Source organism: Lolium rigidum, unplaced genomic scaffold, assembly GCF_022539505.1.
Source record: "Lolium rigidum isolate FL_2022 unplaced genomic scaffold, APGP_CSIRO_Lrig_0.1 contig_1816_1, whole genome shotgun sequence".
Classification (NCBI taxonomy): Eukaryota; Viridiplantae; Streptophyta; class Magnoliopsida; order Poales; family Poaceae; genus Lolium; species Lolium rigidum.
Genome location: NW_025899918.1, coordinates 7,969 through 80,057, shown reverse-complemented (window position 1 = coordinate 80,057; position 72,089 = coordinate 7,969). Strand labels below are relative to the sequence as shown.

General features: G+C 41.6%; 1 protein-coding gene across 1 annotated transcript; it reads right to left on the bottom strand.

Annotated features, from left to right (window-relative positions):
• Positions 1 to 38,081: 38,081 nt before the first annotated feature.
• Positions 38,082 to 38,744, bottom strand: LOC124680511. The gene is made up of 2 exons (XM_047215558.1): positions 38,356 to 38,744; positions 38,082 to 38,269 (listed from the first exon to the last, which is right to left on the bottom strand). The coding sequence occupies exons 1-2, from the start codon at positions 38,735 to 38,737 to the stop codon at positions 38,082 to 38,084; spliced, it is 570 nt and encodes a 189-aa protein (XP_047071514.1). The 5' UTR covers positions 38,738 to 38,744.
• Between the last annotated feature and the right edge of the window lie 33,345 nt (positions 38,745 to 72,089).

The window sequence follows — 72,089 nt, the reverse complement described above, 5'->3', positions numbered from 1 at the left end:
TCGGATCGTAGCATTCCTTGTGTGGGAGAGAGACACGCTCCGTTGTTGCATATGAACACATGTGTTCTTAGCTTTACTTTTAATGTTCATGGCGAAGGTTGAAACTGCTTCGTTCATTGTTATATGGTTGGAAACAGAAAATGCTTCATGTGGTAATTGGTATAATGTCTTGAATAATTTGATACTTGGCAATTGTTGTACTCATATAGATCATTTTTAAGCTCTTGCATCATGTACTTTGCACCTATTAATGAAGAACTACATAGAGCTTGTTAAAATTTGGTTTGCATGATTGGTCTCTCTAGAGTCTAGATATTTTCTGGTGAGGTGTTTGAACAACAAGGAAGACAGTGTAGAGTCTCATAATGCTTGCAATATGTTCTTATGTAAGTTTTGTCTGTACCGGTTTATACTTGAGTTTGCTTCAAACAACCTTGCTAGCCTAAGCCTTGTATTGAGAGGAATTCTTCTCGTGCATCCAAATCCTTGAGCCAAAAACTATGCCATATGTGTCCACCATACCTACCTACTACATGGTATTTCTCTGCCATTCCAAAGTAAATTACTTGAGTTCTACCTTTAAAACTTCATTCTTTGTCTTTGCAATATATAGCTCATGGGAAAATAGCCTTAAAAACTATTGTGGTAAAGAATATGTAGCTTATGTGTCTTATTTCTTATAAGTTGCTTGTTGAGCGGTAACCATGTTTCTCGGGACGCCACCATCTATTACACCTTTGTTGCATATCATGTGAGTTGCTATGCATGTTCGTATTGTCTAAAGTAAGGGTGATTTATCATGATCAAATGGTTTGAGTATGCATATTGTTAGAGAAGAACATTGGGCCGCTAACTAAAACCATGAATCATGGTGGAAGTTTCAATTTGGACATCAATCCTCAATCTCTTATGAGAATATTATCTGTTGTTGAATGCTTATGCATTAAAGAGGAGTCCATTACATGTTGTCTATGTTGTCCCGGTATGGATGTCTAAATTGATAATAATCAAAAGCGAGAAGTCCAATGCGAACTTTCTCCTTAGACCTTTGTACAGGCGGCATAGATGTACCCCTTTGTGACACTTGGTTGAAACATATGTTATGCAATGATAATCCATGTAAATCCAAGCTAATTAGGACAAGGTGCGAGCACTATTGGTAATCTATGCATGAGGCTTGCAACTTATAAGATGTCTTATTCATAACACATATGATTTATTACTACCGTTGATAAAATTGTTTCTATGTTTTCAAAATGAAAAGCTCTAGCACAAAAATAGTAATCCATGCTTCCCTCTGCGAAGGGCCATTCTTTTACTTTATTGTTGAGTCAGTTTACCTATTCTTTCTATGTTAGAAGCAAACACTTGTGTCAACTGTGTGCATTGATTCCTACATACTTTCTTATTCGCATTCATCATATTACTTTGTGTTGACAATTATCCATGAGACATGTCCATGAGATAAACATGTTGAAGTTGAAAGCAACTGCTGAAACTTATATCTTCCTTTGTGTTGTTTCAAAGCTTTATACTAAGAATTTATTGCTTTATGAGTTAACTCTTATGCAAGTCTTATTGATGCTTGTCTTGGAAGTACTATTCATGAAAAGTCTTTGCTATATGATTCAGTTTTTTAATCATTATCTTTACCATTGCTTCGAATCACTGCATTCATCTCATATGCTTTACAATAGTATTGATCAAGATTATGATAGCATGTCACTTCAGAAATTATCCTTGTTATCGTTTACCTACTCGAGGGCGAGTAGGAACTAAGCTTGGGGATGCTTGATACGTCTCAAACGTATCTATAATTTCTTATGTTCCATGCTACTTTTATGATGATACTCACATGTTTTATACACACTTTATGTCATTATTATGCATTTTCCGGCACTAACCTATTGACGAGATGCCGAAGAGCCGATTCTTGTTTTCTGCTGTTTTTGGTTTCAGAAATACTACAAAGGAAATATTCTCGGAATTGGACGAAATCAACGCCCAGGGTCTTATTTTTCCACGGAGCTTCCAGAAGACCGAAAGGGTTACGAAGTGGGGCGACGAGGCGCCGCCACCATAGGGCCGCGCGACCAGAGGGGGCGCCCCCGCCGCCCTATGGTGTGGGCTGATACGTCTCAAACGTATCTATAATTTCTTATGTTCCATGCTACTTTTATGATGATACTCACATGTTTTATACACATTATATGTCATTATTATGCATTTTCCGGCACTAACCTATTGACAAGATGCCGAAGAGCCAGTTGTTGTTTTCTGCTGTTTTTGGTTTCAGAAATCCTAGTAAGGAAATATTCTCGGAATCGGACGAAATCAACGCCCAGCATCTTAGAATTCCACGAAGCTTCCAGAACACCCGAGAGCCACCAGAGGAAGGCCACAGGGCCACCAGACAACAGGGCGGCGCGGCCCAAGGGGGGGGCGCCCCCTATTGTGTGGCGCCCCCGTCATCCTTCCGACTCCGCCTCTTCGCCTATTTAAAGGTCCCTGACCTAAAACATCGATACGGAAAAGCCACGGTACGAGAAACCTTCCAGAGCCGCCGCCATCGCGAAGCCAAGATCTGGGGGACAGGAGTCTCTGTTCCGGCACGCCGCCGGGACGGGGAAGTGCCCCCGCTGCTGTCTCCCATGAGGAGGGAGTAGTTCTCCATCGAGCCTAAGGGCTGTACCGGTAGCTATGTGGTTAATCTCTCTCCTATGTACTTCAATACAATGATCTCATGAGCTGCCTTACATGATTGAGATTCATATGAGCTTTGTATCACTATTCATCTATGTGTTACTCTAGTGATGTTATTAAAGTAGTCTATTCCTCCTCCATGGTGTAATGGTGACAGTGTGTGTGATGGCGTGTAACTCACACGTTCGTTGGGAACCCCAAGAGGAAGGTATGATGCGCACAGCAGCAAGTTTTCCCTCAGAAAGAAACCAAGGTTTATCGAACCAGGAGGAGCCAAGAAGCACGTTGAAGGTTGATGGCGGCGGTATGTAGTGCGGCGCAACACCAGAGATTCCGGCGCCAACGTGGAACCTGCACAACACAACCAAAGTACTTTGCCCCAACGAAACAGTGAGGTTGTCAATCTCACCGGCTTGCTGTAACAAAGGATTAACCGTATTGTGTGGAAGATGATTGTTTGCAGAGAAAACGAGTAAAGAACAAGTATTGCAGCAGATTTGTATTTCGAGTATAAAAGAATGGACCGGGGTCCACAGTTCACTAGAGGTGTCTCTCCCATAAGATAAAAGCATGTTGGGTGAACAAATTACAGTCGGGCAATTGACAAATAGAGAGGGCATAACAATGCACATACATGTCATGATAAGTACAGTGAGATTTAATTGGGCATTACGACAAAGTACATAGACCGCCATCCAACTGCATCTATGCCTAAAAAGTCCACCTTCAGGTTATCATCCGAACCCCTTCCAGTATTAAGTTGTAAAACAACAGACAATTGCATTAAGTATGGTCCATAATGTAATCAACAACTACATCCTTAGACATAGCATCAATGTTTTATCCCTAGTGGCAACAGCACAACACAACCTTAGAACTTTCTGTCACTGTCCCAGGTATCAATGGAGGCATGAACCCACTATTGAGCATAAATACTCCCTCTTGGAGTTAAGAGCAAAAACTTGGCCAGAGCCTCTACTAATAACGGAGAGCATGCAAGATCATAAACAACACATAGGTAATAACTTGATAATTAACATAACATGGTATTCTCTATCCATCGGATCCCGACAAACACAACACATAGCATTACAGATAGATGATCTTGATCATGTTAGGCAGCTCACTAGATCCAACAATGAAGTACAATGAGGAGAAGACAACCATCTAGCTACTGCTATGGACCCATAGTCCAGGGGTGAACTACTCACTCATCACTCCGGAGGCGACCATGGCGGTGAAGAGTCCTCCGGGAGATGAATCCCCTCTCCGGCAGGGTGCCGGAGGAGATCTCCGGAATCCCCCGAGATGGGATTGGCGGCGGCGGCGTCTCTGGAAGGTTTTCCGTATCGTGGTTCTTCGTATCGGGGGTTTCGCGACGGAGGCTATAAGTAGGCGGAAGGGCAGAGTCGGAGGGCTGACGAGGGGCCCACACCATAGGGCGGCGCGGGCCCCCCTCTGGCCGCGCGGCCCTATGGTGGCGGCGCCTCGTCGCCCCACTTCGTATCCCTTTCGGTCTTCCGGAAGCTTCGTGGCAAAATAGGACCCCGGGCGTTGATTTCGTCCAATTCCGAGAATATTTCGTTACTAGGATTTTTGAAACCAAAAACAGCAGAAAACAACGAATCGGCTCTTCGGCATCTTGTTAATAGGTTAGTTCCAGAAAATGCACGAATATGACATAAAGTGTGCATAAAACATGTAGATATCATCAATAATATGGCGTGGAACATAAGAAATTATCGATACGTCGGAGACGTATCAGCATCCCCAAGCTTAGTTACGCTCGTCCCGAGCGAGTAAAACGATAACAAAGATAATTTCTGAAGTGACATGCCATCATAACCTTGATCATACTATTTGTAAACATATGTAATGAATGCAGCGATCAAAACAATGGTAATGACATGAGTAAACAAGTGAATCATAAAGCAAAGACTTTTAATGAATAGTACTTCAAGACAAGCATCAATAAGTCTTGCATAAGAGTTAACTCATAAAGCAATAAATCAAAGTAAAGGTATTGAAGCAACACAAAGGAAGATTAAGTTTCAGCGGTTGCTTTCAACTTGTAACATGTATATCTCATGGATAATTGTCAACATAGAGTAATATAACAAGTGCAATATGCAAGTATGTAGGAATCAATGCACAGTTCACACAAGTGTTTGCTTCTTGAGGTGGAGAGAGATAGGTGAACTGACTCAACATAAAAGTAAAAAAGAATGGTCCTTCAAAGAGGAAAGCATCGATTGCTATATTTGTGCTAGAGCTTATATTTTGAAAACATGAAACAATTTTGTCAACGGTAGTAATAAAGCATATGAGTTATGTAAATTATATCTTACAAGTTGCAAGTCTCATGCATAGTATACTAATAGTGCCCGCACCTTGTCCTAATTAGCTTGGACTACCGGATCATTGCAATACACATGTTTTAACCAAGTGTCACAATGGGGTACCTCCATGCCGCCTGTACAAAGGTCTAAGGAGAAAGCTCGCATTTTGGATTTCTCGCTTTTGATTATTCTCAACTTAGACATCCATACCGGGACAACATGGACAACGAGATAATGGACTCCTCTTTAATGCATAAGCATGTGGCAACAATTATTATTCTCATATGAGATTGAGGATATATGTCCAAAACTGAAACTTCCACCATGAATCATGGCTTTAGTTAGCGGCCCAATGTTCTTCTCTAACAATATGCATGCTCCAACCATAAAGGTGGTAGATCTCTCTTACTTCGGACAAGACGGACATGCATAGCAACTCACATGATATTCAACAAAGAATAGTTGATGGCGTCCCCGAAACATGGTTATCGCACAACAAGCAACTTAATAAGAGATAAAGTGCATAAGTACATATTCAATACCACAATAGTTTTTAAGCTATTTGTCCCATGAGCTATATATTGTAAAGGTGAATGATGGAATTTTAAAGGTAGCACTCAAGCAATTTACTTTGGAATGGCGGATAAATAACATGTAGTAGGTAGGTATGGTGGACACAAATGGCATAGTGGTTGGCTCAAGGATTTTGGATGCATGAGAAGTATTCCCTCTCGATACAAGGTTTAGGCTAGCAAGGTTATTTGAAACAAACACAAGGATGAACGGTGCAGCAAAACTCACATAAAAGACATATTGTAAACATTATAAGACTCTACACCGTCTTCCTTGTTGTTCAAAACTCAATACTAGATATTATCTAGACTCTAGAGAAACCAAATATGCAAACCAGATTAGCAAGCTCTAAGCGTTTCTTCATTAATGGGTGCAAAGTATATGATGCAAGAGCTTAAACATGAGCACAACAATTGCCAAGTATCAAATTATCCAAGACATTTTAGAGTTACTACATGTAGTATTTTCCAATTCCAACCATATAACAATTTAACGAAGAAGAAACTTCGCTATGAATACTATGAGTAGAGCCTAAGGACATACTTGTCCATATGCTACAGAGGAGCGTGTCTCTCTCCCACAAAGTGAATGCTAGGATCCATTTTATTCAATCAAAACAAAAACAAAAACAAACCGACGCTCCAAGCAAAGTGCATAAGATGTGACGGAATAAAAATATAGTTTCAGGGGAGGAACCTGATAATGTTGCCGATGAAGAAGGGGATGCCTTGGGCATCCCCAAGCTTAGACGCTTGAGTCTTCTTAGAATATGCAGGGGTGAACCACCGGGGCATCCCCAATCTTAGAGCTTTCATTCTCCTTGATCATATTGTATCATCCTCCTCTCTTGATCCTTGAAAACTTCCTCCACACCAAACTCGAAACAACTCATTAGAGGGTTAGTGCACAATAAAAATTAACATGTTCAGAGGTGACACAATCATTCTTAACACTTCTGGACATTGCATAAAGCTACTGGACATTAATGGATCAAAGAAATTCATCCAACATAGCAAAAGAGGCAATGCGAAATAAAAGGCAGAATCTATCAAAACAGAACAATCCGTAAAGATGGATTTTATTAGGGCACCAGACTTGCTCAAATGAAAATTCCCAAATCGAATGAAAGTTGCGTACATATCTGAGGATCACTCACGTAAATTGGCTTAATTTTCTGAGTTACCTACAGAGAATTAGACCCAGATTCGTGATAGCAAAGAAATCTGTTTCTACGCGAGTAATCCAAATATAGTATTTACTTTACTATCAAAGACTTTACTTGGCACAACAAAACATGAAACTAAGATAAGGAGAGGTTGCTACAGTAGTAAACAACTTCCAAGACTCAAATATAAAACAAAAATACTGTAGTAAAAACATGGGTTGTCTCCCATAAGCGCTTTTCTTTAACGCCTTTCAGCTAGGCGCAGAAAGTGTATCTCAAGTGTTATCAAAGGGTGGTGCATCTACAGCGGGGTTTGGAGTTTTCTCAACCATGCATAGTATATTGGATACATAAGTTTCAGCGTCTCCCTTCTCATTAGTCTTGGGCTTGCTACTCTCATCGAACAAATTTTCAGGAACAAGCCAAGCATAGTTATTTTCTAGTGCATCATTCATAGCTAGGAGTTTACATGGTATTGGTGCTTTGATCTCCCCACCATCATTAGTATTATTAGTGTATCTTATTCTATCCATGTCCATTTTTTCAAGAAGACCAACAAAATTAGTATGAGAACCAAGCATATTAAATTTAGCAAAGACCTTTCTAGCCTCTCTTGCTAGACCACCAAATTCTCTAAGAAGGGTTTCTAAAACAAAATCTTTCTTTTCCCCCTCTTCCATATCACCGAGTGTAAGAAACATGTGTTGGATTATAGGATTGAGATTAACAAATTTAGTTTCCAACATGCGAACTAAAGCAACAGCAGCAATTTCATAAGTAGGAGCAAGTTCTACCAAGTGTCTATCTTCAAAGTCTTCAACGGTACTAACATGACTGAAAAATTCTTCTATATTGTTTCTCCCAATTATAGACCCGCGTCCTACCGGTATGTTTTTTGTGGTAAAATTAAAAGGAAACATGATGAATCAAGTAAAGTAAATGCAAGTAACTAATTTTTTTGTGTTTTTGATATAGCAAACAAGACAGTAAATAAAGTAAAACTAGCAACTAATTTTTTTTGTGTTTTGATATAATGCAGCAAACAAAGTAGTAAGTAAAATAAAGCAAGACAAAAACAAAGTAAAGAGGTTGGGAAGTGGAGACTCCCCTTGCAGCGTGTCTTGATCTCCCCGGCAACGGCGCCAGAAAAAGAGCTTGATGGCGTGTAACTCACACGTTCGTTGGGAACCCCAAGAGGAAGGTATGATGCGCACAACAGCAAGTTTTCCCTCGGAAAGAAACCAAGGTTTATCGAAACAGGAGGAGCCAAGAAGCACGTTGAAGGTTGATGGCGGCGGGATGTAGTGCGGCGCAACACCAGAGATTCCGGCGCCAACGTGGAACCTGCACAACACAACCAAAGTACTTTGCCCCAACGAAACAGTGAGGTTGTCAATCTCACCGGCTAGCTGTAACAAAGGATTAACCGTATTGTGTGGAAGATGATTGTTTGCAGAGAAAACAGTAAAGAACAAGTATTGCAGCAGATTTGTATTTCAGTATAAAAGAATGGACCGGGGTCCACAGTTCACTAGAGGTGTCTCTCCCATAAGATAAAAGCATGTTGGGTGAACAAATTACAGTCGGGCAATTGACAAATAGAGAGGGCATAACAATGCACATACATGTCATGATAAGTACGAGTGAGATTTAATTGGGCATTACGACAAAGTACATAGACCGCCATCCAACCGCATCTATGCCTAAAAAGTCCACCTTCAGGTTATCATCCGAACCCCTTCCAGTATTAAGTTGTAAAACAACGGACAATTGCATTAAGTATGGTGCGTAATGTAATCAACAACTACATCCTTAGACATAGCATCAATGTTTTATCCCTAGTGGCAACAAGCACAACACAACCTTAGAACTTTCCGTCACCGTCCCGGTATCAATGGAGGCATGAACCCACTATCGAGCATAAATACTCCCTCTTGGAGTTAAGAGCAAAAACTTGGCCAGAGCCTCTACTAATAACGGAGAGCATGCAAGATCATAAACAACACATAGGTAATAACTTGATAATTAACATAACATGGTATTCTCTATCCATCGGATCCCGACAAACACAACATATAGCATTACAGATAGATGATCTTGATCATGTTAGGCAACTCACAAGATCCAACAATGAAGTAGAATGAGGAGAAGACAACCATCTAGCTACTGCTATGGACCCATAGTCCAGGGGTGAACTACTCACTCATCACTCCGGAGGCGACCATGGCGGTGAAGAGTCCTCCGGGAGATGAATCCCCTCTCCGGCAGGGTGCCGGAGGACAGAATCCCCCGAGATGGGATTGGCGGCGGCGTCGTCTCTGGAAGGTTTTCCGTATCGTGGTTCTTCGTATCAGGGGTTTCGCGACGGAGGCTATAAGTAGGCGGAAGGGCAGAGTCGGAGGGCTGACGAGGGGCCCACACCATAGGGCGGCGCGGGCCCCCTCCGGCCGCGCGGCCCTATGGTGGCGGCGCCTCGTCGCCCCACTTCGTATCCCTTTCGGTCTTCCGGAAGCTTCGTGGCAAAATAGGACCCCGGGCGTTGATTTCGTCCAATTCCGAGAATATTTGTTTACTAGGATTTACGAAACCAAAAACAGCAGAAAACAAGCAATCGGCTCTTCGGCATCTTGTTAATAGGTTAGTTCCAGAAAATGCACGAATATGACATAAAGTGTGCATAAAACATGTAGATATCATCAATAATATGGCATGGAACATAAGAAATTATCGATACGTCGGAGACGTATCAGTGTGCATCATGTAGTACTTGGCGTAGGTTATGATTGTAATCTCTTGTAGATTATGAAGTTAATTATTGCTATGATAGTATTCATGTGATCTATTCCTCCTTCATAGTGTGATGGTGACAGTGTGCATGCTATGTTAGTACTTGGTGTAATTGCAATGATCTATCTTGCACTCTAAGGTTAATTAAATATGAACATCGAATGTTGTGGAGCTTGTTAACTCCGGCATTGAGGTGCTCTTGTAGCCCTACACAATTAGTGGTGTTCATCATCCAATAAGAGAGTGTAGAGTGGTTTTATTATGTGATCAATGTTGAGAGTGTCCACTAGTGAAAGTATGATCCCTAGGCCTTGTTTCCAAACATCGAATCTCCGTTTGTTTATCGTTACGTTGCATGTTTACTCGCTGCCATATTTTATCCAGATTGCTATTACCACTCATATACATCCATACTACTTGTATTTCACTATCTCTTCGCCGAACTAGTGCACCTATACATCCGACAAGTGTATTAGGTGTGTTGGGGACACAAGAGACTTCTTGTATCGTGATTGCGGGGTTGCTTGAGAGGGATATCTTTGACCTCTTCCTCCCTGAGTTCGATAAACCTTGGGTGATCCACTTAAGGGAAACTTGCTGCTGTTCTACAAACCTCTGCTCTTGGAGGCCCAACACTGTCTACAAGAATAGAAGCACCCGTAGACATCAAGCACTTCTCTGGCGCCGTTGCCGGGGAGGAAAGGTAAAAGGCACTCATACTCCGGTCCCAGGTAACTAAGTACTTTTCTGTTGCCGTTGTGTGTGTGCTCGAAGCTATTTCCTTTAGATCCTGCAATTGCATCTTTTTGTTTCTTGTTAAACACTAGTAAGGCATAATGAAAAACATTTGTGAGCTTTTTATACTATTTCCTGAGTCAAGACATGAATGGTTTAATGCAAAAATTAAAAAACCTATGGAATCTTATTTGCATGCTAGTAGCAATGATATTAGTATGAACGCTTTGAACACCATTGTTGCTAATGATATGGAAAATTCTAAGCTTGGGGAAGCTGGTTTTGATGAACATGATATTTTTAGTCCCCCAAGCATTGAGGAGAAAATTTACTTCGATGATACTTTGCCTCCTATTTATGATGATTATAATGATAGTGGTCTTTTGGTGCCGCCTACTATGGAGGATAAATTTAATTATGATGATACTATACCTCCTATATTTTATGATGAGAATAATAATGATAGCTACTTTGTTGAATTTTCTCCCACTACAACTAATAAAATTGACTATGCTTATGTGGAGAGTATTAATTTTATGCATGAGATTCATGATAAGAATGTTTCATTTGATAGTTATATTGTTGATTTTGCTCATGATGCTACTGGATATTATTATGAGAGAGGAAAATATGGTTGTAGAAATTTTCATGTTACTAAAACACCTCTCTATATGCTGAAATTTTTGAAGTTACACTTGTTTTATCTTTCTATGCTTGTTGCATTATGCCTACATGACTTGTTTATTTACAAGATTACTTTTCATAGGAAGTGGGTTAGGATTAAATTTGTTTTGAATTTGCTTCTTGATGCTCTCTTTAGCTTCAACTCTTGTTTCTTGTGAGTGCATCATTAAAACTGCTGAGCCCATCTTAATGGCTATAAAGAAAGCACTTCTTGGAAGATAACCCATGTCTTTATTTTACTATAGTATTTTTTTATATTTGTGTCTTGGAAGTTGTTACTACTGTAGCAACCTCTCCTTATCTTTATTTTATTGCATTGTTGTGCCAAGTAAAGTCTTTGATAGTAAAGATGATACTAGATTTGGATTACTGTGCAGAAACAAATTTCTTGCTGTCACGAATTTGGGTATGATTCTCTGTAGGTAACTCAGAAAAATCTGCCAATTTACGTGAGTGATCCCCAGATATGTACGCAACTTTCATTAAATTTGGGCATTTTCATCTGAGCAAGTCTGGTGCCTCTTTAAAATTCGTCTTTACGGACTGTTCTGTTTTGACAGATTCTGGCTTTTATTTCGCATTGCCTCTTTCGCTGTGTTGGATGGATTTCTTTGTTCCATTAACTTCCAGTAGCTTTGAGAAATGTCCATAAGTGTTAAGAATGATTGTGTCACCACTGGATATGTGAATTTTTGATTATGCACTAACCCTCTAATGAGTTTGTTTTGAGTTTGGTGTGGAGGAAGTTTTCAAGGGTCAAGAGAGGAGGATGATATACTATGATCAAGAAGAGTGAAAAGTCTAAGCTTGGGGATGCCCCCGTGGTTCATCCCTGCATATTTCAAGAAGACTCAAACATCTAAGCTTGGGGATGCCCAAGGCATCCCCTTCTTCATCGACAACTTATCAGGTTTCTTCTCTTGAAACTATATTTTTATTCGGTCACATCTTATGTACTTTACTTGGAGCGTCTGTGTGTTTTTATTTTCGTTTTGTTATTTTCATTCTCTGAATAAATTCATGCTTGTGTGGGAGAGAGACACACTCCGCTGGTTCATATGAACACATGTGTTCTTAGCTTTATTCTTAATTTTCATGGCGAAGGTTGAAACTGCTTCGTTAATTGTTATATGGTTGGAAACAGAAAATGCCGCATGTGGTAAATGGTATAATGTCTCGAATAATTTGATACTTGGCAATTGTTGTGCTCATATAGATCATGTTTAAGCTCTTGCATCATGTACTTTGCACCTATTAATGAAGAACTACATAGAGCTTGTTAAAATTTGGTTTGCATGATTGGTCTCTAGAGTCTAGATATTTTCCGGTTAAGGTGTTTGAACAACAAGGAGACGATGTAAAGTCTTATAATGCTTACAATATGTTCACATGTGAGTCTTGTTGCACCGTTTCATGCTTGAGTTTGCTTCAAACAACCTTGCTAGCCTAGCCTTGTATTGAGAGGAATTCTTCTCGTGCATCCAAATCCTTGAGCCAAATACTATGCCATTTGTGTCCACCATACCTACCTACTACATGGTATTTCTCTGCCATTCCAAAGTAAATTACTTCATGTGCTACCTTTAAACAAATCAAAACTTTATTACTCCTTATTTGTGTCAATGTTTTATAGCTCATGAGGAAGTATGTGGTGTTTTATCTTTCAATCTTGTTGGGCAGCTTTCACCAATGGACTAGTGGCTTCATCCGGTTATCCAATAATTTTGCAAAAAGAGCTGGCGCGGGGTTCCCAGCCCCCAATTAATCAACCTTCATTAATTATTCTCTTCACATGTTTTGCTCTGATTCATCAGTAAGCAACTTAATTTTGCAAATAGACACTTCTTCATGGTATGTGAATGTTGGAAGGCACCCGAGGATTCGGTTAGCCATGGCTTGTGTAAGCAAAAGGTTGGGAGGAGTGTCAACCATAAATAAAACTAAAATACATGTGTAAACAAAAGAGAAGAGGGATGATCTACCTTGCTGGTAGAGATAACGTCCTTCATGGGAGCCGCTCTTTGAAAGTCTGTTTGGCAAGGGGGTTAGAGTGCCCACTATCATTCGTTGACAACAACAAACACCTCTCAAAACTTTACTTTTATGCTCTCTATATGATTTCAAAACTTAAAAAGCTCTAGCACATGATTTAATCCCTGCTTCCCTCTGCGAAGGGCCAATCTTCTACTTTATTGTTGAGTCAGTTTACCCATTCTTTCTATCTTAGAAGCAAACACTTGTGTGAACTGTGTGCATTGATTCTTACATGTTTACTTATTGCACTTGTTATATTGCTTTATGTTGACAACTATCCATGAGATATACATGTTACAAGTTGAAAGCAATTGCTGAAACTTATATCTTCCTTTGTGTTGCTTCAATGCCTATACTTTGAATCTATTGCTTTATGAGTAACTCTTATGCAAGTCTTATTGATTCTTGTCTTGAAAGTACTATTCATGAAAAGTCTTTGTTATATGGTTCAGTTGTTTACTCATTGTCTTTACCATGGCTTCGAATCGCTGCATTCATCCCATATGCTTTACAATAGTATTGATCAAGATTATGATAGCATGTCACTTCAGAAATTATCCTTGTTATCGTTTACCTACTCGAGGGCGAGTAGGAACTAAGATTGGGGATGCTTGATCCGTCTCAAACGTATCTATAATTTCTTATGTTCCATGCTACTTTTATGATGATACTCACATGTTTTATACACATTATATGTCATTATTATGCATTTTCCGGCACTAACCTATTGACAAGATGCCGAAGAGCCAGTTGTTGTTTTCTGTTGTTTTTGGTTTCAGAAATCCTAGTAAGGAAATATTCTCGGAATCGGACGAAATCAACGCCCAGCATCTTAGAATTCCACGAAGCTTCCAGAACACCCGAGAGCCACCAGAGGAGGGCCACAGGGCCACCAGACAACAGGGCGGCGCGGCCCAAGGGGGGCGCGCCCCCCTATTGTGTGGCGCCCCCGTCAGCCTTCCGACTCCGCCTCTTCGCCTATTTAAAGGTCCCTGGCCTAAAACATCGATACGAAAAAGCTACGGTACGAGAAACCTTCCAGAGCCGCCACCATCGCGAAGCCAAGATCTGGGGGACAGGAGTCTCTGTTCCGGCACGCCGCCGGGACGGGGAAGTGCCCCCGGAAGGCATCTCCATCAACACCACCGCCATCTTCATCAACGATGTTGTCTCCCATGAGGAGGGAGTAGTTCTCCATCAAGGATAAGGGCTGTACCGGTTGCTATGTGGTTAATCTCTCTCCTATGTACTTCAATACAATGATCTCATGAGCTGCCTTACATGATTGAGATTCATATGAGCTTTGTATCACTATTCATCTATGTGTTACTCTAGTGATGTTATTAAAGTAGTCTATTCCTCCTCCATGGTGTAATGGTGACGAGTGTGTACATCATGTAGTACTTGGCGTAGGTTATGATTGTAATCTCTTGTAGATTATGAAGTTAATTATTGCTATGATAGTATTGATGTGATCTATTCCTCCTTCATAGTGTGATGGTGACAGTGTGCATGCTATGTTAGTACTTGGTGTAATTGCAATGATCTATCTTGCACTCTAAGGTTAATTAAATATGAACATCGAATGTTGTGGAGCTTGTTAACTCCGGCATTGAGGTGCTCTTGTAGCCCTACACAATTAGTGGTGTTCATCATCCAACAAGAGAGTGTAGAGTGGTTTTATTATGTGATCAATGTTGAGAGTGTCCACTAGTGAAAGTGTGAAAGGATGATCCCTAGGCCTTGTTTCCAAACATCGAATCTCCGTTTGTTTACTGTTCTGTTGCATGTTTACTCGCTGCCATATTTTATTCAGATTGCTATTACCACTCATATACATCCATACTACTTGTATTTCACTATCTCTTCGCCGAACTAGTGCACCTATACATCTGACAAGTGTATTAGGTGTGTTGGGGACACAAGAGACTTCTTGTATCGTGATTGCGGGGTTGCTTGAGAGGGATATCTTTGACCTCTTCCTCCCTGAGTTCGATAAACCTTGGGTGATCCACTTAAGGGAAACTTGCTGCTGTTCTACAAACCTCTGCTCTTGGAGGCCCAACACTGTCTACAAGAATAGAAGCACCCGTAGACATCATGGGCCCCTCGTCAGCCCTCCAACGCTGCCCTTCCGCCTACTTATAGCCTTCGTTGTGAAAAACCCTGTACCGAGAGCCACGATACGGAAAACCTTCCAGAGACGCCGCCGCCGCCAATCCCATCTCGGGGGATTCAGGAGATCGCCTCCGGCACCCTGCCTGAGAGGGGAATCATCTCCCGGAGGACTCTTCATCACCATGATCGCCTCCGGATTGATGTGTGAGTAGTTCACCCCTGGACTATGGGTCCATAGAAGTAGCTAGATGGTTGTCTTCTCCTCATTGTGATATCATGTTAGATCTTGTGAGCTGCCTATCATGATCAAGATCATCTATTTGTAATGCTACATGTTGTGTTTGTTGGGATCCGATGAATATGGAATACTATGTCAAGTTGATTATCAATCTATCATATATGTGTTGTTTATGTTCTTGCATGCTCTCCGTTGCTAGTAGAGGCTCGGCCAAGTTGATACTTGTAACTCCAAGAGGGAGTATTTATGGTCGATAGTGGGTTCATGCCTCCATTGAATCTGGGACAGTGACATAAAGTTCTAAGGTTGTGGATGTGTTGTTGCCACTAGGGGTAAAACATGAATGCTTTGTCTAAGGATATTTGTGTTGATTACATTACGCACCATACTTAATGCAATTGTCTATTGTTTGCAACTTAATACTGGAAGGGGTGCGGATGCTAACCCGAAGGTGGACTTTTTAGGCATAGATGCATGCTGGATAGCGGTCTATGTACTTTGTCGTAATGCCCTGATTAAATCTCATAGTAGTCATCGTGATATATATGTGCATTGTTATGCCCTCTCTATTTGTCAATTGCCCAACTGTAATTTGTTCACCCAACATGCTATTTATCTTATCGGAGAGACACCACTAGTGAACTGTGGACCCCGGTCCATTCTTTACATCTGAAATACAATCTATCGCAAACTCTGTTCTTTCTTGTTCTTTGCAAACAAACATCATCTTCCACACTATACATTTAATCCTTTGTTTACAGCAAACCGGTGAGATTGACAACCTCACTGTTACATTGGGGCAAAGTACTTTGATTGTGTTGTGCAGGTTCCACGTTGGCGCCGGAATCCCTGGTGTTGCGCCGCACTACACTCCATCACCAACGACCTTCACGTGATCCTTGACTCCTACTGGTTCGATAAACCTTGGTTTCTTAGTGAGGGAAACTTGCTGCTGTACGCATCACACCTTCCACTTGGGGTTCCCAACGGGCGTGTGCTTTACGCGTATCACCAGACATGAAGGAGTTCGACCGATGAAGAAGGAGTTGGCGACGCCTATGTGAGCTAGGAACGTCTTCCCAGTCAGTTGCCTGAAGGGTTATGGCAGATGACTTAGGCTCTGCGCTGCTGAAGTGATGTTGCTACTCTGATGTTTAGTTAGGCGCCCTTCGAGGCTATTATGTAAAGAATGGTCATGTGACCTGATTGTAATTTTCTTATTCCGCTTTGTAATTGATGGTGTAATTTGATATCAGTTCGGTTATGTGTTCACGGCGCACTAATCATGGGATCGTGAATTGTATACATAACAGGGATTTTGACAGCTAGTCCGGGTTCCCCACATAGGGCCTAATCTGAAAAAATATTTGTCCCATATTACCTCTCATCTATGGCCAGCATGCATTTAAATTAGAAGTAGTGACCTTCTCGAATTAGTCTCCACCTTCCCTTTTCTCCTTTTTTTATTCGCTGGGAACAACCTTGTTGTCATGGGCATACCCTTCGGGTACCCATTGTTACCATACCCGGCTCAGCCCAATATGGAGAAGGCCCAAGAAGGCAACCCGAAGAAGTAGTCGACTATGACTCTTGTAAAACCCTAGGCTGGTTGCATATATAAAGCTAGCCAGGGCACCCATTGAGGGGGAGAAGAGATAGACAACATAACTCTGCCTACGGGAGACCCTTGTAAACATACTTGTGATCATATACTTGATTGCTAGCAGCACGTAGGGATCCTCCGCCGAGGGGACCCGGAGCTGGGTACATCATGTGCCTAATCTCGCTCCCGGAATCCATCGTCGCTCTCTCCCGAAACCCAAGTCTACAATACGTAGGCATGGCGAGGTGATCCCTCGTCTATCCCATCACGCCGCGAAAAATATAGAAGAGCCCGAAAAATGGGTCATTACATCAGCCGAACAAGTCGATAGACAACATACTCTTGGAGCGCATCCGCCGCGGTAAAAACTCCAAATGCCGTGACTCGTAAAAAGGTCACGAAGGTAAGACCTCATGATCCGTCCTGTGTGGCGTGGCATCGCACCCGAATGCGCTCTGCCACTTTATCCACATCAACAGATGTGAAGAAAAATCCCGGCGGAAGCACTGTGGACCCGATAATTTTGCTGGAATTCAGTTTCGGTAAGTTCTAAAGCGGCACGTTCTGAATTACGCCAGTATCCCGAATTCGTTTCCGTGGACGCGAGTTTGAAGTACGTTTATCTGAATTTGCCACTAGAACAATTAACTGGTACCTGATCTGTCAGATGAAGCAGCCGCATTTACCAATATCTTTGTACAATATATTTCACGAAGAAAATATAGTATCTCTTTGGTCTTGAAGAATTTTAAAAAGAGAAAAAGCACAGAAATTTCATTCAATTCTGTAAATATATAAAGGATTGTAGACTCAACTCGACTCTGCGACTCGAGTGGAGCCTACTTCCATCGGGATCACATGGATTTCATTAAGTCCTCCAACAGGAGTCGATAAAAAGAGGGGTTGCGCCCAGAAATATAGTCAAGTTCTTCATCGAGTAGTACAACTTGAGTCTATTCCCAAGTGCAAGCACTTGCCCATAGACTCGGGGGCTACTCCCATCGGTAGCGCTGGCCGCGCACCCGATATAAAAATAACTTCGAGAACAGCGACATCATCTACTCTACACATGATCTACGACATTGACCTGATGTATTTCCGGATTAATGGCCTCACATTGTATTTCTTCGACTTATGATTGGAGTCTCTACGCAAGTCTTCGACTTCCCTAGACACTCGGGGCTACTGTCATGGGCATACCCTTCGGGTACCCATTATTACCATACCCGGCTCGGCCCAATATGGAGAAGGCCCAAGAAGGCAACCCGAAGAAGTAGTCGACTAGGACCCTTGTAAAACCCTAGGCTGGTTGCATATATAAAGCTAGCCAGGGCACCCATTGAGGTGGGGGGAGAGGAGATAGACAACATAGCGCCGCTTATGGGTGACCCTTGTAAACATACTTGTGATCAAATACTAGATTGCTAGCAGCATGTAGGGATCCTCCGCCGAGGGAACCCGAAGCTGGGTACGTCGTGTGCCTAATATCGCTCCCGGAATCTCCATCGTCGCTCTCTCCCGAAACCCAATTCTAAAATACCTAGGCATTTGCGAGGTGATACCTCGTCACTTGTGCATGCTGGTGGAGTGTGAAACCAAACAAGTTTGCATGGGGGCATGTGCTCGGCTGCATGCACGCTTGGTACTCCATTAGTATTGGAAGTAGCAACAAGAGGTAGGGCTCCGGAGAGTTTTCCTCATCCAATGAAACAATGCCTTGGTCCTGTTGCAAAATAAACCAAGCCCTCTAAACCGAGACGGAGGGAGTAAATCAGATGGAGGGGTTACAATTACATATAGTTGGAGTATTCACTTCGGATTCGCACAAAAAGGAGTATTCACTTCCATTATGCATTATTATTAAGTATAAGTACTACAAACAGTTCGGAACCAATATGAAACAAGGACCCCATTAAAAAAATAGCAGCCGTATGAACAGCTACATCAGCTTGCATAGGCGAATGTAGAAACGCAGCTCCTTGGACGATCCAGCACCAACCAGGTATGTCCCCGGCACCCCGAGCAACGCCATGAGCTTCTCAAACACGACAGCGCCCGGCGACGCGCTACCAGAAGCATCAGTAGACATCTTCACGACATCCCACCTGCAGTCCGCTTTCGAGGACAGCGGCGGGCCATGCACCCAGATCTTCACCCTGTAGAGCGGCCACACATATGTGGCTGACCTGACGCATACCAAAGACAAGACAATGGCCGGGCCGAGTGCACCGATGTACAGGACGAACACGGAGCCGTCATCCCCTTCGACAACGAGACGCCTGCACGGTGAGCCTGGGCTCGTCATGGTCACCCGGAACTCTATGGACTTGCCATACTGTAACTTGTGCATCTGAATCGAGTGGGCCGCTGCGAGGTGAACGACGAGTGCTGACGGTGGGGCGGCGAAGTCGCAGCCCGGCTCCGTGCAGTTGCATCGACCGTGCGGGTGATAACCCACAAGTATAGGGGATCGCAACAGTCTTCGAGGGAAGTAAAACCCAAATTTATTGATTCGACACAAGGGGAGGTAAAGAATACTTATAAGCCTTAATAACTGAGTTGTCAATTCAGCTGCACCTAGAAAATCACTAGTAACAGGGGTGATGTGAAAGCAGCAGTAATATGAGAGCAATAGTAACAGTAACACAGAAGTAGTAACAGTAACATAGAGGCAATGGCACCAGAAAATAGTTGATACTACTTCCAATGTCATATAGGAACGAGTATATGATGATGAGGGATGGACCGGGGTTTCCCAACTATCTACACTAGTGGTAACTCTCCAATAACAAGTGTTGGGTGAACAAATTACAGTTGGGCAATTGATAGGATTGAAATAGCATTAAGACAGAACATCAAGATTATTAATCATGTAGGCATGTTTTCCATATATAGTCATACGTGCTCACAATGAGAAACTTGCATAACATCTTTTGTCCTACCAGCCGGTGGCAGCCGGGCCTCAAGGGAATCTACTGGCTATTAAGGTACTCCTTTTAATAGAGCACTGGAGCAAAGCATTAACACATGGTGAAAACATGTGATCCTCATACCATATCCTTCCCCTCCGGTTGTCCCAATTTCTGTCACTTTGGGGCCTCGGGTTCCGGATAGCAATATGTGCAAACAACTTGTAGATACAATCTAAGCAATAAGTATAGAGCTTAAATCTAAGATCATGCCACTCGTGCACTAGTGACAAGCATTAAACACAACAAGATTGCAGCAACAATAACTTCACAAACTTTATAGATAGACTAATCATAATGTAACAATCAATCGGATCCCAACAAACACAACACCGATTACATCAGATGAATCTCAATCATGTAAGGCAGCTCATGAGATCATTGTATTGAAGTACATGGGAGAGAGAGTACCAACTAGCTACAGCTAGAACCCGTAGTCCATGGGGGAACTACTCACGGAGCATGATGGAGGCGGTGGCGTCGATGGAGATGGCTTCCGGGGCACTTCCCCGTCCCGGCGGCGTGCCGGAACAGAGACTTCTGTCCCCCGAAACGGAGTTTCGCGATGGCGGCGGCGCCCCTGGAGTCTTTCTGGAGTTTCGTCAATTGGTATCGAGGTTTTAGGTCGTGAGGGACTTTATAGGCGAAGAGGCGGAGTCAGAGGGGCCACGGGGCCCCCTCCCCATAGGCTGGTGCGGCCAGGGGGTCACCCGCGCCGCCATATGGTGTGGGCCCCCTGCTGCCCGCCTCCGACTCTTCTTCGGTGTTCTGGAACCTCCCGGGGAAAATAAGATATTTGGTCTTTGTTTCATCGAATTCCGAGAATATTGCCCGAACAGCCTTTCTGGAACCAAAAACATCAGAAAACAGGAACTGGCACTTCGGCATCTTGTTAATAGGTTAGTTCCGGAAAATGCATGAAATCATTATAAAGTGCGAGCAAAACATGTAGGTATTGTCATAAAACTAGCATGGAACATCAGAAATTATAGATACGTTGGAGATGTATCAAGCATCCACAAGCTTAGTTCCTGCTCGCCCTCGAGTAGGTAACGATAAAAAGAATAATTTCTGTAGTGACATGCTACTTACATAATCTTGATCATACTATTGTAAAGCATATGAGATGAATGCAGTGACTCAAGGCAACGATCTATAGTTTGCTAACAAATAGATAACATATAGCAAAACTTTTCATGAATAGTACTTTCAAGACAAGCATCAAAAAGTCTTGCATAAGAGTTAACTCATAAAGCAATAAATTCAAAGTAAAGGCATTGACGCAACACAGAGGAAGATTTAAGTTTCAGCAGTTGCTTTCAACTTTCAACATACATATCTCATGGATAATTGTCAACACAAAGTAATATGATGAATGCAAATAAGCAAGTATGTAAGAATCAATGCACAGTTGACACAAGTGTTTGCTCCTAAGATAGAAAGAAGTAGGTAAACTGACTCAACATAAAGTAAAAGAATGGCCCTTCGCAGAGGGAAGCAGGGATTAAATCATGTGCTAGAGCTTTTTAAGTTTTGAAATCATATAGAGAGCATAAAAGTAAAGTTTTGAGAGGTGTTTGTTGTTGTCAACGAATGGTAGTGGGCACTCTAACCCCCTCATCAAACAGACTTTCAAAGAGCGGCTCCCATGAAGGACGTTATCTCTACCGAGCAAGGTAGATCATCCCTCTTCTCTTTTGTTTACACATGTATTTTAGTTTTATTTATGGATGACACTCCTCCCAACCTTTTGCTTACACAAGCCATGGCTAACCGAATCCTCCGGTGCCTTCCAACATTCACATACCATGAAGGAGTGTCTATTTGCAAAATTAAGTTGCTTACTCGATGAATCGGGGCAAGACATGTGAAGAGAATTATTAATGAAAGTTAATTAATTGGGGTTGGGAACCCCGCTGCCGACTCTTTTTGCAAAATTATTGGATAAGCGGATGAAGCCACTAGTCCATTGGTGAAAGCTGCCCAACAAGATTGAAAGATAAAACACCACATATTTCCTCATGAGCTATAAAACATTGACACAAATAAGGAGTAATAAAGTTTTGAATTGTTTAAAGGTAGCACATGAAGTATTTACTTGGAATGGCAGAAAAATACCACATAGTAGGTAGTTATGGTGGACACAAATGGCATAGGTTTTGGCTCAAGGTTTTGGATGCACGAGAAGCATTCCCTCTCGGTACAAGGCTTTGGCTAGCAAGGTTGTTTGAAGCAAACACAAGTATGAACCGAGTACAGCAAAACTTACATAAGAACATATTGCAAGCATTATAAAACTCTACACTGTCTTCCTTGTTGCTCAAACACTTCTACCAGAAAATATCTAGACCTTAGAGAGACCAATCATGCAAACCAATTTCAACAAGCTCTATGGTAGTTCTCCACTAATAGGTTTAAACTACATGGTGCATGAGCTTAAACATGATCTACTTGAGAGCTCAAAACAATTGCCAAGTATCAAATTATTCAATACAATATGAAGCATTTTCTATTTCCAACCAAATAACAATAAGTGCAATAGCTTCCAACTTTTGTCATGAACATTAAAAGTAAAACGAAGAACACCAGTGTTCATATGAAAAAGCGGAGTGTGTCTCTCTCCCACACAAGGATTGCTAGGATCCGATCTTATTCAAACGAAAACAAAAATAAAAACACACAGACGCTCCAAGTAAAGCACATAAGATGTGACCGAATAAAAATATAGTTTCACTACAGGTGACCTGATAAGTTGTTGATGAAGAAGGGGATGCCTTGGGCATCCCCAAGCTTAGACGCTTGAGTATTCTTGAAATATGCAGGGATGAACCACGGGGGCATCCCCAAGCTTAGACTTTTCACTCTTCTTGATCATATATCATCCTCCTCTCTTGACCCTTGAAAACTTCCTTCACTCCATACTTCTCATAAACTTCATTAGAGGGGTTAGTACTCAAAATACTTTAATCCACTTTATCCCTGCAGTGACATATTGCAAGAACTCAATAAAACATTAGCTACAGCTCTCCACGTCTAGAAAGCCTTGCTTAAAGTCCACAAGAGGCAATGCAAAAAACAGAGACAGAATCTGTCAAAACAGAACAGCCAGTAAAGAAGAATTTTTTAGAGGTACTTCCGTTACCAAATCAGAAAACTCAAAACTAATGAAAGTTGCGTACATATCTGAGGAACACGCATGAAAATTGGCAGATTTTTCTGAGTTTCCTACAGAGAGACCTACTCAAATTCGTGACAGATAGAAATTTGTTTCTGCGCAGAAATCCAAATCTAGCATCAACCTTCTATTAGAGACTTTACTTGGAACAACATTGCAATAAAATAAAGATAAGGAGAGGTTGCTACAGTAGTAACAACTTCCAAGACACAACAAAACAGTAGCAAAATAAAGACATGGGTTATCTCCCAAGAAGTGCTTTCTTTATAGCCATTAAGATGGGCTCAGCAATTTTAATGATGCACTCGCAAGAAATAAGAGTTGAAGCAAAGGAGAGCATCAAAAAGCAAATTCAAAACACATTTAAGTCTAACCCGCTTCCTATGCATAGGAATCTTGTACACAAATAAATTCATGAAGAACAAAGTGACAAGCATAAGAAGATAAAACAATAGTAACTTCAAAATTTTCAGCATATAGAGAGGTGTTTTAGTACCATGAAAATTTCTACAACCATATTTTCCTCTCTCATAATAATTTTCAGTAGCTTCATGAATAAACTCAACAATATAACTATCACATAAAGCATGTTTTTCATGATCCATAAACACATAATTTTTATCAAGCTCAAAAATAGTGGGATTAAAACTTTCAAACCCACTTTTATCAATAATATAACAAGATGATTGTTCAATCTCAAAAGATATGGGACTCCTAGATAAAGTCAAGACCTCTCTAATCCCATTTTCATTAGTAGTACAATTAATATTATCAAGTAACATAGGACCATCATCTAGAGATTTATCATAAACATTTGCCAAGCAAAACTCTTTAGTACCATGCATTTCGACATCAGGCACAAACAAAGCATTATTGTAACACCCCAACTTTCGCAACCTTGATTAATTGTCCTTAATGCAAAAATCAGGGGGAACAATAACTTTTTCTTTAATCTAATTAGATGAATTGCCTTGATCTGTCTGTTAAGATGAATTGCTTTGATCTGTTGGTAGATGTATTGTCTTGTTTTGCCTGTTGAGTTTTGTCTTGAGCTACTTCAAAGAACAACACCTCTAGTGGTAAAACAAACAACTCACCTAATAAAACACATGTGTGTCCTAGGAAAAGTTGTTTTCCTTTTTACTACATCAAACTCTTCTGCTGATGGCAACCTGAGTGTGCCTTCTTGATTTTTCTCCTTGTGGTACAACCTAGCTCAATCATCCTTAATTCAAAACTTGGGATCATCTACCCTTAGCTACATCCCTCTCTTATAACCACTCATCCTTGTTGGTTTTGAAGCCATGTCGACCATCTGTGTTGACAGGCTTAAAATGTCCAGACTTTGGCAATTGATCTCTAAGCACTCACAACTGTTATTGGTGATCTCAGTGCATGGATCCCATCTATGCAACACCCTCTTCAACCTCCACGTCTTGCATGTCTCAGTCAAACCTTGCAGCTCATATATTCGACTTGATCTTGTACCCTATTCGTTGATTCAACACTAGATCACTTCCTTCACTTTTACCTCTGGTTTTTATTCAAGATTAATCTTCACAAAACCAAGAGTGGGAATGGTGGGTACAATCTGTAGCCATCATCTACCCTTGAGAACAATCCTCCCTGAATTAGTTTTCTTTCTCAAAAATTCTATTGTTTTTCCTTCTCTGGTTTTGATCACAAAACTATTTCTAGTTTTATTAAAGCTTCTCAAAATATTTCTTCAGAGAAAACAAAGAACTGAAATGGATTTTGTTTTTCATCCCATTTCTACCAGTTACTGATTTCTAAAACATTACTTTCTATTTTGTTTTCTTCTTAACAAAAGGCTTGTTTATGGTACCTACACCATTTCTTGTTTTCCTCTTGATTATTTTACATTTGGGAAAAACTCTACTTCACTTGAGAAAGTAAGTAGAACATTTTGAACTCCTATGTTCCAACTAGTTCTCCCAACATTTTCAAAATTCCATTCCACTTGAGTTCATTCCCAACTGTCCCTAGACAATTGAGGTGTTTCATATGTCTTTCAAATAAATCTTTTTTTCAAATGGCAACTCTTGCACATCTTATGCACATCTCTGATCCACCACATTGTATCCCCTCCATCCTCCAATTTTTGATCAAATGGATGATCATTTGATACTTTCAAATCACTCCCAATTGACCTCTTATTTGAAGAGAAACTTATATTTCATCATACATACCTCACTCCTCCATTTCTTTCCATCATCACCTTGACCTCATGAATTGGAGATTCATGTCACCATATTCATCCTTGTGAGTATATGGTTATTTCACTCACCATCTCTCTTAGTCTTGCTCTGCAATTGTCTAGACCACCATCACCACCATCATCTCTTGGACAAATTGATAATTTGATCAAATTGTTTTATTCTTCAACATTGGCACCAATGTTTATTATCATCTCTCTTCCTAATTTGAAGGCATCATCAAGCCACTCCCAGCTAACCATCCCAACCCTCAACCTTGGTCGACATACATAAAGTGGCATTTGCACCTTGCATGATCACTTGTGTTTGTCAAGAAGAAGTAGCCGGCCATGCCAAGCTCTTGGCATGCATGAGCTGAAATTATTTCATCTTCATTTCCTTCTTCCACAAGCCTTGCCTCCCAACTAACCCAATCATCTAATGGGCAGCCACCTTCCTTGGCCAATCAAAAAAAGGAGGCAGCCACCCCTCTCCCTCTATAAATTGGCCCTTGGCCGGCCACTCCTCCCCTTTTGCTCCATTTCCTTCACTCTCCACTCCCTCACACTCTCCTCCTGCCCTCCACCACGAGATGAAGCTCCCCCAAGGCTCCATGGCCGGCCATGGCCATGGGAAGCCACCTAGATGAAGCTCTTCCCCTCCCTCAAGCTTCCCCTCACACTAGTAGGAAAACCCTTATAGGAGGAGCTTAGTTCTGTGGCGCACCATTAAAAATGCGCCACAGAAATTTATTTTGTGGCGCACCAGGCAAGGTGCGCCAGAGAAATAGCTTAATTTTGTGGCGCACCAGCGAACCGTGCGCCACAAAAACTTGGTGGGCCCCACAACCTGTCACCCCCAATCATTGGTTTTACTATTTCTATGGCAGACGTACCCCAGTGCGCCATAGAAATTCCTTATTATGTGGCGCACGGCAACAGTGCGCCACAAAAATAAGCTATTCTGTGGCGCAGTTTGCCTGGTGCGCCACAGAAATAAGGTATTCTTATATATTTCTTCTGCCTGTCTTTCCCGAGTAAGTACACACCCGCTTACGGCCGTCGTAACTTACGCTTTCTTATATATTTCTTCCATTGTCGATCATTTCCAACATTCCATTTCAGTTGCATGTGTTGAGCAGGGACAAATACTGCACACTCATCATCCTAGATCCGAAGTGGTCACTAGCCCAGTATTTCGACTCGTCGAGTACGACGACGAAGAAAGACTACAAGAGAATAAGGGGTGTTCTCGATGAGGCTATCCTTGGCTACTCCAAAAATGGAGGCACCTTCGACAAGAATGGGCAATATATCAGGCCGGACACTCAAAAGCCCGGGTTCAAGCACGTGATCGACTTCCCTTTGTATCAAGCAGCCAGCTAGCAGCATTAAGGAGGCCTTCTATGTCCTCCATCACCTTAAAGGGTTTGTCGAGGATGCAGAGATGATGTCTCTGCCACCTAGTAAGCGAGACCCCATTAAAATGTCGAGGCAAATCAATGATGATGATCTTAGAGAAGACTTCCATCGCATCCAAGTAAAGCTCTCGGAAATTATCTTACAAGATGTCGCATCGGGGCTCTTACACCAACTCAGAGGGTCGTCTAAGAGGGATATCGAAGAACGCCTACATAGGCAGGGTGATGGAAGGACGTGGACGACGAAGGACTTGTACAAGCCGTTCCCGGAGCCGCTCAAGAAGACGTCTCGTTGACCGAGGCCGGTGTGCCTAGCATTACTTTGAATCGATGGACAATTTGTACCGTGTTCTAAACTAAACTTTCTTAATTTGCTCGAAACGGTGGTCGTCGTTGTTGGACTTCGATTACTATTGTAGTCGTTATTGTTGAACCATATTACTTATGTGATACCGATGCTATATGTCTTTTAGGTTTATTATTATTTCCTTGCTTTAATTCTTGTGAATATGTATGCATGTGAACCCTCTAACTCTTTCCATTGCGTTATATACTAATATGCCTTGTGTCCATAGAGATGACGTACTACGTCGTGTTCGAGGGGCGGGTTCCAGGAGTGTACGAGGAGTGGGAGGAGTGCAAGAAACAGGTGCACAAGTTCAGCGGCAACTGCTACAAAGGGTACCCGACTAGACACGAGGCGGTTGCGAAGTGGAGGGCGCACAGCGAACAAGAGCAAGATGAAGACCTTCCTTGTGCTCTCGCTCTTGCTCACCATCGTCGCGGCGGTACTCTATTTCATCCTAGTGTAGGCGGCGGCCGGTGTCACTTCGTTTGTATCTAGAGATGATGAGAACTTAATTAATTTTCATGGATTATGAGTTGTATGGAGCTATATGTATAACTCGATCGGGGCTCTAAGTAATGTGATGATGATGTGATGATTATATATGTCCATATTATATCTGTCTATATTATATCAGTATATAACCTGTATATGGTGTATAAAACCAGTATAAAACCTGTATAATACACCAGGGAGCACAAAATCGAATATACCTGTAGATTGTTCTGTGGCGCACCAAAATATAATTTTGTGGCGCACCTATTTCTGTGGCGCAGCTATATCACATGCGCCACACAACTACTTATTTCTGTGGCGCACCGGACATAGTGCGCCACAGAAACCTTAATTCTGTGGCGCACGGCTAGGTGCGCCACAGAAACCTTATTTTTTTGGCGACGTTTATGTGGCGCACCTCCCATGCGCCACAGAATCCCATTTCCGTGCGCCACTGATGAGGCTTTTCCTACTAGTGTCACCATGAGAGCATTCCTCTCACTCGCTTCTCCCCCAACCCTTGCTGGTTTCCTCTCCTTTTCTTCTCCCTCCATTGCTAAGATTGGATCTTGATGCAGGTGCATGTTGGTCCAAGCATGGAGAAGGTTGAGAAATCCTCAGATCTGAAGCTCTTGACCAAAGTTCGTCCAAAACCTTGCAGTAATTTCTACAATCTTGCTGTTTCAGATTCTGGTACGATCTTGTAAAATCCGCCAAAACTTGTGTGCAGATCCAAATCGAGTGATTCAAAGTTCCACAGATAGATATGGAAAAGATATATAACTTGGCGTTGGTCTCATCCTCAAGTTCGTTACGGATTGGCCTTGGTAAATAAAGTTCTGTAAACATGCAGATTCACTGTTTGTTAGATTTGTTCGGTTTTACAAAACCTTTTTTGAACAAACTCAAATGTAGGTGAAAGCACTCTTCAATACCTTCATTTTGGCGGTGGTTTCACTTCGATTGAGCTCCTGAAACTGAAATGGTTCACAGATCAAGATCTGGTCAGATCTGACTTTGTCGAATTAAACCAGGAGCTTGGGAACGAATTTTTGAATGAAACAAATTGGGTAAGAACCAACTTTTCGATACCTTTCAGATGCAGCTGACCTCATATTTTTGTGTATTATGTACGATTTTTGGTGAATGAAACTTGTTCTGTGTGTTCTGCAGACATGACTGTTAGCTTTTAAATCACCAAAAATCCATCTGTGATCCTAATTGAGTGATTCAAATTTGGTAGTACTACTGGATGTTTTCTTAATCATCTCAAACAAGTTTCAAACCTCTATCTGTTTTGTAAATCCAGAGGTAAAGCAAATGGTGTAGACATGCAGTAATCTTGTCAATCCATTTGTGAGAGTTTCAGAAACAATTTGAACCCAAATCCAATTGTGCGTGCATCTCTGTTTAAATATCTTTCAAATGCCAGTGGTTTCATATTTTTAGGATTTTTCTACGATTTATGGCTTACAGATATTGTTTTATGTACAGTCAGATTCAAAGAAATTCCTAAAATTGTAGGTTTAATATTTTTGGGTGATTCCAATTGGGTTAGTCTTGTATTAGTACTGGCCAGCTAGGAGAAATATTATTAGTCTCTGTTCATGCATATTTGTTACAGTTAGAAGGGTATATGTGTGACATGCATTGTTGGACCAAAACTTGTTGGTTTATTTAAAACCCTTGACCAACTCTTTTTATTAGAAATGGGCAACCTTTGTTTTATGCTTGCAAAACAAAACATCTGCAACTTAACTTTAGCCCTATTGTTTGCTTAAGTTTTCAAATGACGTGGAATATGGTTTGCTTTCTATTTTGGATGTTGTGTTATGAGAGCAAACTAAGTTAGGAAAACTGTTTTCTACTTTTCCAAAAATGTTTGAAAATGTTTTGTGAATGTATTTGATCGCAAACTAATGCTCTTGTCCTCTTTATGATGTTATCTACCAGGGGATGTTTGGTTTGTACCATGGTGATAAACGAGAGAGGCAATTGCTAAGTTGTGATACTCTCATACCTTTACTAGGTAAATAGCATGGGTTCTCTTTAAGTGGTTTGTGGTATCTATAAGTCCTTTGTATGGTAGCTCTTTATTGAATGGTTAAATTATGGTTGTTGTATGTTTGTTTTGATTGGAGCAATGTGATTGATTGTGTTCCTTTTATATTTTCCGGCGATAGATGCGAACAATTCCGGAGAAGAAGAAGAAGTGGAATCGGACGAGGATTTTATTTATGTTGTTGGGATTCTTATATTGATGGAGTTGAAGAAGTACAGGGACAAATAAGACAAGGCAAGCCATCTCTCTGATTCGGTGTCTAGTTGGATGTCATTTGTTGATGTTCAAAGCACCTTGGTTCTATGTGTGTTGTTCTCCTTAATATTGTCATCTATATTTGGTTGCTAGTGGAGTACTCCCTAGTGGTGATACTCCACTATTGTCGTTGTGATGATGGGATGCATGGTATCATGGCCGTGCTATTCCACCGGGTCATCTTGTATGCTCAACATGAGCATGTCTCATCTCAAGATAGTAACTTACACCACACTCACCACTTTTGTAATTTAGACGTATCAATGTCAGGATCTTGGTGTAATTCTCAACTTGAGAGGAGTATGCCGTGTACCCTATTGGAGAGTTGGTTGGGTAGTGATTCTCCACTATCCAAATTGTATAGTTAGTACCACAAATCTGTGATTATATTCCTCTTTGTGTTGTCATCATACATGCTTACCTTAAGCGAGTATGATCCACTCCATTACCCCTTTTTACACCATCTATGGCGTGATGACTCTCATCTCGGCCGTAGTGCATTAGTAGTTCAACTCATGAAACTTAGGTTGGGAACCCCTCAAGGCTTACCTTGTTGTAAAAGTTTTATGAAAACCTTGGGTAAGTTAACACTACCCGAGAGAAGGTTTTTGGAAGAGCAAATGTTTGAACAAGGTTGTTCGGAGGAATATGGTTGGTTGTAGGCAAGTAAAGGAAATGTGGGTGAAATGTTTTTCAAAGGAGCACTGCGTATGAGTGTTCGTCGTCCCAACTTTTTATCGCGCAACCACACTACCCTGGTGTGGGACGGGGCTTAGCCCGTAGTTTGTTGAAGCTGGCATGGGACACCTTCACAACTCTCTAGGAGGGTCACGATGACCTCTGACGCCGGGTTGCGCTCTGGAGGAGGCAATACACTGTAGTTGTCTATAGCCGGACGATTACTGAGGGTCTTCTGTCATGGCGCCGGAGATACGCTCAAAAGGAGGTATGCTGCTGGGGTGCCGGGAAGGGGTAAGCCCGCAGGGAAGGACTCGTGCTAGTGGAGATGGGCAAAAGGTTATGTCCGGGTATCCGTCGTGGCATATGTTGTTATGCGGGGATGATGCCCACACGATGGGTATCCGGATAGTTGTGGGGAAAGTGTGCAAACTCTGCAGAGTCAAATCTATTCGAATAGCCGCGTCTGCGGTCATGGACAAGTTGAAATGGCCATACTTAACCTGGGCTTGAGTTTTTTTTTGGTAAATGCTTTGCAAAGAAAGTGTTGTGTTGGATGTACCGGAAGGGTACGGAAAAAGGGCGTGTGTCGACCATATGGAGATGGTCGTGGAAAAATAAGACCAAGTGGGGAACTCTTTCCTAATGTTTCATGTAGGGGAACTCTTCTTTCACAAAGATATAGAGATGTCATAGGACTTCCCTAGCATTCCCATCAAATGAGATGGCGGTATGCTAACTCTTCTTTAACAAAGATATAGAGATGTCATAGGACTTCCATAGCGCCGCATCACTTGAGATGCCGGAACGCTACCTCTTCCCTAAAGATATAGAGATGTCGTAGTCAATCTTTTGAAGTATCTTCTTTAATAAAGATATAGAGATGTCATAGTACCACTTTAGTGTCCGCATCACTTGAGATGCCGGCATGCTATATCCACAAGAGAAACTGATTCTCTTTCGCATGCTATATCCACAAGAGAAACTGATTCTCTCTCACATGCTATATCCACAAGAGAAACTTTTCTTCCTCTCTTGTCTCTTTTAGTTAGCTCTGTTAGCATCTTTCTTGATGGTTTGCGAGTACAATTCCAAATGTACTCACGGTTTTGTCCCTGGCTATTTACTTGGCCAGACTTGGAGGAACGCGACGGATGCAGAAGGAGTTGGCGACGTCTATGCGAGCTAGGAACGTCTTCCCAGTCAGTTGCCTGTAGGGTTATGGCAGATGACTTGGGTACTGTGCTGCTGAAGTGATGATGCTACTCTGATGCTTAGTTAGGCCCTTCGAGGCTATTATGTAAGTATTGGTCATGTGACCATGTTGTAATTTTCTTATTCCGCTTTGTAATGGATGGTGTAATTTGATATCAGTTCGGTTATGTGTTCACGGCGCACTGATCATGGGATCGTGAACTGTATACATAACAGGGAATTTCGGACCGTTAGTCCGGGGTCCCCACAATTATCATAAGATTTATTAAAATAGCATGGATTATCATAGATAACAGTAGCATAATTATTCTCACAAGTTTTACTCATAGGGAATATTTCAAGAGAATCCATAGGAACATAACATTCATCCTCCTTTGGTAAGCATGGAGGACAATCAAATAGTGTAAGAGATAAAGAGTTACTCTCATTAGAAGGTTGGCATGGGTAGCTAATCAATTCTTCCTCCTTTTGTTCATCACTCTCCTCTTCTTTTTCATCCAATGAGCTTTGAGGTTCATCAATTTCCTCCTCTTTTTCATCCAATGAGCTTTCAGGTTCATCAATTTCTTCTTCCACTGGTTCCTGCAAATTGTGAGTGCATTCTTGTGTATTAATGAGTCTCTTTATAATCAGTGATATAAGAATTATCGATGTAACTTTCTACGCAAAAATTAAGGATAGAAGAGACATAATCTTTAAGGTCCTTACAAACAACACAAGTTACATTATTTTTAGACATGAAGGATTCTATCTACGAGGCTCCCATAAATAAGACAAATTGTTCTACCTCTTCGAACCCAAAATGAATATAGTTATTCCAATTATAGTTCTTAATTAAAACTTCTTCACTAAATCCACATTGAAATTTAAGATGTTTAGTATCCTATTTAGAGCAACAGTTTATATCATGGCGTTTAAGCAAGATTTTAGCAATTGTATTCAATTTTTCTATCACAGCACTCATGACTTTACCCGTTCTTGATTCTCTATAATTCATATATATTTCAATAAGCTCCAAATAGGTTGTGGGTTCTCCCATAGCAACAATTTTTAATTTTACGGTTTTCTAGTTTTTATGGATTTTTGGGTATATAGGGAAAATAAAACAAGACAAAAACAAACTAGACAAAAGTAAACTAAGTAAAATAATAGTAGACAGAAATAAACTAATCACAAATAAACTAGACAAAAGTAAACTAAGCAAAACAAAATAAAATAAAACAGAGAGAGAGGTAGAGTGTACTCCCCAGGTGAACTTATGAGTAGAGCTATGCCTCCCCGGCAGCGGCGCCAGAAAATAGTCTTGATAACCCACAAGTATAGGGGATCGCAACAGTCTTCGAGGGAAGTAAAACCCAAATTTATTGATTCGACACAAGGGGAGGTAAAGAATACTTATAAGCCTTAACAACTGAGTTGTCAATTCAGCTGCACCTGGAAAAGCACTAGTAACAGGGGTGATGTGAAAGCAGCAGTAATATGAGAGCAATAGTAACAGTAACACAGCAGTAGTAACAGTAACACAGAGGCAATGGCACCAGAAAATAGTTGATAGTACTTCCAATGTCATATAGGTACGAGTATATGATGATGAGAGATGGACCGGGGTTCCCAGCTATCTACACTAGTGGTAACTCTCCAATAACAAGTGTTGGGTGAACAAATTACAGGTGGGCAATTGATAGGATTGAAATAGCATTAAGACAGAACATCAAGATTATTAATCATGTAGGCATGTTTTCCATATATAGTCATACGTGCTCACAATGAGAAACTTGCATAACATCTTTTGTCCTACCAGCCGGTGGCAGCCGGGCCTCAAGGGAATCTACTGGCTATTAAGGTACTCGTTTTAATAGAGCACCGGAGCAAAGCATTAACACTTGGTGAAAACATGTGATCCTCATACCACAGCCTTCCCCTCCAGTTGTCCCAATTTCTATCACTTTGGGGCCTCGGGTTCCGGACAGCAATATGTGCAAACAACTTGTAGATACAATCTAAGCAATAAGTATAGAGCTTAAATCTAAGATCATGCCACTCGTGCACTAGTGACAAGGATTAAACACAACAAGATTGCAGCAACAATAACTTCACAAACTTTATAGATAGACTAATCATAATGTAACAATCCATCGGATCCCAACAAACACAACACCGATTACATCAGATGCATCTCAATCATGTAAGGCAGCTCACGAGATCATTGTATTGAAGTACATGGGAGAGAGAGTACCAACTAGCTACAACTAGAACCCGTAGTCCATGGGGGAACTACTCACGGAGCATGATGGAGGCGGTGGCGTCGATGGAGATGGCTTCGGGGGCACTTCCCCGTCCCGGCGGCGTGCCGGAACAGAGACTTCTGTTCCCCGAAACGGAGTTTCGCGATGGCGGCGGCGCCCCTGGAGTCTTTCTGGAGTTTTGTCAATTGGTATCGAGGTTTTAGGTCGCGAGGGACTTTATAGGCGAAGAGGCAGAGTCGGAGGGGCCACGGGGCCCCCTCCTCATAGGCTGGCGCGGCCAGGGGGTCACCCGCGCCACCATATGGTGTGGGCCCCCTGCTGCCCGCCTCCGACTCTCCTTCGGTGTTCTGGAACCTCCCGGGGAAAATAAGATATTTGGTCTTTGTTTCGTCGAATTCCGAGAATATTGCCCGAACAGCCTTTCCGGAACCAAAAACAACGAAAAACGAGAACTGGCACTTCGACATCTTGTTAATAGGTTAGTTCCGGAAAATGCATGAAATCATTATAAAGTGCGAGCAAAACATGTAGGTATTGTCATAAAACTAGCATGGAACATCAGAAATTATAGATACGTTGGAGACGTATCAGCGGGCATGCGATCTGCTGGCTGAGGGACTCGTGGTAGCTGACAATGACCCCGCAGCCATCGTGGGAGCACATGACCTGCGTCGTTCCAGTGATGTTGTACGCGATGGACTCCAAATTCGTAGCGTTTCATTCCATGATGCCGTCCATCGCCGCCTCGTGGTTGAATCCGGAGCCGTGTTACTCTTCTTCTGGCACCGTTTACTTGGAACCTCACCGACAGTGGCAGGCGACAGGCCTCATACAACCCTGCAACTCCGATCAATATTAATTGATGGTAAAATGGATGTATCTACAACTAAAATGTTTCTAGATACATCTATATTACCATCAAGTAATATGAATCGGAGGGAGTACAAGGAATGATAGTTTAGCACAAGTGAAACCAGCAAATAAAAATCAATGGACTCTCGGAGGAAAAGGGAGCGACCTTGCTGAACTTGGGGCAAATCCATGGGGTTTGAGAGACAAATGATTTGATATCTAAAGCCGGTTAGTTGAGAGAGAGAGAGAGAGATATAGAGATAGAGTGTGTGGGGTTGTGGGGAGAGTTTGATCACTTCTTGGTTTAAAACGAGGATTCATACAAGGTAGATAGCCAGAAGTGAACCCCAACATGGTCATTCCAATATAATTTGGGAAAATGGGTACAAGGATTCATATTTGAATTTTTGGGGAGGTAGTAGAATGGCATGGCCAACAAGTTTCAGTAAATTTTGATAGTATTGTTCATAGTGGAAGTATGTAAACCATGAATGATATGACTCCATGATTTATTTCGACCTGTTTCTATCGAGCCCCACAAGAACTTTGGCTTGTTTACAAATTTAGGTCGATCAATCTCACGATGCTATCCCCTTTATAACAAAATATGTTGAACTAGTATTCCTCTAAAAATCATTTTTGTATGCATTGTTCGGTACTTTTCATAGCTAAAGTGCTTACTCCCTCCGTTAGGGATTATAATGCCAGCGTGCATCCCTATATCATTAATTTGATTACAACATAATATGAATTTTACGGTACAAAAATTATATCATTGGAAACTAGACATCCATTTGAACTTTTTATTCGTATATTTTGGGTAATATATATATCGTGTATTATGTTTCTCAATTTTACAACATAGGTTTACTTGTCTGCCTTGTAATATCCCTAACGGATATATAGTATATCACAGATTTATAACTTCATGTTTTGTTTTGCCATTTTACGATTTTTTCGAACCACCTTCGGCTTGATTTCAAATTTAGGTCAAATTATAGGTGCATTGTGACGCCCCGAAAACCGGTACCATGAGGATTCCAGCGATCCCGCCGAAATCCGCATGATATCGATTCTGAGACGCCCTCCGACACGACGTGCGCGACGAATCACACACGTGATGCCAGAGGAATTAACACGAGCGGTAACATTACAACAGGATTACAATAGAGCCCACAAGAAACATATATTACAACAAAGACTCCAACGAGTCAAGATACAAATATACAATACAAAGATCCAAATCATACAGAAGATCGAATACGTCCGAGTACGGACAAGATACAAATTGGACTAAGAGTCCTGAAGATAACCAGTGGCGTCCATAACCCCGCCCGGGCCAAGCCGGAAGGGTAACCTTGCTAACGTCGTCATCTCGTACCTGTCAAAGTCGGGCCATCGGTTGCCGACAAAAGGGAGGAAGCAAAAGAGAAAGGGAAAAGGCGAGAGTAAGTACCAAGGAACGAACTCCGGCACGTACTTAGCGAGACTGGAAATGGCTATGCTCGTCGAGCGAGTATAAATATATATCGCCTGGGGCTATATGGTAGGTTTAGCGGCAGCAAAACTATAACCAATAGAGACACACTACGACATCCGTCTACTCAGATAAGATAAGAGAGCGCATAAGGTAACAGATAAAATACTACACAAACATAACCCAGCCAAATACACATATCCCCTTCAACATTTGCGAAGAGGCAATGTAAAAGGCACTCAACGGTGGACAAGTTTTATTAGGTATCGGTTGTAGTAATGCTATATTACTACGCAAGTTATTAGCAGATTATTAGCAACAAGATAATGGTGTAAGTTGTTCTATGATCAAGCTATACAATTCCAAGTCGTCCATAACCGCGGACACGGCTTATCGATAAGATGTACACCCTGCAGGGGTTGCCCAAATGTAACCATACGCATGCTCGACCCGCTTCTTACAGGCGATGTCTCACAACAAGACCGTTCCCAGTTCAACAAGAAAGTCTAGGGGGGCCACCCAACTAAGCTACCCGTGACGAAGTTCGGCCGTACTCCGAGACGGACCTAGAGGTTGCGTAGGCGTCTAGGCGGGCACTAACGGCCAAGCACTAGATAAGTCGTCTAGCAATTATGCAGTGCAGTACAGAAATAAACCACCCGAAGGCAACAGAAGTAAACACCCGAAGGCAACGGTAATAAATATGCGTGCACCAAATAAAACCAAGGTTGTGGCCCGCTTTTCAACGTGACTTGAGAAAAGGTAATGGGTGAGGGGGTCCCGGTGAATCCCCACGCATGGGTAGAGCGCTCAATCTCGGAACGGATAACAAGAACTCGGGTCCTAGGGGACATTAGCGAGTCAAAGTTCCGATGCTTTCGCAAAGGGCTCACGGATGCCTCTCGCTTACAATTTTAGTTGTTAACAGTTAAGTAAATCATGTGTATCTCCAACAACCGATATAGCATGTGATAACCTCCCAACAACCCAACATATCCCGATAACGGATCGAGATAAACAACGAGCCTAAACACGCCTACGACTCGCAAGGCTCAAACATCAAGCAACGGCTATGGTTAAGGAATGATACATATAGGAGTATTATGGTAAACAAGTGGAATAGGACACGTGACTCGATAAAGAATCGCAACATAAGGATAGCAGTGCGAGGGAGAGAGTAAAATAGGTGAAGAGAGAGGGCTCGCCTGTGAAAGGTTGAAGAAGAACTTGTCGGAGAACTCGTCGTATCTCACATCACCACTTCGTGATCCTATCCGGGAAGATGCAAATGCTGGAACACACAACGTATGCAAGTCTTACCACTACGGATAAAGAAGATCCAGCATGATCATGATGATATGCATGACATGGCAAACATGATGCGGCGGTGCAACTTATCCATATTAATCGGAGTCAAAACCCCGGACAAACAAATTAAGGTTGGAGTTGCATTTCTACTGGCAAATTAATTGGTTGTTAGTATGGCATAACATGGCAGGGGTGAGCTACTTCAAAGTTAAATGGAATCGGGACAACATTTATATAATATCCCACATATTCCATATTAGGTGATAATGCAAACTATCACGAGATGGTATGAAGCATGATGCAAGAGCAGACATGGATGGCATATTATTGTTCCTTATGTTTTTCTGATCAATTTTCATATATAAAATATTTTATTTCGAGTTACAGATTAAAAGTTATTAATTTTGCAAGAATAACCCATTTTCTGTAAAACAAAAGGGAAAGGATTGGCAGAGGCCGAACTGGACCAGACCTGCGCGGTACTGGGCCGGAACCTTGCTTGCGCTGACGGCCTGGCTCGCTGGGATGTGGTAGATGGATCTGGGCCGAGGCCCATCAGCAGAAGATCCAACAGATCTGGCAAAACAGAGCAAAAAGGGGGATAAATTGCTTGTAGCAGATATAGAACTCAGGATCTCCTGGAACTGGGCTGAGGAACGAACCAGCTGGGCTAGATGTTGTTGATGGAATTGGAAAGACTCCACGCTTGATACCCTTTTGTGTTTGCGAGATCTGGACCAAAAATAGAGGAAGAAGGACTGGATTTAAGGCTGGTGTGAGGATTTGAACTCGCATGTTCTGGGCAAGGAAACAAGGAACAAACCACCACGGTACGCTGCTGATGTTGTCCATACACAGGTGCATGTTGGTTTGAACCAAGCCGATGCGAAGATCTGGGTCGAAAGAGACCATGGCGGAGCTTGCAATCAAGAATGGATATGACGATTGCGGGCGAATCGGGAAGCGGGAGAGGGTGCGTTCGACGCGGGAGAACATGGGGAGCCTGCTGGGGATGCTCAAGGTGCCGGGGACCCACCAGAGCATCGTCGGCGTCGAGGTCCTACGGCGAAGGATGGCGGTTAACGTGGGCAGCCCGATAGAGAAAGAGATAAGGAAAAACGAGGGGCTCTGGAGATGCGCATGATCACCTGGAACGTTGCGGAGGTGTCGGTGGCGCCGGCGGATGGCCGGAGCGGTCGAATTTCTTCGATTTGGTCACCGGAGTTGGAGAAGGAATCCGCGAATTTGGCAACGATTGAAAAGCTTCTGGGTCGATTCCTTATACGTGGAGGAAGAGGAGAACAAGGCGGATCTCCCGGTGGCTTCAGCTTGGCGAGAGGCGGTCTGCAACGGCAGCGCCATGGTGAAGAGGAGGGAGGCAGTGAGGTTTTCTCCTGTTCGTTTGCTCACAGAGAAAGGAGAAAGGGTGGAGGCATGTAGCTGGTGGCGGCGTGGAGAGGAGGAGAGGCTGGGGTTGGTGGCCTCTAGGGTTTGCGAGGATGGATAAGGGGAAGGGAGCAGGTGAGGAGGGGTTGTTGTGGTGGTGGAGGACCACAGTATCCATGCCATGTGCGTGCTCGTGGAGGAGAAAGATGACAAGGAAAGAAAACAACGAAGGGGTACGGGCCAAGGTTGCTGGGCTAGGCCAGGAAGGAGGTGGGCTGCGGGGGAGAGAGGGAGATATGGGCCAGAGAGAGGGAGAGGCCCAAGGAGAGAGGGGAAGTGATTTTCTTTTAAACCTTTTTCTCTTTTCTTTCAAAACTGTTTTGCAAATTGAGTTTGAATCAAACAAAGTTTGAATTTGAAAAAGAGATGAGAAGATAGAGAATAAGGATGGCAATTTTACCCATGGGTACCCGTGGGTACCGTACCCGCATGGGCAGGGTATGGGTACACTTTTATGCCCATGGGTAGTACCCATACCCTACCCGTTAAGTCATGGGTAGGGCACGGGTATAGCTTTGTACCCGCAGGTATACCCATACCCTGCCCGTTTATTGTCAATTTCTTATGTTACACGTCTACTTTTGTTTACTTATGAGTACTATATGAGAATGGCATTTTTTATATTTTTTAATTGTTATGTACTCAACTACCTGTTATCGAGTTGAGATGATTCATTTTTTAATGAAATTTATTATCGATAAATGTAAAATTGTGAGAAACATATGTACAATTTAGCCTACCCACTGGGTACCCAATGGGTATGGGTACCACGCGGTATGGGTATGGGTAAATTTTTATACCCATGGGCACGGATATGGGTAGAAGTTTGTACCCATCGACTATACGGATGTGGGTATGGTATTGCTCTACCCTGCCCATACCCTGCCCATTGCCATCCTTAATAGAGAACAAAGTAATTAAAATAATATTTATATTTGTTTTGATTTTAGGGTTTTAAATGAAAGAGGAGAGGGGGTTTATTAAACCATATGAGAGGGTAAACAAAATAATTAGGGCTTCAAAATAATTTTTATTGTGTAAAAACCATGGATGATATGATGCATGATGTCATGAGGATGCACAAAAAGAAAAGAATAAACAAAATCTATTAGGGGTATATCCTGGGCCGTTACATGTCCAGCTGTGCATAACCGAACTGAAACCGAAAACCGAACCGAAAAAAACCTAACCGAAACCAAATTTCAGTTTTTATGGTTTTATGGTTAGGTTTCAGTTAGTAAAACACCAAACCGAAAGAACTTCAGTTAATTCAGTTTTTAACTGAAAAACCGTGGTTAAACCGAAAGAAACCGAACACACAGAGCAACATAAAATCTCGTCCAGCCCAGCTTCAAACGTAGCCTTAATATAGCACCTAAACTGAAAAGTCTACACGTAAGGTGGTTTGGGGGTCAGGTCTTTTGTTTGTCCGTCTGGTTAGTGCCCGGTAACCACAGAGTTGCTAGTTCGAGTCGCATATATTAGATGGCCTATTTTTATTTATTTTTCTTTCTCTCTTTGGCAAAACCTTTCGTACGGCCATACAAAATACATCCATATTTTAGTTTGTTCGAATTTTCTTTCTTCTTTGTTTTGCTCTCTTGCAAAATCTTTAGTACGATCATACAAAATACGAGAAAATGAAATATATGGCCATAAAAGTTACTTTTCAATCCAAAATTCGCGTCAACTTTGGTTAGTTTGGTTATTACCGAAACCGAACCGAAGTTTAATGGTTATTACCGAAACCGAATCGTATTTTTATACGTAACTGTATTAACCGAAGTATTGAAACCGTATTTACCGTATAACCAAATAAACCGAACCGAATTAACCATATTAACCGAACGCGCAGCCGGAGTTACATGCATGCTATGTGTTATACTTGGATGCAGCGCACATGTTTGGCCATTGTTTTAGGCTTCCAAATCTTGGGGGGCATGTCCATGTATTTACCTTGTTTTTTTAATTCTAATTCATGTACCCTTCCTCCCAATTACATTTGAAATAAAACTAATTTAGCCCAAAAATAATTCACTATATGGTTGCACACAAAGATAATTCATGGATCGTTGGAAATTGCCATCGTACGTAGCTACCATGTCTCATATGCAGATGTGTGAAAATTGGATGGTGGTAGTGTGTACACTTCATGCGGTAGGCACTTCATATAAAACACCCATTTAATATAATTTGTATCGTTTGGGCAATAATCAAAAGATGAAAAAAAAACACATTTACGAGTGGAAACCCCAAAAAAAACTAGTTTGCGAACTCTTGATGGCAATGAAAATTTGCGTATATGTGCGAAAAATAGGGTCAAGGTATTAAAATGTTCGCCCTGGTTCTTTAAGTAACTAGGCACATATATATATGGGCGTGGGAAATTGAAGAAGCAAGGAAAACTCCAACATATATATGAATGGTGAGAGATCGAACCCTTAAAGGTTCTTCTAATAAAGGTCATGATTTGTATTTTACCTAGGTATGTATTATTGTACATCACAAATGTGAAATGAAAAAGATGTGCATCTCTACAAACCTTAAACTCTAAAGCCCCTAAACCCTAACCATAAACCTTGTATATAAACCATAAACCTGTATATCTCAACCAAAAAATGAGTAATGTGATTCAAATGGGTGACATTGTTTTCTCGTAGCTTGCAATGCTCCCACACACTTCTGGGGAAGCGAGGCCTCAAACTCATGGTGCAAAAAACATTGCAGGGTTCTTCTCTAAAAAAAGATGTGTATATATGCCATGTTTATTTGGCATTGCTCATAGAGGTAGTATATAAACCACAACTGATATGGCTATGCATGCTTTGTTTCGACCTTTTTCTATCGAGCCCCACAATAACTTAATTTGGCTTGTTTTGAAATTTAGCTAGCTAGGCCGATCAATCTCACAATGTTATCACCCTTTTTTAATTTGTGCTAGTTACGTGCGGCGCGTGTGTTTGGCCATTATATAATGTACCATGGCTCGATCCACACATTCAGGTCACACACCCATGTAATTTTGTTCAATGTTTTGTTTGAACAATACTTCTTCTATACATTGTACCAAATTTGCACTTAAGCGGATTTAGCCCCAGGAAATTGTATATATATGGATGCACATTGAGATAATTCATGAAACCTTGGAAATGGCCATCTTGTCATGCATGTTTCCCCACAAATGATAGTTTGATTGGTGGCTGACAAGCAAAAACACATTTATGAGCGACAACCCAAAATGCACATATTTTGCAAAGTTTTCATGCTTGCATGAAAAGTTGCAAATATATACATAAAATTGGACCATAATTCAAAATTTTGACATGGTTCTTGTGTAGTGGTACCAAACTCACATGTGGGAGGAAATTTAGCTGGACAAAGTCCAACTGGTGCCAATCTACTTGAAGTGCTCTTCTCTAAACACGGGTATGGCATGTCTGGTATTTTCACTAGCTATATGTACAAAATGATGAACAATCCATGTGTTTTGATTCTCTTTTTCGAATCACGTATGGCTTGATTTCAAATCTAGGTCAAATCACTGGGGGAGGGGGACGAATGTGTTTCTTTTCGATGCATCGCTCGTATTTGCGAGTTTTTCTGGGTCCCACAAATTCAGGGTAGCATCATCACCCCCTCCCTTCCCGTGCGGAAAAAGTTTTAGGCGAGTAGTAAAACGGCATGGCCAACAACTTTCAAGTAACATTTTGAATATAACCAAAATGTACCAATTGATAGATGAGTTAACTTGGCTTCATGAAAAAAAAAATGTCATGTAAATGAGGTAACTTTGCTTTCCTTCCCTTGGATCCATAGTAAACTTTGTAGTAATATAGTATATAATCACAGTATAATAATCACCCGAGTTATTAGAGCAACAAGTTTGTCACTTACGTGTGGTTCCTATGAGTGAGGTCCCACACTTCAGTGAGCACAAGTCACGTACGTTCGGTAGCCAAACTACCAGCTATCTTCTTTGTCAAGAGAAAGGCATCAAGACTCTCTCCCTCTCTCCCTCTCTCCAATTATCCACTCCGGACGGTGGCTATTAAGGACCCAATCAAATTTCTTGCTTTCAGCATGGGACTACCATGTAAATCTTAGGGATTTAGATGTAATTTCCTCTTTATTTTGTGTCCTGTGATGAACTGTCCTCAGATCCATATTGGAAATATGGGTACTTGTGGATCGTTCGGTTGTCCCTCTCACCCAAAAAAACATCTCTCTCATTCTTGGCCTCGCTCGCACCACTTGCGCACTAACAAACCCTACACAACAGTCAACATCACCATAAATAAGAGGGGCCCCGTGACTGCTCTCCCTTCGTCTCCTCCCGTGTGATCCCTCTTCCTCCGAGTTTTAGTGGACGGGCAAACACATGTGCTGCCTAGAAATAATAATAAAAATGTATAAACATCGACCTACGAATCTGTGATTAAATAAGGTAAACTAGGGTTTTTCCCAGTACTACGGATCAATTTCAAAAAATCCAAATACGGGGTTTGATTTTGGCCTGCTAACATAAAATTAAATAATCTGAACTAGTATTCCTCTAAAAAATCATTTTGGTATGCATTGTTTGGTACTTTTCATAGCTAGAGTGCTTACTCTCTCCGTTAGCAAATAGCCTTCTTATGTCATATAGTAAGCATTCAAGTTGACAAACAAGGTCAAGACATATTCAAACCAGAAAAATCATATATCTACCCCCTAACCCTAAACTCTGTCTTATGAAGTCAAGCATGAAGAGAAGTGGTTTTTGATTTCAAACATGGAGATTTCAAAAACCTCCCAAGAGCTTTATTTTGGATTCACTAAGAAGGATATAGGCTTAATTTTTCATATTCATCTTTTTTAACTTGTTTAAATCTTGGTGAAACGTAGGATTTTACCAAGACTCAAGTGGGCATAAAAATTAAAAAAAAATCAAAAACTTGAAAAACCAAAGCACATAGTCTTCTTATGTCATAAAGTAAGCATTCAAGTTGATAAACAAGGTCTAGACATATTCAAACACGAATAATCATGTATCTACCCCTAACGCTAAACTTTGTCTTATGAAGTCAACATGAAGAGAAGTGGTTTTGGGTTTCAAACATGGAAATTTCAAAAAACTCCCAAGAGCTTCATTTTGGAGTGACTAAGAAGGATCCAGGCTTACTTTTTCTATTAATGTTTTAAACTTATTTAAATCTTGGTGATACCTATGATTTGACCATGATTCAAATGGGCATAAAAATTCAAAAAAATCAAATAAATGAAAAACCAAAGCACATAGTCTTCTTATGTCATATAGTAAGCGTTCAAGTTGATAAACAAGGTCTAGACATATTCAAACCAGAAAAATCATGTATCTACCCCCTAGCCCTAAACTCTATCTTAAGAAGTCAAGCATGAAGAGAAGTGGGTTTGGGTTTCAAACACGGAAATTTCAAAAACCTCCAAGAGCTTCGTTTTGGAGTGACTAGAAGGATCCAGGCTTACTTTTTATGTTCATGTTTTAAACTTGTTTAAATCATGGAAAACATAGGATTTGACCAAGATTCAAATGGGCATAAAAATTCGAAAAATCAAAAACCAAAGCACATAGTCTTCTTATGTCATATAGTAAGCATTCAAGTTGATAAACAAGGTCTAGACATATTCAAACTAGAAAAATCATGTATATACCCCTAACACTAAAGTCTGTCTTATGAAGTCAAGCATGAAGAGAAGGGGTATTGGGTTTCAAACATGGAAATTTTTAAAACCTCCCACGAGCTTCATTTTGGAGTGACTAAGAAGGATCGATACATGCTTGCTTTTTCTATTCATGTTCTTAACTTGTTTAAATCTTGGTCAAACCTAGGATTTGACCAAAATTCAAATGGGCATAAAAATTCAAAAAAAGAAAAAAACCAAAGAAAAACCAAAGCACATAGTCTTCTAATGTCATATAATAAGCATTCAAGTTGATGAACAAGGTCTAGCCATATTAAAACCAGAAATCATGTATCTACCCCTAACCCTAAACTCTTTCTTATGAAGTCAAGAATGAAGAGAAGTGGTTTTTGGTTTGAAACATATAAATTTCAAAAGCCGCCCAAGAGCTTCATTTTGGAGTGATTAAGAAGGATACGGGCTTACTTTTTCATATTCATGTTTTAAACTTGCTTAAATCTTGGTCAAACCTAGGATTTGACCAAGATTCAAATGGGAATAAAAATTCAAAAAAATCAAAAAAATAAAAAACCGAATCACATAGTATTCTTATGTCATATAGTAAGAATTCATGTTGATAAACAAGGTCTAGACATATTCAAACTAGAAAAATCATGTATCTACCCCCTAACCCTAAAATATGTCTTATGAAGTCAAGCATGAAGAGAAGTAGTTTTGGGTTTCAAACATGGAAATTCCAAAAACCTCCCAAGAGCTTTATTTTTTAGTGACTAAGAAGGATCCGGGCATAATTTTTCTATTAGTGTTTTTAACTTGTTTAAATCTTGGTAAAACCTAGGATTTGACCAAGATTCAAATCGGCATAAAAAATCAAAAAAAATGAAAAACCAAATCACATAGTCTTCCAATGTCATATAGTTAGAGCATTCAAGTTGATAACCAAGGTCTAGGCATATTCAAACCAGAAAAATCATGTATCTACGCCTAACCCTAAACTCTATCTTTTGAAGTCAAGCATGAAGAGAAGTGGTATTGGGTTTCAAACATGGAAATTTCGAAAACCTCCCACGAGCTTCATTTTGGAGTGACTAAGAAGGATCGATGCATGCTTACTTTTTCTATTCATGTTTTTAACTTGTTTAAATTTGGTCAAACCTAGGATTACTAAAATTCAAATGGGCATAAAATTGAAAAAAATGAAAAAACAAATGAAAAACCAAAGCACATAGTTTTCTTATGTCATACAGTAAGCATTCAACATGATAAACAAGATCTAGATATATTCAAACAAGAAAAATCATGTATCTACCCCTAACCCTAAACTCTGTCTTATGAAGTCAAGCATGAAGAGAAGTGGTTTTGGTTTCAAACATATAAATTTAAAAAACCTCCCAAGAGCTTCAGTTTGGAGTGACTAAGAAGGATACGAGCGTACTTTTTCATATTCATGTTTTAAACTTGTTGAAATCTTGGTCAGACCTAGGATTTGACCAAGATTCAAATGGGCATAAAAATTCAAAAAAATCAAAAACCAAAGAACATAGTCTTCTTATGTCATATAGTAAGCATTGAAGTTGATAAACAAGGTCTAGACATATTCAAACCAGAAAAATAAGGTATCAACCCCCTAACCCTAAACTCTGTCTTATGAAGTCAAGCATGAAGAGAAGTGGTTTTGGGTTTCAAACAGGGAGATTTAAAAACCTCCCAAGAGCTTCATGCATTTTGGAGTGACTAAGAAGGATACAGGCTTACTTTTTCATATTCATGTTTTAAACTTGTTTAAATTTTGGTCAAACCTAGGATTTGACCAAGATTCAAATGGGCATAAAAAGTCAAAAAATAAAAATAATAAAAAACCAAATGACATAGTCTTCTTAGGTCATATAGTAAGCATCACCCCAAAAGGGGAGACACCATAAATAACAAGGGCCCGTGACTGCTCTCCCTTCGTCTCTTCCCGTGTGATCCCTCTTTCTCTGAGTTTCACTGGACGGGCAAACACATATGTTGCCTAGTAATACTAATAAAAACATAAAAAAAACCGACCTACGAATCTATGATTAAATAAGTTAAACTAGGGATTTTCCTAATACTATGGATCAATTTCAAAAAAAAATCCAACTAGTGGTTTGATTTTGGCCTACTAATATAAAATTAAATAATCTGAACTAGTATTCCTCTAAAAAATCATTTTGGTATGCCTTGTTTGGTACTTTTTCATAGCTAGAGTGCTTGCTCCCTCCGTTAGAAAATAATCTTATTATGGCATATAGTAAGCACTCAAGTTGATAAACAAGGTATAGACATATTCAAACCATAAAATTCATGTATCTACCCCCTAACCCTAAACTCTGTCTTGTGAAATTAAGCATGAAGAGAAGTGGTTTTTGGTTTCAAACATGGGGATTTCAAAAACCTCCCAAGAGCTTCATTTTGGAGTGACTAAGAAGGATACAGGCTCACTTTTTCATATTCATGTTTTAAACTTGTTTAAATCTTGGTTAAACCTAGGATTTGACCAAGACTCAATTGGTCATAAAAATTCAAAAATATAAAAAAAATGAAAAACCAAACACATAGTCTTCTTATGTCATACAGTAAGCATTCAAGCTGATAAACAAGGTCTAGACATATTCAAACCATAAAAATCATGTATCTACCCCTAACCCTAAACTCTGTCTTATGAAATCAAGCATGAAGAGAAGTGGTTTTGGTTTTAAACATAGAAATTTCAAAAACCTCCCAAGAGCTTCATTTTGGAGTGACTAAGAAGGATACGGGCTTACTTTTTTATGTTCATGTTTTAAACTTGTTTAAATCTTGGTCAAACCTAGGATTTGACCAAGATTCAAATGGGCATAAAAATTCAAAAAAATCAAAAACCAAAGCACATAGTCTTCTTATGTCATATAGTAAGCATTCAAGTTGATAAACAAGGTCTAGACATATTCAAACCAGAAAAATCATGTATCAACCCCCTAACCCTAAACTCTGGCTTATGAAGTCAAGCATGAAGAGAAGTAGTTTTGGGTTTCAAACATGGAGATTTCAAAAACCTCCCAAGAGCTTCATTTTGGAGTGACTAAGAAGGATACGGGCTTACTTTTTCATATTCATGTTTTAAACTTGTTTAAATTTTGGTCAATCCTAGGATTTGACCAAGATTCAAATGGGCATAAAAATTCAAAAAAAAAACAAAAAACAAAGGACATAGTCTTCTTAGGTCATATACACTACAAGAGAAGTTTCCATAGCGGACGAAGTTGAAGTCGCGCCGTGGTTGCTACTGCACCATGGCCGTCGATTTTTGGTCTCTCCGTGGTACATGTCAAAACGTTTTTTTTCTCGTCGCCTAGCCCGATGAAAACGTCCAAAACATCCAAAACCTCCAAAAACATCGCGTATGGTGGCCCGGGACGTGGTGCATCACGAATTCTCGGGTTCGCCGGCCGAGTCAACACAAATCCGCACCGCCCAGGGATGTAGGGCCCAGATGGTAGCCTCTCTAGCATTGTTTTTTTCTCGATCACGCCATCTCGTTCAACGCTCTCCGATCGAGCCGTTTACGATGCAGGATCATGGGTCCCGCATGTCATCCTCTATGAATGAAAATTCTTTCTTTTATTGGATTTTGTTTTGACCCCCTGATTTCTGGCTACATCCTTTTTCTTTTGATCTCGTGCCGCCTTGGAAACGTTGAGACCGCTGCTGCTAAATGGGACCTGCATGTCATCCTCTATGTGCAATCAAGATTCTTTCCTTGGAGTTATGTTTGGCATCTCATATTTGGTCACTTGCCTTTTTCTTTTGGTCCCGTGACGCCTCTCAAATAGTGATACCGCTGCTGCTAAATGGGACCCGCATGTCATCCTCTATGTGCAATCAACTTTCTTTTCTTGGAGTTATTTTTGGCACCTGATATTTGGTCACTTGCCTTTTTCTTTTGATCCTGTGCCGCCTCTCAAACGGTGATACCGCTGCTGCTAAATGGGACCCGCATGTCCTCCTCTATGTACAATCAACTTTCTTTTCTTGGAGTTATTTTTGGCACCTGATATTTGGTTACTTGCCTTTTTCTTTTGATCCCGTGCCGCCTCTCAAACGGTGATACCGCTGCTGCTAAATGGGACCCGCATGTCATCCTCTATGTACAATAAAAGTTTCTTTTCTTGGATTTTTTCACCCTCTGATTTTTGGCTATTACCTTTTTCTTTTGATCCCCTGCCGCCTTTGAAACGTTGAGGACTCTGTTGGCTCATAGGTCCCACATGTCAGCCTGTATGAACGATAAAGCTTTCCTTTCTTGGAGTTTTGTTTACCCCCTAATTTCTGGCTACTTTCTTTTTCTTTTGATCTCAAGCCGCATTTGAAATGTTGGGACCGCTGCTGCAAAATGGGACCCGCATGTCATCCTCTATGTAAAATAAAAGTTTCTTTTCTTGGATTATTTTTCACCCTCTGATTTTTGGTCACCTGCCTTTTTATTTCGATCTCATGCCGCCTTTGAAAATATTGAGGAACATGCTGGCTCATCGGACCCGCATGTCATCCTCTATGTACTATAAAAGTTTCTTTTTTTGGATTTTTTTCACCCTCTGATTTTTGGCTATTTCCTTTTTCTTTTGATCCCCTGCCGCCTTGGAAACGTTAAGTAAGCTGCTAACTCATGGGACCCCGCATGTCATCCTCTATGTACAATCAACTTTCTTTTTTCTTTTGATCTCAAGCCGCATTTGAAACGTTGACACCGCTGCTGCACAATGGGGCCCGCATGTCATCCTCTATGTACAATAAAGTTTCTTTTCTTGGATTATTTTTGCTCCTGATATTTGGTTACTTGCCTTTTCTTCTCATGCCGCCTTTGAAACATTGAGGAAGCTGCTGGCTCATCGGAGCCGCATGTCATCCTCTATGAACAATAAAAGTTTCCTTTGTTGGATTTATTTTTTACCCCTAATTTCTGGCTATTTGCTTTTTTCTTTTGATCTTCTTCCCCCTTTGAAACGATGAGGACGCTGTTGGCAGGTCGGTCCCACATGTCATCCTCTATGGACAATACAATTTTCCTTTGATGGATTTATTTTTGAACCCTAATTAATTTTTGGCTATTTCCTTTTTTTTCTTTTGATCCCCTGCCGTCTTGGAATGGTTGAGGATGCTACTTCCTCATGGGTCCCGCATGTCATCCTCTCACAACGGTAAATATTTCTTTTCTTGGATTTTGTTTACGAACTGATTGTTGGCTTATTTTTTCTTTCGATCTCCTGCCGCCTTTAAAACGTTGACGACGCTACTGGCTCACAGGTCCCACATGTCAGCCTCTATAAACAATAAACGTTGATGATGCTCCTGCCTGATGGGTCCCGCATGTCATCCTCTCAGAACGATAAATGTTTTCTTTCTTGGATATTTTTACCAACTGATTTTTGGTTTTTTTTATTTTCGATCCCCTGACGCCTTTAAAACGTTGATGACGCTGCTGGCTCATGGGTCCCCGATGTCAGCCTCCCCGTACAAGAAACATGTGATATCTTGATTATTTTGTAGACAATAAATAGTGTATTTCCCTCTGAGCTATTGCAAACGGATAAATTAAATCTTTATTTTTACATAAACAAACTTATATGTTGAATCTCCTTGTTTTTTGTTTTTGCGAAGCATAGGACTTTCCTGTTTTTTTTGGAGAAAAATCCGAACATTCCTGTTTTGGAGTGGGCTGAAATTGTACGAGTCAAAAGGCCCAGCAGGATAGTTCGAATGCCCAGATGTCCAGATGTAGCCCAATTGAAATCCTTCTTTTCTTGGATTTTTTTCACCCCCTGATTTCTGGCTACTTCATTTTTCTTTTGCTCCTTCCGCCTTGGAAATGTTGAGACCGCTGCTGCAAAATGGGACACGCATGTCATCCTGTATGTACAATAAAGTTTCTTTCCTTGGATTATTTTTGGCTCCTGATATTTGGTCACCTTCCTTTTTCTTTCGATCTCATGCCGAGTTTGAAAATATGAGGAAGCTGCAGGCTCATGGGTCCCACATGTCATCATCTATGAACAATAAAAGTTTCCTTTGTTGGATTTATTTTTGACCCTAAATAATTTCTGGCTATTTCCTTTTTTCTTTTGATCCCCTGCCGCCTTGGAATAGTTGAGGATGCTGCTGCCTCATGGGTCCCGCATGTCATCCTCTCAGAAAGGTAAATGTTTCTTTTCTTGGATTTTGTTTACCAACTGATTTTTGGCTTATTTTTTCTTTCGATCTACTGCCGCCTTTAAAACGTTGAATACGCTGCTGGCTCATGGGTCCCCAATGTCAGCCTCCCCGTACTGCAAATCCTCTTTCTCCAAAGGTTGTATTTCTAGGTACCTAAGGTGGATTCGAATCTGCCGTGGTTCAGGCAGCTCAGGTAAGCCTTCTTGCACTGATTAATGGAAGTAGTGTATAGCAAGGTCAAGACATGTGGCTTGGTGTAATGAATCTATTTGGATCATGTTGTGGGTTCAATCTGATAGTTCTCTAACAGGTCAGCCAAAATATAAATTAAGTTTTTTCTAAAACGGAAATGGAAATTAAGATGAACACAAACATTAGTAATCATAATAGTTGATCATACATATATACTTGCTAAGAGCAAAAGCTTGCCAGAGTTTTACCACCCATGCCATTAATTAGCAGTTCAGATAAGATAACTTTATATAAGTATAACTACAAATGCATTTGCTAAGGGCTCATGGGACAACAGAACTAGACAACCGCGAACTTTATGACCAGCATGTCATAGCGGCATCGAAAGATCTTGACCTTCAACTTTGATCCAATGCGAAGTTTGGCACCGTCAATGAAATTTTTCCACCTAGAAGTAACAGCCAAGCGGCCATCTGTGGGACTGACGGAGTACCGTCCCTCCACGGTGAGACCTTTACTCTCCATGACGAGGGATATCTTGCCCCTTCGGCCAGCATTGAGATCCTTGGAGATACTTTTAGCCAATTTCTGATTTAAACGAAGAGATACCACCAAAAATTAGTCAATGGCACCGATGCACTGAACCATGTGAGACTTTGAGAAGAGAAGACATCAAGATAAGAGTAGTTATGTTGTCATATACTCACGAACATAGCCTTCAGATGCGTCCTGGTCACCACACGGGTGGCCACAGCAATGAGCTGAGACCTCGGTGATCTAGCTGGGGCAGGTGCAGGAGCCTGGGCTGGTACACGAGCTGGTGCTGATGCAGGAGACTGCTGGGCAGGTGCAGTAAACGGTGCCTCTAGAGGAACCAGTGTTGATGCAGGAGACTGTTGGGCATGTGCAGTAAATGGTGCCTCTAGAGGAACTAGTGCTGATGCAGCAGCCTGTTGGGCAGGTGTAGTATATGGGGCCTCTACAGGAACCAATGCTGATGTAGAGGCATGCTGGGTAGATGCAGTAAATAGAGCTGGTACAAGAACCGGTGTTGATGCAGGAGAGTGGGAAGCCGGTGCCGGTGTTGGTGTGGATGCCCTTTGTGACATTTTCTCCTGTTCCATCAGGGGATCTGCAGCTTTGATCATGTTGAACCCAGCAAGCTAGAACAGAGAGAATGGTTTAGAACAACTGCTCGGAATGCAGTAATCAAAGGATATGAGTACAAATAAGTTACATATTATATATTTGGAAGTGTCTCCAACTCTGTAAGCAGTTACGTATATCTGCCCGTTTGAGTTTCTGATCCTCAGCTCGTCGCCCTTCTTCAGACCATAGTCAAAAGGAAACTTTCTCCAATCATGTCCACACAAATATGTGATGGCATGCGTCTTGTAGACATACACCTCATAGAACGTGTAGGTGTTCATCAATTTTCCATTGCCATGCATAGTGAAAGACCCTTCATGCGAACACATCTGGTTAATCATTGGACGGATTTCACAAGGTACAGTCTGCATGTGAAAATTGATACTAATGTAAGAAGCAGGAAGACTAAAAATAAGACTTTACTATATGCCAATTCATGTTAAACCACTGAGAATACATACCTGTAACTCAGTGAAGGAGTTATTAGAAAGGTAGATAGAGCCATAGGAGGTGTTATATGCGGGGTATGTACATGGGCCCGCCATATTCCCGCAAGCTCGGCATCGGGATGGTGAAGGAAACATGGGAGGTACTACTTGTGTGTAGCGCTGAATGTAAGTGGAAGAATTAGGTTGTGTAAAGTGCATAGTTCAGAGCAATGCAAATGTTGACAAGCGAGTGCATAACACTATGTTACAAACTGAACAGTGAAAATTTAGTGCATGATGAATATAAGCATGCTAATTTGGTGTTTCCGAATTCCAAAAAGTATTAGACAGAGCCGGTGATAATATCAGACATAAATCATGGCATGTATATGTGTCTTAAGAAAATATACCCGAACCCTTGGATGGTTACGGCCCGGTTGGTCCTTGGACTTGAGCTTATATAGGCATCCAGAAGGTGGGGCTGACAGTAACTTGGTGCAGCCTCTGCAGATGCCTCTGCGGATGCCTCATCAGCAGAAGTTGCAATCCTTTTGACCAATGAAGGCTTAGCAGTTTTAGACTGCATATGAAAATTGAAGAGCAACAGACATAAGCAGTGATATTAAATGAATCTATGAGACACTGATGCATATAGTGCTGGATGTAAGTGGAAGAATAGGGTTGTGTGTGCTTCTGAACTTTTGGTAAGCATTAGATAAAGCCGGCAATAAACAGACAAAAATCAAATCATGTATGAGGATTAAGAAAATATGCCTGCTTCCTGAAAAGGATATGACCCAGCTCGCCCGTGGTCTTGTGCTTGAGGAGGTTTTCAAAATATGGTGGCGGCACCATCGTCTTCACAGCAGCCTCATCAGGATCATTTTTTATCCATTTGCGTAGAGGCACAGAAGTTTCATCCTCCATATGAATAGCAATGGAACTCATCATTGATATTTAATAAATCATGAGACAGACTGATGCATATAGTGCAGGATGTAAGTGGAAGAATAGGGTTGTGCATAGACAACAGTTGACAACAATGCAAATGATTACAAAAGAAGCCAACGGAACTCAACATTTTATATACTGGATCAGACAGACTGAAAAGTGAAAAATTAGAGTATGATGATTGTAAGCAAACACGGTGTTTCTGAACTTTTGGTAAGCCTTAGACAAAGCCAACAGTAATTAAATAGATAATAATAAAATCATGTATGTGGATTAAGAAAATATACCAAATTCATTAAAAGGTCACCACCCAGCTGGCCCATGGCCTCATGCTTGTAGAGGTTTTCGGAAGATAGTGCCGGCACCATCGTACTCACAGCAGCCTCATCAGTCTCATTTTGTATGCACTTGAGCAAAGGCGCAGCAGTTTCAGCCTGCATAAGAATGGGAACAGATCTCAGCAGTGATATTGAATGACTCTGAGACAGACTGATGCATATAGTGCTGGATGTAAGTGGATGGGTATGGCTGTGTATGGACAACAGTTCACAACAATGCAAGGGTGTGTTCGGTTCTGAAACAACGTGGAATGGAATGGAATGGTTCCATTTCAGAGGAATGGAATGGTTACATTTTTGTTCGGTTGGGAAAAATGGCGAGCACAAGAGATCAAGGTTAAATTAATCATTTTTCTCAGAATTGTAATTAGCAATTGCAAATGAGATTTTAATCTCAAAGTCATAAATAACAGCGCCTAATGGTCCTCTTTTAATATAAAAATCGTAATTAACATCATTTTTTGTTGGGTTAGGGGAACTGGAGAGTAGATGAACATTACTATATGATGATTGTAAGCAAACGAATTTGGTGTTTCTAAACTTTTGACAAGCATTAGAAAAACCTGACAATAAACAGTCAAAAATCAAGGAATGTTTTGTGGATTAAGAAAATATACCATATTCATTAAACGGTCACCACCCAGCTGGCGCGTGGCCTTGTGCTTGTAGAGGCATTTAGAAGATCGGGGCGGCGTCAACATACTGGCAGCCTGATCAGCTGCAGTTTTGATCCTCCTTTTGAGTAAAGGCCCTAAAGTTTCAGTCTGCATATGAATAGCAAAAGGCAGACCTCAGCAGTGATATTGAATTACTGTATGAGATAGACTGATGCATATAGTGGATGCTCTTAGCCTTTTGCACCATGAACACTAGCTATGGACAGACAAAAAAACTAGTTGACTCAGCTTTGTCTAGATATGCATGTACTACCTCCATCCCAAAGCTTAAGGCTTATTTATTTTTGAGAAGTCAAAACAAGTAAAGTTTGACCAAAATTTCAGAACATTCTACCAACAAATATAATATTGTGTAGATACCGTACGAAAATATATTTCATTATCTATTTAATGATATTAATTTTGTATTTTGCATGTTAATGATTTTTGGTAAAAGCTTAGTCAAACATGGTATAGTTTGACTTTCTAAAAATAATATAAGCCCCAAGCTTTGGGATGGAGGTAGTAGTATCTAGAGCTAAAACACATCTAGATACATCCGTATATAAAGATAGTTGAGTCAATTAATTTGGATTTGAGGGAGTATCAGATTCAGACTACATCATGGTAAGTTGGTTAAAAAAATTACCCCTGGGCGGTCCCTGCCCAGCTCGGCAGTGGCATTTCGCTTCTTGTGCTGCAGATCGGGCCATGCTCCTGCAGCAGGTGGGGAGCTATTCTCGTTCCTCATAGCCTCAGCACGGAACCTGGAGGTACCAACCTGATATAGAGAATATAGAGCATGGTTTCACAGAGGCTTTACGCACAAACAACTATAGACATGTGCTACTTTAAGCATCTTCCAGAATAGGAACAGATTGAGGATGCAGACAGACACTTAAAAGGAAAAGAGTGGATAAGCAAACGGAGTACCTGCTTTGCGGGGATGGGGACGCAGCTCAGGCTCAACCAACTGCCCACATGCGTGGTCCTTACGCTACATTGTCCCCCCGAGGTCTTTCCTTTCCTGTAGAAGCTGACAAAAGATACAGTGAGGATCAGCAGAAAATACAAAGGTTGCAAATGTCGAAAAATAAAGGAAGAACACCCCAATCCAAGAAAAGGTAGCCCCCGCCCCCCACCACCATCAATCACACCCAGCGCGAGGGTGACCAGAAAGAGACCCCTTCGCCCAGAATAGGAAAGAGATGCGCAAGATCTCGAGGTGAGCAAAAAGAACCGGTATCAAGAAAGGAAAGAACATTACTAGTACTACCTAATCCGCTTGGTCTAGATGCAGCTTGCCCCTCCAAGCTGGATGCCTGGACGGTGGAGGCGAAAGGAGGGGATCGAGCTAGCGGCTTGCATCGGTCGGCACTCGATCGGAAGAGAAGGGGGGCTACATAAAGGGGAGGGGTAACATATTTTATTACACAATGAACTTACTGGTGTGACTAGGCATTACATGTCTAACTGAAACTGGGGCCCATAGTGTGGCACCCCAAATTCACTTGAAGCTGCCCGGCGGGACGCATTGGCGCGTCAAGAAAACCCCCGAATTGTAGCGGGGAACATAGATTTCAAAAAAATTAGAAACTCAAGCACACCACCACGCGCCAAGCACGCGGGCGGTTCCTTCCTCTTCCTTCTCCCCTATCCGAAAAAACCCCAAATCCCAAGCTCAAACAGAAAAAAACCCAAATCCCCTAGCCGACATCCATGTCCTTGTTGACCCGCTGGAGATCGTTCCCGGATGAGGCGGACCCCCCGCCCTGAGATCCCGAGTTCCGTCCACCTCGAGGCATTGCGTGCTGTCTCGCAATAGCGGCTTGAGGGCGTTGCAGAGGAAGTTCCACCGGAAAGTGCTCATGGCAACCGTGCAAGCTCACCGGCGTGCTGTATCCCGAGAGGAACTGGTCAAAGCTTTGCTATTCGCAAAAAAAATTGTGGGCCAAGAACTAGTCAAAGCTTCGTCTATGGCTTGCCGCGAGAGGCTTGGAGTCCGGAGTCAATAAATTAGCTGCTCGAGGACTTGGGTGGTTTACACTGATTCATATTAACTTACTCAAGTTTGTTAGTCTAGTTAACAAATGCATCTAGATACATTCATATCTAGACAAAATTGAGTCAATTAATATGAATCAGAGGGGAGTACCTGAAAGTGTTTCATGCTACCAATTAATGCGCTGGCAGGACTCGCTATAGAAGTAATTGTGCTACTACTCATACGATGAACTGATTGTGTGGGTGTCAAATTTTGCAACGTGATCATCCACTAATGCTTAATTATAGTTCTAGCGCCAAAGGCGTACTAATCATAACATAAATAGTACATACTACAGCACCAGAACATAAGAGTATGAATCATAAAGTAGCTCAACATTTTTCATCAGGGTTGGGTGGTCCTGAGACTACCGGGACGCCCCTGATGATCTCCGGGCATGCATCCACTTCAACTCAAAGTTGTGTACTCGGTCCACGGCCTCCTTCTGTAGGCTGGATAATCTCAGGTGCAGGACCTTCGTCTATGAAAGGCTCGTCATCAGTACCATTCACAGGTGCATCAGGGCTGGGTGGTCTTGAGACTACCCGGACGCCCCTCATGATCTCCGGGCGTGCATCCACTTCAACGCAAAGCTGTGTACTCGGTCCAAGGCCTCCTTCTGTAGGCTGGATAATCTCAGGACCTTCGTCTATGAAAGGCTCGTCATCAGTACCATCCACAGGTTCATCAAACTGAGATTCATCTTCAAATCTCCCATCAAACTGAGAGAACTCTTCAACTCTATGCTTCTGCAATTAGTACATCAACCGATTAGACAAACATCTAAGGGATGCAACCTGAACAAATGCCATTTTACATATTTACCTTCTCATCTGGCATAGCACATGTCCCAGAGCTAAAACCCGTTTCATGAAGCAAGCGCTTTTTCTCTCCTTCCCGTCCATCCATCTGCAACAAGTTAAATTTGAGTACAGAACCTTGCACAGCAATGCAAACTATTGATCAAACAGCAGCAGCATCAATATAAATAATTAACTACATATGCTTGCATACATACAGTGTGAGCAAGATCTGCTTCTCCCGCTAAAGGATCATTATATGGTTCACCATGATAAACCCACCTAACATATGTGCGGTCCATCCCAAAAATGTGTAAATGATCTTCCACTACATGGTGAGGCCTCTTCTCACCATTCATACATCTGCAGCGCGGGCAATACACGTCCAGGTTGTGACCTTCATGAGCTCTAACAAACCCCATAAAGGGTTGAACACCGTTTATATATGAAGGGGAACATAAGTGTCCATGTAGTATCCAAGTTCTTTCCATCTGTTTAATTATGAGATACTGTGGTTGGTGATTAATTTAAGGCGAAGTAGGAAATGTATATCCATCGAGTACAAAACTATACTATATGATTATGCATTTCAGCAATCATGTCGAGTACAAAACTAAAAATGCCCATCGACATTTTAGCAAACAGATCGTGTACAAAACCGTGCCATGGCATTTCAGCAAATTAACGGATCGAGTGCAGAACTGACTCTATATGCCCACGCAAATGAACAAATTGATCAAGGACAAATCGAGCGGAAAACTATAAAGTGCCAATTAGTTCGGGCATACTGACGAATGTTTTTAGATGCATTAAGAAAATACAAATCGTTAGGCCGTCTTGCCCGATGCATGATTGAGCTAGAGATAGCAGCCCTACCGTGGATCAACTTGACCACCAGTGCGTCTCGAGAAGAACGATGGGGAGGGGAAGTTTCTTCTTCGCACGGACGGGACAGGGAGGGGAAGCTCTTCGCACGGACGGGGATAAGTTGTTTAGGGGTGGGTGGGGGGTCATGCGTCCGGGCCGCCGGGGTGATAATTAATGTCGGTACGTGGTGTTTAATGAAGTTGCTTGTGTAATTTGCCGTGCACAAGGTTGAGGAATAGGCGGTTCCCTTTGCTGCGCGCACAATTCAAACTATCCCGCCCATGTAGTTTAAATTCGCCCTATTTTCGTTAAATCGACATAAAGTCATGTGAGTGGGGGGAAATTAGCAAAGTTTCTTGAAAATTATTAAAACTCTAGAATTATCCTTTAAATATGCTCTACTTCGTGTGAAAATCAGGGTGTGGAGGCATGTTGAGTTGTTTTATTTGTACTTTCTTCATTAAAACTACCATTTTATGCACTTTGGATGGAAAAAAGAAATCATTTCTACATAAATTTTACAACGCCATTTGCAAACATTAATTGTTTTACATGCCAAGATGCACCCATCCACCAAATATGGGGCAAAAGTTTATCATAATCTAGATATGTATAATTAGTGAGGGACCCCTTTAATTTTGTGCAATTTCCACTAATTAGATTGGGAGAAGGGGTTAATTAATTAGACCATGTTAGGGGTTATGTGTTTTAGATTAGGGTTCTGTGGATTCAAATACAACTTCTTTATTTGTGTGTTATGATTAATCAAAACTAGATCGATCGACTGCGCACAAATTATTAGAGGCACATGCCTTTGCGCACAAAATGCATGTGTGTTGTTGGCCACCAACGAGAGAGAGAGAGAGAGTGACGAGAGAGCGATTGAAATCCCCAAATTAAACACATATATATGCATGCATGGTTAGGTCATGCATGCATATTAATTATATATCTATATTGTGAGGAAAATTAATTAAAGTGTGTTTTCATTTGAGAACTTGTCAAAATTCAAGTTAATTAATTTAATTATCAGTGCTAATTATATAATTAATGAATCCCACTAATGTCTATATATATGGTCGATATAGGCCATATATATTAATTGGGGTTAATCTAGGGTTTACTAGCTATATATAGAGCAGAGTTTTATTAGTTCGGGTTATTAGCTTGGGGTTATGTGTTTTAACGAGGGTTTGATTAGCTAGGGTTAGTTTTATGTATATGGTTTAGGGTTTAGGGTTAATGGCATATTTAGAGGACCGCAAGGACCCCTGGCCTGCTTGATGCACAATTAAGGGTCGTCTTGGCCTATAGCTAGCTATAAAGGGGTTTATGGTTTATTTAGAGGATTTATGTGTTAGGGTTAATTATAACTTGTTGTGAATTAAAATAATTTTTTTTTAGTGCTACACAATCAATCAAAACTCTTGCTAGATCGATCGAGTGTGCACATACATGCATTATTAGAGGCACCCGCCTTTGCGCATAAAGTGCAAGCATAATGTGTGTCGTTGCTGGCCACCAATCGATAAAGAGAGAGATAGAGAGAGATTATTGAAATCGCCAAGAATGTTCAAATATATATATAAATATATGCATGCATGGTAGGCCATGCATGCATGCACACTAATTATATATATATATTGTGAGGCAACTTAATCAAAGTGTGTGTTTTCATTCGAGAACTTGTCAATATTCAAGTTAATTAATTTATCAGCGCTAATTATATAATTAATTAATGAATCTCAGGGATGTTCATACATGATCGATATAGGCCATATATATATATTAATTGGGGTTAATCTAGGGTTTGCTAGCTATATATATAGAGCATGTTTTTATTAGATCGGGTTATTAGCTAGGTTGGGGTTATGTGTTTTAATTAAGTAGCTAGGTTTTGATTAGCTAGGACGGGTTAGTTATATATATATGGTTTAGTTAGGGTTAATGTCACACTTAATTTAGAGGACCGCGAGGCCCCCTGGCCTGCTTGATGTGCAATTAAGTGTCGTTTGGGGCCTATATAGCTACCTATGGTTTAGGGTTTATAGGGTTTAGGGTTTAGTGATTAGGGTTAGGGTTTAGGGTTAGGGTCTAGGGTCGTTAGGGTTAGGGTTGTTAGGGTTAGGGTTAGCTAGGGTTAGGGTTTAGGGTTTAGGGTTTAGTGTTTAGGGTCTAGGGTTAGGGTTATCAGGGTTTAGGCGTTATTAGCGCTAGGGTTTAATTTTAACTTGTTGTGAATTGAAATTCAAATTTTTTATTTGTGTGCTACAATTAATCAAAATTAACTAGATCGATCGTGTGCGCACACAGATCGATGCATTATTAGAGGCACCCGCCAACTTTGCGCATAAAGTGCATGCATGTGTGTTGTTGGCCACTGATACGTCTCAAACGTATCTATAATTTCTGATGTTCCATGCTACTTTTATGATGATACTCACATGTTTTATACACATTATATGTCATTATTATGCGTTTTCTGGAACTAACCTATTGACGAGATGCCGAAGTGTCAGTTCCTGTTTTCTGCTGTTATTGGTTTCAGAAATCCTAGTAAGGAAATATTCTCGGAATTGGATGAAATCAACGCCCAGCATCTTATAATTCCACGAGGCTTCCAGAACACCCGAGAGGGTCCAGAGGAGGGCCACAGGGCCACCAGACAGTAGGCCGGCGCGGCCCAAGGGGGGGGCGCGCCCCCCTATTGTGTGGCGCCCCCGTAACCCTTCCGACTCCGCCTCTTCTCCTATAAGAAGCTCCCTGACATAAATCTTTAATACGAAAAAGCCACGGTACGAGAAACCTTCCAGAGCCGCCGCCATCGCGAAGCCAAGATCTGGGGGACAGGAGTCTCTGTTCCGGCACGCTGCCGGGACGGGGAAGTGCACCCGGAAGGCATCTCCATCGACACCACCGCCATCTCCATCCACTACAAGAAAAGTTCTGATAGACAACGTCTCAAAATCGTCCGCTAAGGGGTATTTTTCGTCGCCTATGGGCCTAACCCGACGATATGGGTTCTGTTGTCGAAACTGCGTCAGGCAAAGTCCTACGACGATTTTTTCGGTCCGTCGCGCTTGGGCGCCCTTCCGCCACGGAAAATCGGACCGTTGCCCAAGTGTTTCGGGAGCCCGTTGACTGCCGACGTCATGCAAGCCGACACGTGGCGGACGCGGTTAGCCGGCACTTAACGGCGTTAACCGGCTGAAACCCCGTGGTAGATGGTAGGCCCACACGAGGCCTCGCCACGTCTTAAGCGGGCCGGCCCATTAAGTTTGCGGGCCGGGCCGGCTGACTTAGTTTGACCGGTCAACTATATAGTCGGGCTGGTCCATTAGTTACGTGGGCCGGGCCTAACCTCTAAGGTTGACTGGTCAAAACTTTAATGGGCCGGCCCACTAAGCATGTGGGCCGGGCCGAATGCACTCGATTGACCGGTCAACATGCAAAAGGGCCGGCCACAAGACATGTGGGACCCACTTTCCTGGTATCGGGCCGGCCCATTTACAAAGTGGGGTCCACATTAAAGCAACTGGGCCGGCCCAAGAAGTTACTGGGCCGGCCCAATTAGCATGTGGGTCCCACGTTCCTGCTATCGGGCCGGCCCATTTAGTACGTGGGGTCCACATTTGATCAAATGGTCTGGCCCAACAAGCCAGGGGGGGGCCAAAAGCACCGGTGGGTCCCACTTTCTCGTTAAAGGGCCGGCCCATTTAGTATGTGGGGTCCACCATATAGCAAGTGGGCCGGCCCAACAAGATAGTGGGCCGGGCCAAAAACACAGGTGGGTCCCACTTTCCAGTTAAAGGGCTGGCCCATTTAGTATGTGGGGTCCACCATATAGCAAGTGGGCCGGCCCAACACGCAAGTGGGCCGAGCCAAAACACTGGTGGGTCCCACTTTCCTACTAAAGGGCCGGCCCATTTAGTATGTGGGGTCCACCGTATAGCAAGTGGGCCGGCCCAACACGCTAGTGGGCCGGGCCAAAAACACAGGTGGGTCCCACTTTCCTGTCAAAGGGCCGGCCCATTTAGTATGTGGGGTCCACCATATAGGAAGTGGGTCGGCCCAACACGCTAGTGGGCCGGGCCAAAAACACAGGTGGGTCCCACTTTCGTCTTAAAGGGCCGGCCCGTTTAGTATGTGGGGACCACCACAAAAGCAATTGGGCTGGCCCAACTAGTTAGTGGGCCGGCCCGGTAGTGGGTGGGGTCCACCTTAAAGCAAGTGGGCCGGCCCAATAAAAGTGTGGGGTCCACGAGTAAATCAAGTGGGCTGGCCCAATAAGTAAGTGGGCCAGCCCGTTTAGTTGCTTGTTTATATGCCGGCGTAAAAGGCGCTTTAGGATTTTGCGGGCCGGCACGTATGTGATTTCGCTTAATTGGGCCGTTTAAGGGATGGGAATTCGTGATTTAGATACGAGAATATTTACGCAGCATTGATTTCTGTCGGATAGCCTCACTTACCACAAGCACCAAAGATAAAATGCGCGAAAGAACTATAAAAACTAACTAAATATTACATCAGCTGCAAGGCTTTGAAAAAATATTACAGAACCCAGAGAAATTGAATGGTAATTAAACCTAGCAATACAATGAAGCGATCCGGCAATATTTTAAGTTGTCCATGCAGCACCTATATCTGAAACAAAGACATTACAAGTTAAGACAGCAACAATGGAAACACAAAGACACTCCAATATTGTTTGCCAAAGAATTTGGAACTCATCATTTCGTCGTTATAACAAGATCAATGTAATGCGCACAATAAGCAAACAAAGAGTGCATGCCGCATACCAACAACCAATATAACAGAGCATGTTAGAATGAAACGACGAGACTTACTACTTGTCGAGTCCCATGCAAACCAACATGTTCGGGGAGTACAAAATTGGCATGAACAACATAGTAGCGAGGCTATAAATTTTGTAACAACGACCGAGCAAGATGAAGTTATGATGGCTACATCTACGGAGCAGGGAATGTAAACCAAAAATAGAAGTTACGATGGCAAAAGCTAAAGAGGAGGGAATGTGAACCAACATGTGCCAAGTGCAATTACTTCATTTTGGCCGTGAACTAAATAATACTCCTGAACTTATAGTGAAGGGGATGCAAATCAAGATGTTTCGGGATATAAACTTGTAATGAGCAACACATAGAGGATAGTTAATGCTTGGAGCTTAGGATGGACCGGATACAGAATATAGTGGGATCACCTGTGAACTTGTATAAGAGGGAAATGCAAACCAATATGTTCAGCTTTCCATATGTGAGCGTCATGCCAAGTCAGAGAAACAAGTCAATAATGCAGCTTTTGAAGAACAAGATGGCACGCAAAATTATTATCTAGTAGTATGACAAGTTTATTTGTACTACATGCTAGATAGCGAGTGATAGCATGCCAAACTAAGTCCTTACTTTGTTAGCTTACAATGAACTAGATACAAAACAATGGCATCACCTGTAGTACGGGGAATGCAAGCCAACATGTTCATGGAGTAAAAAATTGGCACAAACAACATAGTAGCGAGGCCATAATTTTTGTAACAACGATCGAGCAAGATAAAGTTATGATGGCTAGATCTACAGAGCAGGGAATGTAAACCAAATATAGAAGTTACGATGCCAAAAGCTATAGAGCAGGGAATGCGAACCAACATGTGCAATTACTTAAAATTGGCCATGAACTAAATAATAGCAGGATGTTACTATAATACCTAGTATAATTTTTGTAACAATGACTGAGCAAGATAGAAGTTATGATGGCTACATCTACAGAGTAGGGAATGCAAACCAAAATGTTCAATCGCTTAAAGTTAGCAATGAAGTAGAAAATAGCAACGTGTTACGGTCATAGCTAGGAATGAACTAAAAGAGCTTCGGACAAACAAGCATCCGAACCCGGAACATGGCGCTAAAACAAGGGACTTACATTAGGAGAAGCACTCGTGGGAGTCACGGCAGATCTTCCTGGGGTTGATAGATCCGGTGATGAAGTACGCTACATGTGCTACTTGGGGTTGGAGAGACGGCCATTACACTTCATGGTTACTCATCTCATCTGCAAAAACGTAACGGCGCGTCGTTAGCACAAACAGGTTCCCCCAAGATTAAACAAGAACTTGAAGGCAAGCAATAGAAAAGCGACAGTAGAAGAGTTTAGATCATGCACGGCGCCGGTGAAGCAGATCCGGTTCATGCACAGCGGTGTCGGTGAGCAAGATACGATGCGGTGGACGACGGATCCGGCGAAGCGGCTCCGGTGGGGTGGACGATACCGCAGCTGAAGCGACTGCGGTAGACTGCTGGATGAGCATGTGGTTTCGAGGTACGGCGGGGATGATCCGGTCCGGTTGATGACGGCGTCGATGAAGTGGCTCCGGCAGGCAGCCGGATGACGAGGATCGTGAGGGCTCGGGTAGGCCAGGGTAGTCCGGCGGGGATGTTCCGGTGCGGTGGTCGTGGAGGTGGGAGAGAGGGACTTGGGAAGTTCCGGTGGGTGGTCTGAGGGAAATGAATTTTTTTTGGGAGGGTTTCCGGGCTAGGGAGGTGGTGATTCAAAAAATGACGGGCAGACCCCCCACCAACCGACTTTGCTGCCATCTCCACCGGGGTAGAATGGGAATTTGGAAGCGTGTGAAATTTTTGTATTTTGTGGGCGGGAAGTTTTGCCGCTATGAGATTTTGAATTTGGCCACCGTCCAAGTATAATGATAAAAAATTGTGAGACCGTACTAGTACCTCTGTTCAAGGCCGAGTGCAAAATCAAATCATCATCACGTTGAAAATTTGTTACCAACTTACCATGATCATGATCTACCTCTGAAAATGGGCACATCCACTAAAACTTGCAAAGTATAATGATACAAATTTGTGAGACCGTACTAGTACTTATGTTCAAGGTCGAGTGCAACATCAAATCATCATTACATTGAAAATTGTGTTACCATGATCATGATATTTCTCTGAATTTGGCGCATCCGCTAAATCTCGCAAAGGATAATTGTAACACCCCACTTTTTGCAACCTTGTTTATTTGTCTATAATGCAAAAATTAGGGGGAACAAAAACTTTTTCTTAGACTATAGATAGATGAATTGCCTTGATCTGTTGGTAGATGAATTGTCTTGATTTGCTTGTTGAGTTTTGTCTTGAGCTACCTCATAGAACAACACCCCTAGTGGTTAAACAAGCAACTCACCAAATAAAACACATGTGTGACTTAGGAAATGTTGTTTTCCTTCTTACTACATCAAACCTCTCTCCCGATGACAACATGAGTGTGCCATCTTGATTTTTCTCTTTGTGGTACAAGATAGCTCAATCATCCTTAATTCAAAACTTGGTACCATCTACCCCTTGCTACATCCCTCTCTTATACCCACTCATCCTTGTTGGTCTTGAGGCCATGTCGACCATCTGTGTTGACAGGTTTAAAATGTCCAGACTTTGGCAATTGATCTCTAAGCACCCACAACTGTTATTGTTGACTTCAATGCATGGATCTCATCTATGCAACATCCTCTTCAACCTCCACGTCTTGCATGTCTCAGTCAATCCTTGCAACTCATATATTCAACTTGATCTGGTATCCTATCCCATGTTCCAGCACCAGATCACTTCTTCCTCTTTTACCTCTTGTCTTTGTTTTCATCCAAGTTTATCTTCACAAAACCAAGAGTGGGAATGATGGATACATTTTGTAGCCACCATCCACCCTTGAGAACACTTCTTCCTAAATTAGTTCGCTTTCTCAAAACCCTACTGTTTCCTTCTCTGGTTTTGACCACAAAACCACTTTTAGTTTTATTAAAGCTTCTCAAAATATTTCTTCAAAGAAAACAAGGAACTAAAATGGGTTTTGTTTTTCATCTCATTTCTACAAAGTACTGATTTCTAAAACCTTACTTTCTATCATGCTTCCTTTTTAACAAAAAGCTTGTTTATGGTACTTATACCCTTCTTATTTTCCTCTTGCTTATTTTACTTGAGAAGGTAAGTAGAACTTTTTGAACTCCTATGTTCCAACCAGTTCTCTCTCAATATTTCCAAATTCCATTCCACTTGAGTTCATTCCCAATTGTCCCTAGGCAATTGAGGTGTTTCAAATACTTTTCAAATGAATCCTTTTTCATATGGCAACACTTGCACATCTTATACACACCTCTGATCTAGCACATTCTATTCCTCCATCATCCAATTCTTGATCAAATGGGTGATCATTTGATACTTTCAAATCACTCCCTAATTGACCTCTTATTTTGATAGCAACTTATATTTCATCATACATACCTCACTCCTCCATTTCTTTCTATCATTACCTTGACCTCATGAATTTGTGATTCATGTCACCATATTCATCCTTGTGAGTATATGAATACTTCACTCACCATCTCTCTTAATCTTGATCTATCATTGTCTAAATCACTATCTCCACCATCTCTTGGACAAATTGATAATTTGATCAAATTGCTTTATTCTTCAACATTGGCACCAATGTTTATTATAATCTCTCTTCCTAATTTGAAGGCATCATCAAGCCACTCCCAGCTAACCATCCCAACCCTCAACCTTGGTCGACTTACATAAAGTGGCATTTGCATCTTGCATGATCACTTGTGTTTGTCAAGAAGAAATAGCCGGCCATGCCAAACTCTTGGCATGCATGAGCTGAAATTTCTTCATCTCCACTTTCTTCTCTTGCAAGCCTTGCCCTCCCACCTAACCAAACAATTAATTGGGCAGCCACCATCCTTGGCCAATCAAAAAGGAGGCAGCCACCATCCTCCCTCTTTATAAGGAGGTTGGCCGGCCACTTCCTCCTCCTTTGCCTCATTTCTTTTCACTCCCCACTTATTTCTCCACTCCCACACACTCTCCTCCTCCTCTCTCCCACGAGCTGCTGCTGCCCCTTGCTCCCATGGCCGGCCATGGCCATGGAAACCTCTCCAAGACGCAGCTCCCTCCTCCCTCAAGCTCCTCCTCACCATGAGAGCCTCCCTCTCCATCTTCTCCCCAACCCTAGATGGTTTAATCTCCTCTTCTTCTTCCTCCATTGCTAAGATTGGATCTTGATGCAGGTGCATGTTGGTCTAAGCATGGAGAAGGTTGAGCTATCCTCAGATCTGAAGTTCTTGAGCAAAGTTCGTCCAAAAACCTTGCAGTAATTTCTGTAATTTTGCTGTTTCAGATTCTGGTACGAAATTGTAAAATCCACCAAATCTCGTGTGCAGATTCAAATCGAGTGATTCAAAGTTCCACAGTTAGATATGGGAAAGATCTACAACTTGGCGTTGGTCTCACCCTCAAATTCTGTACGGATTGTCCGTGGTAAATAAAGTTCTGTAAACATGCAGATTCACTGTTTGTTAGATTTGTTCCGTTTCACAAAACCTTTTTGAACAAACTCAACTGTAGGTGAAAACACTCTTCAATACCTTCATTTTGGCGGTGGTTTCACTTCGATTGACCTCCTGAAACTGAAATGGTTCACAGATCAAGATCTGGAGAGATCTGACTTTGTCGAATTAAATCAGAAGCTTGGAAACGAATTTTTGAATGAAACCAGTTGGGTAAGAACCAGCTTTTTAATGCCTTTCATATGCAACTGACCTCATATTTTTATGATTGATATACGATTTGTGGTGAATTAAACTTTTTCTATGTGTCCTGCAGACATGACTGTTAGCTTTTAAATCACCAAAAATCCTTATTTAAATCTAATTGAGTGATTCCAGTTCTGTAGGACTACTGAATGTTTTCTTAATCTTCTCAAACAAGTTTCAAACATTTTTTTTTTGTAACTCCAGAGGTAAAACAAATGGTGAAAACATGCAGTAACCTTGTCAATCCATTTGATAGAGTTTCAGAAACAATTTGGACCCAAATCCAATCGAGTTTGCATCTCTGTTTAATTACCTTTCAAATGCAAGTGGCCTCATATTTTTAGGATTTTCCTACGATTTATGGCTTACAGATCTTTTTTTCTGTACAGTCAGATTCAAACAAATTCCTAAATTTGTAGGATTAATATTTTTAGGTGATTCCAATTGGGTTAGTCTTGTATTAGTACTGGACATCTAGGAAAAATATTATTAGTCTCTGTTCATGCATATTAGTTACTGTTAGTAAGGTATGTGTGTGACATGCATTGTTGGACCAAAACTTGTTGGTTTATTTAAAACCCTTGACCAACTCTTTTTATTAGAAATGGGCAACCTTTGTTTATGATTGAAAAACAAAACCTTTGCAACTTAAACAAGTTCTATTGTTTTGCTTGAGTTTTCAAATGGTGTGGTATCTTGCTTGCTTCCTATTCTTGTGTAGTGTTAAGTGAGCAAATTAAATTAGGAAAACTGATTTCTACTTTTCCAAAAATGTTTGAAAGTTTAATATAAATGTGCTTGTTTCCAAACTAATGCTCTTGTCCTCTTCATGATGTTATCTACCAGGGGATAATTGGTTTATACCATGGTGATAGCCGAGAGAGGCAATTGCTAAGTCGTGGCACTCTCATACCTCTACTAGGTAAATAAATGGGGTTTTCTAAATTAAAACTCTTAAAATTGTTTTGTGGTATCTATAAGTATTTTGTAGGTTATCCCTTATTAAGGTGGTTAGCTACTGATTGTTGATTGTTGTATGTTTGTTTTGTTGGTGCAATGTGATTGATTGTGTTCCTTTTATATTTTTCGGCGATAGATGCGAACAATTTCGGAGAAGAAGAAGAAGTGGAATCGGACGAGGATTTTATATATGTTGTTGGAATTCTTATATTGATGGAGTTGAAGAAGTACATGGACAAATAAGCCAAGGCAAGCCATCTTTTGATCTCTGACTTGGTGTCTAGTTGGATGTCATTTGTTGATGTCCAAAGCACCTTAATTCTATGTGTGTTATTCTCTCTATTTGTGTCATCTATGTGTGATTGCAAGTGGGGTACTCCCTAGTGGTGATACTCCACTATTGTCCTTGTGTTATGGGATGCCTGATATTATGGCCGTGCTATTCCACTTGGTTATCTTGTATGCTCAACTTGAGCAGGTTCCACCTCAAGTTAGTAACTTACACCACATCCACCCCCTTTTGTAGTATAGAGGTGTCAATGTCATGATCTTGGTATATTCTCAACTTGAGAGGAGTATGCCGTATACCATATTGGAAAATATGTTGGATAGTGATACTCCACTATCTAAGTTGTGTAGTTAGCACCACAAATCTGAGAGTATATTCCTCCTTGTGTTGTCATAATACATGCTTACCTTAAGCAAGTATGATCCACTCCACTACCCCTTTATATCTCATCTATGGCGTGATGACTCTCATCTCGGTCGGAGTGCAATACTAGTTCAACTCATGAAACTATAGGATGGGAACCCCTCAAGGCTTACCTTGTTGAAAATGTTTTTGAAAACCTTGGGTAAGTTAACTCTACCCAAGTGTATGTTTTGGAAAGACAAGGTCTTTTGACAAGGATGTTGGAGGAATATGGTTGGTTGTTGGCAAGTAAAGGAAATTTGGGTGAAATGTTTTTCAAAGGAGCACTGCGTATAAGTGTTCGCCGTCCCAACTTTTTATCGCGCAACCACGCTACCCTGGTGTGGGACAGCGCTTAGCCCGTAGTCTGTTGAAGCTGGCAGGAGCACCCTTCACAACTTTCTAGAGAGGGTCACGATGACCTCCGACGCCGGGTTGCGCTCTGTAGGAGGCAATACACTCTCTTAACTGAGAGCCGGACGATTACTGAGGGTCTTCTGTCATGGCGCCGGAGATACGCTCAAAAGAAGGTATGCTGCCGGGGTGCCGGGAAGGGGTAAGCCCGCAGGGAAGGACTCGTGCCAGTGGAGATGGGCGAAAGGTTATGTCCGGGTATCCGTCGTGGCATATGTTGTTATGCGGGGATGATGCCCACACGATAGGTATCCGGATAGTTGTGGGGAAAGTGTGCAAACTCTGCAGAGTCAAATCTATTCGAATAGCCGCGTCCGCGGTCATGGACAAGTTGATATGGCCATACTTAACCGGGGCTTGAGTCTTGTTTTGTTAAATGCTTTACAAAGGAAATGTGTGTTGGATGCACCGGAAGGGTACGAGAAAGGCGTGTGTTGACCATATGGAGATGGTCGTGTGAAAATAAAACAAAGTGGGGGACTTCTCCTAGTGTTTCATGTAGAGGAACTCTTCTTTAACAAAGATATAGAGATGTCATAGGACTTCCCTAGTATTCCCATCACCTGAGATGGTGGTATGCTAACTCTTCTTCAATAAAGATATAGATATGCCATAGTTATCTTTTGAAGTATCTTCTTTAATAAAGATATAGAGATGTCATGGGACTTCCCTAGTATTCCCATCACCTGAGATGGCGGTATGCTAACTCTTCTTCTATAAAGATATAGATATGCCATAGTTATCTTTTGAAGTATCTTCTTCAATAAAGATATAGAGGTGACATAATACCACTTTAGTGTCTCCATCAATTGCGATGTCGGGATGCTATATCCACAAGAGAAACTGATTCTCTTTCACATGCTATATCCATAAGAGAAACTGATTCTCTTTCACATGCTATATCCACAAGAGAAACTATTCTTCCTCTCTTGTCTTCTCTAGTTAGAATTGTTATCACCTTCTTGATGGTTTGCGAGTACAATTCCAAATGTACTCACGGCTTTGTCCCTGGCTATTTACTTGGCCAGACTTGAAGGAACTCGACAGACGAAGAAGGAGTTGGCGACATCTATGCGAGCTAGGAACGTCTTCCCAGTCAGTTGCCTGTAGGGTTATGGCAGATGACTTGGGTACTGCGCTGCTGAAGAGATGATGCTACTCTGATGTTTAGTTAGGCCCTTCGAGGCTATTATGTAATTATTGGTCATGTGACCATGTTGTAATTTTCTTATTCCGCTTTGTAAAGGATGGTGTAATTTGATATCAGTTCGGTTATGTGTTCACGGCGCACTGATCATGGGATCGTGAACTGTATACATAACAGGGAATTTCGGACAGCTAGTCCGGGGTCCCCACAGAGCTGGTATCAGAGCTATCCTTACTGTAGGAGACCTTAGTTAGCATGGACGTTAGTTAGGAAACAAGTACTTGGGCAAAACTATTTACCAAACAAATTCTTTCTTTAACTGGAAGCATAGCTTCTACTCCTCTTATTCCTTCAAAACTTCTAAACTCTTACCTCTCCGCTTTATAAATGCTTGAAAATTCTTACTCTATTGTCTCATCCATTTCAAACCTACATGTTGGACGATGTCCCCAACTTAGACCGGAGACTCGAACTCAAGAATCAATCAATCCCTCATGAAGACGCAAGTACCTCCCATTGCAGCTATTGAAGATTGGAGGCCGACTTAGTGTGCACATATAAGGATGATAACGTCATGTCTTGGTTGTCGCCAAGGTTTGTCGATGAGCTGACCTTGCTCCTCCGTGGACTTGCACCTTTTTGTAGTCGTCTGGGATCAAGTCCTCAGTTCTTGACTAGTAATTTTTAGGCCAGCCTCAAAAAGTTGCCGACTTTGGGAGTACCTCAACAACTACCCCTCTGAAGACCTCACGTCCTCGGGATGATGAGACCATAAGATCTACACAGTTTTTGCCTCCACCTCAACATCGACGAGTCAACATCAGGCCTG

Coding starts and splice junctions, on each gene's coding strand:
- LOC124680511 (XM_047215558.1), bottom strand. CDS start 38,737: ATGCTCTGGTGGGTCCCCGGCACCTTGAGCATCCCCAGCAGGCTCCCC. Junction 38,270..38,355: donor AACAACATCTAGCCCAGCTG/GTTCGTTCCTCA, acceptor CTGTTTTGCCAG/ATCTGTTGGATCTTCTGCTG.